Below are 66,356 nucleotides of genomic sequence, written 5' to 3'. Positions count from 1 at the left end.
ATATTTATGAGCCTAGTCTGATACTATGGATGAGACTTGTTTGAAACTTTGGATGAGGCTAGTCTGAAACTATGGATGAGACTAGTCTGAAACTATGGATGAAACTGGTCTGACACTATTTGCGTAGACGAACGTCAAAGCTTAAACTGTAAGTGTTAGATATAGACTGTCGCTTTTCCACCAAGGTTTACTCAGCAAACAAGCCCTTACTAGCAACTAGTTCTTTCACTTTTCCGACCACAATGTGGAATACTCAGTAGACAGAAAGCTACAGTTAATTACCTCATAATATTCGATGTGTACGCCTTGAGAACCAACTTCAAAATCAAACTAATGCAGAGAAGCTACTGCTTATATACAGACAAGTCACGTGATACCCTAGACAAAACTATTCTACAAAATGGGTAAAAACTAATTTACTTCAGCCTTATGAAACAGCAATAAGATACTATTTAACAATATTCAATTCTCATTAGTGAGTTACCCATTATAGTCATACATTAAAAAGTTATATTGTAAGGCATTACTGAAAATTGTTTTATAAATTTCAGAATAAAAATATACGTATTACCCAATTGAAAATGCTAGCGTCCGATCTATTTTATCCGTATAACTGTAAGAGGACGATGCCGTATAGAACAATGGTTACACTCTACTATTATTAACAAACTGATCGAAGACAGGCAAATTCGCTACAGTACTCACGCCTCCGGTTTCATGCGTCCCGTGCATGATTTTAAAATAAACGAACAATGATGGATGAAAAATTTAATGTTTTAAACTCTATGTGCTACCTGCACATGGTTATATATGAAACTATACAAAATAAAAAATTGACAGCATAAACAATATCAAAAACAAAGCAAACAACAACATCAAAACAATCAAACGAAACAATTACAGAACTATTTTTAAATGTTTTCCCACCGCGATACAAACTTGACTTTCAATACATACGTCTACTAAAAAAAAACACAAAAAAACAACAACAACAACAACACAATCCTCTTAATAAGGGTTCAACATTGTCATAGTATAATGAGGGGCTCGTATCCCTCTGAATGTACGAAATTTGAAGATCAAATCACTTCATATCGAATTCAAATCTAACACGTCCATTATCGCCGAGCTCAATTCGCAAACTAGACGGGCAGATGTTTCTGGCTCGAAGGTACTGGCCAATATGCAAACTGTTGATGCCAGTCGCACTATCCCTTCTCACTAGCACCGAATTTTCGAATACGGCTTCCCCATCCTCTTTAACCGTAATGCTATGCCTCTTACTTAACCCAGTCATGTCCTGTTTGATGAATATCTCACACTTCTTATTCAAACTTTCATTTTTAACAGTCTCTACCCTTTTCTGGATCCCTGGTGGCAATGGTGTCGTGACTTTTCTCTTCGTAGGCACTGCTTCTATGCTATCTTCGTCAATCACTGTGCGCGGTGACGGCATTGGCGTTTTCAGGGCAACATTAGCATTGACATCCAACTCCTTCACGCTACTTCTTCATTTCCAACTCTCAAATTTTGATCAGTTCCTTCAAACCGTTCCTCATTCTCCACAATGAAATCTAATTCAACACGTGGATCCTCTCCAATACTGCACGTGCTCATTGCATCCTTCGACTTCTTCTTATCGGCCTTCTTATCGATGCCATGCTGAATCTTAAGGTGTTTTTGCATATAATCCTGCTTCTTAAACACCTTATCACACAACCCGCAGATCACGTTGTCCTTAGTCATGGCGCTCCTGACCATACCAACGGTATTTAAACGTCCTGGAAGTCCGCACTGACGACAGGGAATTCTATTCAAACCATCGGCGTTTCGATGCTTTCGTCCGGGACGATGCTTGACGTCCCCAATACAATGCATGTCAATTTCGTTTTTACCCAATACCAGCAAATTCTGATTCACATCTATCATAGCTTGGTGATTTTTCATGAAATCGATACCCAAAACAAGGTCGACGTCTAGCTCAGCAATCACAACTCTAATTGGAATAAACTTCCCTGCAAATCGAATTGCGATCTCTGTACTCTCTGTAGCTGTCAAGTTATTCCCACTTGCACTAATGAGCGGTGTTTAACAATTCGACAACTGATGCATATCCCTAATAAGATCCCAAAGATCGCATGATATCAAAGCGAGTGTGGCGCCCGTGTCTACCAAACACTCAACATTTTGACCATCGAACCTGTCCCGTCGCATACATTCCTGCTGAACTAATCATGCTAATTTTTCTAACGTTGGATGGCATATCGTTGTGTTTGGGATTATTAAAGCTCCTTTGTTGGGGACAATCTCTTTTAAAATGTTTGTCTGATCCACAAATAAAACATTTCTGATTAGCGCTCGGCGGGTTCTGTCTGCTAGAATTTGGATAGGTTTGGATGTGCTGAGACGGTTGCCTATATCCTTGTCTTTATTTCTCGGACGTTTGCTCATCTCATCTATCGTTTTCTGCAAACCTTGATTGTGTTTCGCATTTCGTGCATCTCGTTCGTACTGGAGTGGGGTTGAGTTACAGTAGGTCTCACCATGCCTTGCTGACGACATTCAGCCCTGTAGAACGACTCAAGTTCGACGGCATGTCGTACAGCATCATTGAGATCTTTGATACTTTTACATGAAAATGTGTGGAATGATGCAATGGACTAATTTTCATATAATTTGTTTTTGTAAAAAGTAGTAAAAAGATGAAAAAGCAAAAAGTCCTTTGTTTGAATACTGAGCTAAAAATAAACATTTCCTTTCATCGGAAATAATATTGGATCAGTTATTGGATAAGCTGGTAGATAATTGGAGATAATTGAGGATAAACTGTGTTTACTCAAACAGCAGGGACTTGTGGCTAATTGATTGTACTGTCAGCTTTTACCTGTCACTACTAACGGTACATACAAAATAAACTCTAAATACATCTGAATATATATCTAAAACATAAATACCAAAACCTAATCAGATTGTCTATGAGTGCTATGAGTGCTAAAAACTCTACAAAATCATCTAAATACCAGCCAGCTGGTAAAATGGCTGCTAAAGGAAGCGAACGACCTAAACGTAACAATTCAGAGGTAAGCAACGATAGCATCAATGACAGTGCCACCATTAAACTGCAGTTGGACACCATGGAACTGACACTAACAGATCTGCGAGAACAGATGCTTAAAAAGAGGACATTGAAAAATTAATATCAAACACAGTAACTAAAATAATGAAGGAAATGGAAAAACGAAATGAAGAATTAATAATTAAAATGAAACAAAATATTCAACTGGACCTTGAAAATAAACTTATTAAAATCACAGAAAATAGCCTGAAGGAAATAACCAAAGAATTTGCTGACCAAATAAAAAGCTTACAATTTGAAAACGAAGCTCTACGAGAAAAACAAGTTGAACTAATAAAAGAACACAAAACAGCAATAGAAAGTATGAACGACCGAATAAATAACAACGCACGGTAAAATGAAGAAAACAGCAAGAGATCAAATCACAATGAACAGTATTCAAGAAAAAACAATATAAAAATTATGGAATGTTAAAGAGGACCAAAACGAAAACATACCAACTCTCTCGGCAAAAATAACAGCTTTATTTCTACAACAAAATCTTGAAATCAAGCCAGAACAGATCGTTGCTATGCATCGAATCCCTACTAAAAAGGGGCAGACAAGACCTGTTCTCATAAAGCTCAGGAATAACGACGATAAAAGCGCAGTGATGAGGAAGCGAAAAGAAATGAAGAACGCTGGCCACCGCCTGGTGGATGACGTCACCGCCCGTAACACAGGACTGATGAGCTGACTTCAGCTCCACAAGGACATAGAGTCAACGTGGTTCTTCAATGGCTCTGTGTTCGCGCTAACTAAACGACAAGAGCGCATTAAATTTGACCTGTATGACAATATTGACACAGTGATTCGTGAATTCCGTGAACTCCGTGCCAAGCGTAATTAACACATGTTTCCTCGCCTGAGTGTGATCACTGCATTGATCTAACCTGCCGCTGCTGATCCGGTGAGACGAATCTAGTTTTGTTGTGTTTTTCTTCCTTTTTTACTCCAACATTATGCATGATATAAGTTGATTATGCTTTTTGTAGATAGAAATTATATAAAATAAATAATATATAAAATAATATATAACTTAATTTAATGTATATAGAAAATAACATATAAACAATTATATATAAAATAATACATAATTTATTTTGAAAACATTGGTTATGTCATCTCGCTTAATAAATACCATGTATAACATTATTTCTTTTATGAAAAAAAACACCTACAAAGTCTGATAAGTGTATCGAGCTATGCAGTTAGTCTTGTCTATGTATGTCTACACTGCTATTTGTTAAATGTTACTGTTATTTGTCTACTCCCAATATATCTTGCAATATAGTTCAATGCAAAGGGAAAGATAACATTTGATAAATACATGTGTACACCATATAGAAGAAACTCAATATTTGTCTTACTTTTCTTAACAAAACCGAACGCAATGTAAATCTCTTCTTTAACTCTTACATCGTTCAAATTCAATAGGATTTGTGGGCGTAATTCAAACGCAGTGACTCGTGAAACTGTTAATAATGCGCACTGTTTATATTCTTTATTATAGAATAGGATTTTACCACTATTGACCTAAAACTCATATAACCATCTGATGTCCCACTGTTTACATTCTATTTATAGAACAGGTTTTTCCATTATTGACCTTACTATATAATAATGCCGAGAGTAGCCTTTACAGGGTAAAGCATATATACAATTGTAACTGGCTGTGATCAACCAAGACATGCTTTGTGATTGTATAACTCAACCATAGTGTACATGCATGTCTTACTATAAGATAAGAAGCAATCCAATAGTTGTTGTCTTTTTCAAATACTTTTGTCCAAGTGTTCATCTTTAATTGTATGAGTACTTCTATTATACAATGATATACAGTAGCTGTTGTCTTTTTCAAATACTTTTGTTCAACTGTTTATCTTTAATAGTATGAGTATAACTGTTATTCGATGATATACAATAGTTGTTATCTTTAATTGTATGAGTATAATTGTTATATGATGAAATACAATAGTTGTTGTCTTTTTCAAATACTTTGTCCAACTGTTTATCTTTAATTGTATGAGTATTACTATTATACAATGATATACATTATAATGTATGAGTATTACTATTATACAAGGATATACATTATAATTATCTTTAGTTGTATGAATATTACTATTATACAATGATATACACTATGAATCTTATCCCTACAAACCATCTATGGTTTTGTTTTCGCATAGGTAGTCGCATATGGGTTTATTCATTCATTGGTGAACATAAAAATATTTGTTTCTTAATAATTTTGTACTATATATGTGTGCATAGATATATATATATATATATATATATTATATTTTCCCCATAGATCACCTATTCAAATAAATAGGTGATCCTTTTTTGGGGTAAATTTAATACTAAATAAATACCAATAGCCCTATTTTATAACTTTCATGACTATAATATGTACTCATGACTAATCAAAACAAATCTTTAAACAAGATTATTTTATACAATTGTTATGGTAATTGCTAAATATGGGTTAATTCATTCATTGGTGAACATAAAAATATTTGTTTCTTAATAATATTGTACTATATATGTGGTCATATATATATATATATAATATTATATTTCCCCATGGATCACCTATGCAAATAAATAGGTGATCCTTTTTTTTTGGGGGGGGGGGTAAATTTAATACTAAATAAATACCAATAGCCCTATTTTATAACTTTCATGACTATAATATGTACTCATGACTAATCAAAACAAATCTTTAAACAATATTATTTAATACAATTGTTATTGTAATTGCTAAATAATCTTAACAAATGTGACTCCTCAAAATGTGCTATATTCAGAATCTTGTTGAGCTGATAAATTTGTGACACAAAATTCATATTAATTTATTGAACTGCTTCAATAATATTACACAAATATAATATATATGGTTAATCTGTCATAAGATACACTATGTAATCAATTTCTAACATCTTGAGTGGATGATCTTAACCTTTTACTTTCAAGAAAAGGCTGCACACAATAAAAAAGCTGCAGTCTTTAACTGCCTATGAACTAAGAGATGCCTTGTAAACAGTTTCTTTTCTTTTTTTCTTCTAAACTGAAAGGTACCTTGATACAATTTGTATACTTAAAATACATAAAAACATGTACTATCTGAAATACAAGGTCATAATCATATAGTGTAATTAGCTATTCATTTTCAGTTATGTAACTAAGTACTCGTACATGTATGGACATTTTTTGTTTGTATGTGTCTTTTTCCCCTCAATCTGTAGGTAGTAATATTGAGAGGTAAAATATATATTTGCACTGACTTTGTGTTTTTCAAACTCTACCCAGATACTGTGTTATGCTCCTTGTATGCTGAGTGATACACCTATCTATTTAAAACCTATTGATAAAATACACAAGTAGTATGCATATGCTCATTAGCTTGTTGGTGTTTTCATTTTGTTTGCCTTTTGTGCTGTATAGTTATATACATGATCATTAGGCATAAGCACATAGGCTGGTGTTTTTTCTTTGTTCACATGTTGTGTTTCATAGTTAATCTGTTTGTATGCCTGTTTGATTGTTTGAACAAAGATATAATGTATTGTGTGCATTGTTGTATGTGTATATGTATTTCCAGAAAAATCAATGTGCTATTTGTTATCATATTTTAAAGGCATGGGATCTGAATTTAGTATTATTAAGCTTAACTTTACAAATGACTAGTTATCTGAAAATTGTTTCTTTAAATCAAAACTTTAAGGTTCCTTGATATTAAGTGTTATACTAATAATACATAACAATATACTATCTGAGATACAATGCCATAGACCCATAGTGTAGTTAGTTAGTTTTTTTAATGAGGTAACTAAGAACTTTTACAGATATGAAAAATTATTGTTTGTGTGTTTGATTTTTTCCCTCAATGATCTCTGGGTTGTAATACTGAGAGGTTAAATATAACTTACACCGGCTTTGTATTCTCAAACTCTACCCAGAAATTGTGCTATGCTCTTTGCATACTAATGACATACTTATTTACAACTTATTGATTATATACAGGAGTATCATTCATAAGCATATTGGCTTGTGCTTTTTATTCACATGTTATGTTGTATGATTATACACATGTGTTTTATTCATAACCTCATTGGCTTGTGCTTCTCTCCAAATGGTATGTTGTACAGTTATATACATGAGTATTATTTATAAGCTCATTGACTAGTGCTTTTCTGTTCACATGTTATGTTGTATAGTTATATACATGAGTATCATTCATAAGCTCATTGGCTTGTGTTTTTTCGTGTGCACAATTTGTGTTGTATAATTATATACATGAGTATTATGCATAAGCACATTGGCTTGTGATTTTGTTCACATATTGCTTTTTATAGTTGCTCATATGTTTTATTTTATTCTTTTTTTTTTCTATATCTCTACTAGAGACACGCCTTTTATTGTGTTTTCCTCTTACTTGTGTGATTATCTCTTTTTACTTCTTCAAGTCTATGGAATATTTATCTTTTTGTATTTCTAATTTTTGTTTTCTATTTTTGTTTGTATGTATGGACATCTTATGTCCTATAAGAGAAACCAACTGGACACATTTTAAAATAAAAACTTACTGGACACGCACTACAAATTACGATTCACACCACCCTCGACCTACTTAAATGATTAAATTATGTACTTTAAATGTTAAAGGATTAAACAATAAAGACAAACGAATAAAAATCTTCAAATGGTTAGACGAAAACAATATAGTATATGCCTTTTACAAGAATGACATTTGACACCTACTTTAGCACAAACCTTAAAAGATGAATGGGGCGGAGAAATCTATCTCAGTGGAGAACATACTAATAAACAAGGCATGCCTTTCTGATAAAAAATAATATAGAGGTCACAGTCGATAACTTTAAGGAAATAATAATTGGCAGACAAGCAAGTATAGATATCAAAATACACGAAACACAAATAACATTAATCAACGTCTACGGCCCTAACATAGAAGATTCCACATTTTACGAAACATACAATCCTTTATAATAAATAACCAAGATAAAAATATTATAATAGGTGGTGATTTCAATACTGTCCTGAACCCATTAATAGATAAAAAGAATGGAGACCTTTATACTCATACTAAAAATAGAAACATTTTAAATAACATAATTGAAAACTACAATATGATATCTGGCGTACAGTATACCCAAACGAGAGCAAATTCACCTGGCACTCAAACACAAAACCAACAATATTTTATAGATTAGACTATTTATTAATATCTGAATCTCTTTGCAACATTATTGACACATGTAAAATAAAACCAGGATTTATGAATGACCACTCTCTAGTTGAACTTAAACTGCACAATATACAACCTGAAAGAGGCCCAGGATACTTTAAAATTAACAACATCATCTTATTAGATACACAATATCAAACACAAATAAAACAGGAAATATTAAATACAGTTCAAAATAATAAAGATGCAAACCCAAACACCTTATGGGAAGTAATTAAAGGAAATATACGTAACACAACAATTAGATACAAATCATTTAAACAAAAAGAAACACACAAACTTGAAACTGAAACCATCAAAACCATTGAAACACTTGAAAAACAATTGCATCAAACAAACACAAATGACACCACCGACATTGAAAATGAAATAACATTAAAAAAACAAATATTAGATGGAATCTATCAAACACATCTCAATGGAATAATACTAAGAGCGCGGGCACAGCATGTTGAACACAATGAAAAGAATACAAAATATTTCGCAAACATTGAAAAACGTAGAAGTGAACAAAAAACTGTACACAAATTAGTAGTCAATGGCAAAGATATAACAAACAGAACTCAAATACTAGAAGAACGTTTATTTTTCGAAACCCTCTATAAACGAAAACATGTTGAAAATAACACTCTTTTTAAAAATACACATCACGCTATAAACCAGGAAGAAAAAGAACTGTGCGACGGATTGCTTAATGAATATGAATGTGGATTAGCCCTAAAAGAAATGCAAAATAACAAAAGCCCAGGATCTGATGGCATCCCAATCGAATTTTATAAAATATTCTGCAATGATATAAAAACACATCTAATTAATTCACTTAACTATTCATTTAACAACGAAAACTTAACTACGCTTCAAAAACAAGGTATTATATCACTTATTCCAAAACCTGGAAAAAAACTTAGAATCCTTATCAAACTGGCGCCCGATTAGTTTACTAAACAATGATTATAAAATTGCAACTAAAAGTATAGCAAACAGAATAAAAAAAATATTACCATCAATCATTTCAAAATCTCAATCTGGTTTCATAAAAGGACGTTACATTGGTGAAAACGTTCGTCTTATCCAAGAATGCATAAACTATTACAACAATTCAAATAATCCTGGTCTAATATTCTTTGCAGACTTTGAAAAGGCATTCGATTCGCTTGATCATTCATTTATGTTCTCTTGCTTAGAAAATATGAACTTTGGTGAAAGTCTCATTCAATGGGTCAAACTATTCTATACCGATATTAACAGTATAATCATCAACAATGGCTTCTTTTCAAACAGTTTTAACATCGAACGAGGGGTTCGACAAGGATGTCCACTCTCATCATCGCTTTTTATTATTTGCATCTAGTATCTTTCACATCACATCCAATCAAATAAACACATAAAAGGCATATCACTAGAACCTGACAAAGAAATCAAACAATCCCTATTTGCTGATGATGCAACTTATTTTTTAAATAACAATTACGATTCTTTCCATAACCTAATAGAGTCGCTAACCCTTTACGGAATGACATCGGGTCTTAAACTAAACAAAAGTAAATGTACTGTGCTACGAGTAGGTAAATTAAAACAAAGTTATGTTCAATATAAAAAAGAAATGAAATTTAATTGGACATCCGATGAAGCCACAACGTTAGGAATTACATTCACAAATAATGAAAAGGATACAGTTCTTAAAAACATAATACCTAAATTACAGAATTTTTAAAACTGCTTAAAATCATGGCATCATCGTAAACTTACACTAATCGGAAAAAACACAGTATTGAAAACGTTTGCACTTCCTAAATTAATATGTATTAACAGTTCTCCCAAATCCACCAAGTGATGTTATTAACGATATAAAATCAGCAATATTCAATTTCATATGGGACGGTAAGCCTGATAAAACAAAAAGAACACAGTTAATTCAATCTGTAGAAAATGGAGGTATCCAATTAACGAACATTGACTCAATCTTGAATGCAATCAAATGCAGCTGGGTTAAACGATACCTAGATAATACCAATACGAGTAAATGGAAATTATTCTACCAGAAAATCCTAAAAAAATATGGTGACTCCTTACTCTTTGAATGTAACATCAGCAATACTATCTTACATGAAATTGCAAACGAAAACATATTTGTGTCTGATGTTCTATCAGCGTGGAGTGATGTCACTCATAACTTAGAGACCCAAACCAGCAGTAAAACATTTTTATGGAACAATAAAGACATAACTTCAAACAATAAGACGTTCTTCTATAAAGACTGGTTTGAACGAAGCATTAAATATGTCGACCAATTATATGACTACAGAATTAAGGATTTCTACTCGTTTGTTAATATCTGCTACATATACGGAATACCTTCAAATTATTTTTTGAAGTACTACACACTAATCAAAAGCATACCCATACATATTAAATCTGAAACCAATACAAATAATACACCACATACTCAAACAACATTTGTAGAAAACATACTTGGAAGAAAAAACAAAACAAATAAAATATTTTACACACTACAAATTAAAAACCCTACAGAAAACTCACAAATCCAAAATAAATGGCAAATGGTGACGCTTGAGTGTAACCTCGAGAGCAGATGTAAACAATAAGCGCAGGGATAAAATATGAAATAAACAGTGTTTTTTTTTATCGAAGTGTCAAGGATTTTGGGATAGAACATCATGTAAGTCAACCAATCTAAATTGCAAGAACATTTTAAATCATAATTATTTGACATTGATGAGATTTAGGAAATTTTCTTTCTGAACGGTCACCGCGCTTAAAATTCAAATGTATACGGTCCAAAATAAATAGTGTACCAAGGCATGGCAACTACACCAAAACATGAAGCAGTAGAAGCGTCATTTACAACTGAAACGAGTGATAATAGGCCCACTAAGTCAAGTGTCAATACAAATCAGTTCTCAAACACTAAAGATCAAGAAGCTTCTAAACGAAAGCGCAGTGAAGCGTCAAGTACAAGTGAATTAGAGACAAGTACAACTGAAGTAAAACAGTCAGCTGCACAGAAACAAAAAAGGAAGAAGAAGAAGGAGATAGAAAGTACATGCATTAAAGAAACGAAGATGGAAGAACAAGAAAGGAAAGGTCTAACGAAAGATATAGAAGATTTAATTAAACAAACACGACAGATCAACTCAAAGCTTGAACGCCTAGATGGATGCATGAACAGGGTCAATAAGAAACTGGAAAATGTGATGATGAAAGGAGACACTTCAATTAGAGATACATTGAAGGACCTAATAACAGAGATGAAAGATGAACTTTTAAAGTCGGTCATTAATAGAATTGAGCATCTAGAAGGAAAAATGTTCGAGAGAGAACAGGAGTATGACAAGTTAAAAGAATCAATTCAATCACTAGATAAAACAATTCTTGAAAAGAATCTGGAAAAAGAAAATATAGAAGAATCCATCCGAAAACAGGGAGAAATCATAAAGAAATTAGAAAATGAAACAGAACAATACAGCAGGAGGAACAATATAAAAATTCGTGGGCTTCCTGATACAGACCCTAGAGAAACAGCCCTTGATTCAGCCAAGAAGATTGTTCAGTTCTTGAAAGAAAAAGATATAGCGAGTCTGAGTCTTTCAGATATCGATATAGCTCATCGTCTTCCCAAAACCCATAACAAGAACAGAGACATTATAGTGCGTTTCGTATCTCGGCTGGTGAGGGATGAAGTTATGAGCCAGAGAAGGAAACTTAAAAATACTGGTGTTTTTATAAATGAAGACTTAACGCGCATCAATCTCCACGTCTTGATGTGCATTAAGAAAAAAATGAACGACGAGGTTCAAGATGCCTGGACGGTCAACGGCTCTATTCGTTATAAAGACAAGGCCGGAAAGATCATAGTGGTTCGGTATGAAGACTACCAAGAATGGATTGATCTATCATGGCCATAAATATCCTAGACATCGGGAATAATCATAAAAGTTCACACGTGTAAACAATAAATAAGTTAATAAATAAATAGATCTACATAAATAAATAAAAATGTAAATTTCTAGATAAAAAATAAAAATGTTGTTATAGATACAGAATTATTTACATGTACTACGAACACTACTGTTATACTATATTAAATGCTCGTACACATATTAATAGTATTTAAAAAAAATAAACCGCCTTTTCTTTGTTATACACTGTAAAGTCCGCAATGATTATAAGTCATTGAAACTTGTAATGCAATCATTTTCTAACGGTGATATTCAAAACACGTTATAATGTAAATCGTACAATCTATTGAATAAAATTAATGATGCATGACATGCTCCCGAGGTCGATGCGATGATAGCATCACAGTTGCTTTTTTGTCTATTATATATATTTATGTGTTCTATAAGTATGTTTATAAGCGGTGATATATGTGCAGGCCTTTTTAATTGAAATTATGTAAAAATTTGGTTTATACTATGTAAAAAAATATGTCTCTGTCTTGTATGAATATCAGTAGGACGAATTGTGTACACATTATGTGCTTAAAAATAAGAATCTAGTCTATTGGTTTTGCAATATGGTGTGTTTCTAAAAACAAAATATTACGCGATATGTTATATGAGCACAGGAATACAAAGAGTTTCTTAGATAGATACATTCAGCAATAAACATTCAATATAAAAACTATTGTTAGGAAAGCATATTTTTAAGTTAACACTCGATCAAAAAGGAACTAAGAATGAATGCCTAAAATAATCTTAGATAATTTCGCTTTCGCAAATTTAAGATTACTTAGCATTATTGAAATTTACAGCTAAAAGTCGCCGACTCCATCGTTTTCTTATATCCATTTAAGATTATAGTATAGGGTTAAGTTAGATCAACATATAGGTTTTTCATACAATATAGATACAAAATAAAGTTTTAGAATTTATTGCGATATAACATTATTACGTACTTATAATGTATTCATAGCTATTGGACGGTGTGTAAAGTATGCAATATGAGTAATATGGTTACAAACTGTTGTAATCAAAAACGTTATTCTTTGTTATACACTGTAAAGCCCGAAATGATGATAAGTCATTGAATCTTGTAATGAAGCCATTTTCTAACGGTGATATTCACAACACGTTACAATGTAAATCGGACAATCTATTGAATAAAATTAATGATGCATGAAATGCTCCCGAGGTTGATGCGACGATAGCATCACAGTTGCCTTTTTGTGTATTATATATATTAGTGTGTGCTATAAGTATGTTTATAAGCGGTGATATATGTGCAGGCCCTTTTAACTGAAATTATGGCAATATTTTGTTTATAGTATATAAAAAAAGATATCTCTGTCTTGTATGAATAACAGTAGGACGAATTGTGTACACATTATGTGCTTTAAAATAAGAATGTAGTCTATTGGTTTTGCAATAGGATGGTTATACGTGTGTGTTTCTAAAAACAAAATATTACGCGATATGTTATATGAGCACAGGAATACAAAGAGTTACTTAGATAGATACATTCAGCAATAAACATTCAAATATAAAAACTATTGTTAGGAAAGCATATTTTTATGTTAACATTCGATCAAAAAGGAACTAAGAATGAATGCCTAAAATAATCTTAGATAATTTAGCTTTTGCAAATTTAAGATTACTTAGCATTATTGAAATTTACAGCTAAAAGTCGCCGACCCCATCGTTTTCTTATATCCATGCAAGATTATAGTATGGGGTTAAGTGAGATCAACACATAGGTTTTTCATACAATATAGATACAAAATAAAGTTTTAGAATTTATTGCGATATAACATTATTACGTACTTATAATGTATTCATAGCTATTGGACGGTGTGTAAAGTATGCAATAGGAGTAATATGGCTACAAACTGTTGTATTCAAAAACGTTATTATTTGTTATACACTGTTAAGCCCGCAATGATGATAAGTCATTGAATCTTGTAATGCAGCCATTTTCTAACGGTGATATTCACAACACGTTACAATGTAAATCGGACAATCTATTGAATAAAATTAATGATGCATGACATGCTCCCGAGGTTGATGCGATTATCTTTATCTTATTCTTTATCTTTATAGCATCACAGTTGCTCTTTTGTCTATTATATATATTAGTGAGTGCTATAAGTATGTTTATAAGCGGTGATATGTGTGCAGGCCTTTTTAATTGAAATTATGGCAATATTTTGTTTATAGTATGTGAAAAAAGATGTCTCTGTCTTGTATGAATAACAGTAGGACGAATTGTGTACACATTATGTGTTTTAAAATAAGGTTCTAGTGTGTTGGTTTTTGCAATAGGATGGTTATACGTGTGTGCTTTTAAAAACAAAATATTACGCGATATGTTATATGAGCACAGGAATACAAAGAGTTACTTAGATAGACACATTCAGAAATAAACATTTAAATATAAAATTTATTGTTAAGAAAGCATATTTTTATGTTAACATTTGATCAAAAAGGAACTAAGAATGAATGCCTAAAATAATCTTAGAAAATTTCGCTTTCGCAAATCTAAGATTACTTAGCATTATTGAAATTTACAGCTTAAAGTCGCCGACCCCATCGTTTTTCTTATATCCATGTAAGATTATAGTATGGGGTTAAGTGAGATCAACACATAGGTTTTTCATACAATATAGATACAAAATAAAGTTTTAGAATTTATTGCGATACAACATTATTACGTACTTATAATGTATTCATAGCTATTGGACGGCGTGTAAAGTATGCAATATGAGTAATATGGTTACAAACTGTTATATTCAAACACGTTTTAACATTTAATATATTGCCCTTAACTTCATCAAGGTACACAACAATAATTGTTAAAAAAAATTATGCAAAATTATGCTCTGTAATTTCGTTTTCGCATGTTTAAAAGTGACTTTGCGAGATGGAATTTAAAAGCACAAATAATAGACCCAAATGATTATTTCTACATATAGTATGAGGTTTAAGTAATGTAGGAGGTTTAATTAATAAGGACGATTTTAGTAAAAAAAATGAAACGTAGATAATATTAACACATTTACTTTTTAAACAATTAAAGAAAACATTGTTGCATCTTTCATGCAACTGCCGTTAATGTCTGTGTATGTATGTGTACATATGTTTTTTTTAAGATGTATTTGTATGCGTGTCTATATGCATATGTGTTTCCCCTTATATATTGTATGATACTGTAGTAAGAGACGACGTCTCTTTTAAATGCTTCAGAAATGCAATACAACAACACTTTTAACACATATTACAAAGTGTTTTTTTGGCGGTCTATCTGTCTAAGAACAATTGTTATTTTTTTTTCTACAATAATGAATTTTTTGTTGTTGGAGAACTTTGTATCCCTCAAAATTTTTTATAATAAGTTATATTTTCCTTTATTTACATAACGAATGTAAATACATGCGTTTTTGTCAAACCCTATGTAAATAATATTTTGACTTATATGAATTTCTGTTAACGTCAAATTGCTGTTGTGAGTACATCTCAAATAACCTTGACACTTCACCTTTTTTTTTCTACATACAAAATGCAAAACTTAATTATTTACATTTCTTACAAAAATGCATACGGGCCTACATATAATTCATCTACTTCATGTAAGAAAGCATATTTAAAACTAAAAATCAGGATATTGTATCGCGAACACAATGATAAATATAATGAGAACATAGTCCAATTATTTCACTGGAAAACATGACGAGTCTTAATATGTGCACCTTTAATGTCAAGGGTCTTAATTGTAAAAATAAACGTGAACAAGTTATAACTTATATAAAATCAAAATCAATTGACATAGCACTGCTGCAAGAAATTCATTATGATAACAAACTCGATAATTCGGCCTGGGGCAAAGATTGGGCAGGGGATACGTTTTTAAGTGGCCAAAGTACCAACAGTTTAGGAGTAGGAATTTTGATAAATAGAAAAAGTGAAATACAATTTATAGAACATAATGAAATTATAGTAGGAAGACTTCAGGTGTTAAAACTATTGGTCAACAATAACAAAATAGCTATAATAAACATTTATGCACCAAATAATGATGACATTACGTTTTTTAATACACTTGAAAATACTATTGCTGACCTAGATGAATTCTTGCCGATAGTGGGTGGTGACTTCAATGCCGTGCAAAACTTTTTAAAAGACAAATTAAATGGTAGAAATGACACCAATAAAAAGTGTTCTGATAACATTAATGATATAAAGGAAATACACGATTTAGTGGATATTTACATAAATTTTAACCCAAATGCAAAGGAATATACATGGCATTCGAATTCAGACCCGCCAATATTTTGCAGACTCGATTATTTTCTGTTAGCATCTTCACTGGTTAGTAATGCGAAAAAATGCACTATCAATCCTGGCTTCAAATCGGATCACTCAATTGTTTTACTCAGCATTCTTTTTGATACGCTAACACGAGGCCCAGGTTATTTTAAGCTAAATGGCTCACTTCTATTTGATCAAGATTATAAAACTTCAATTAAAAATTCAATAAAAGAGGTAGTTGATTTTAATAAAGAAACGACTCCTAATATTTTATGGGACATAATTAAGGGTAGGATAAGGGATGAGAGCATAAAATACTCAACATATAAAAAGAAACTTAGTTTAAAAAAAGAATCAGAAATCGAAGCAAAATTACATGATATTGAAGAACAATTAAAAAAGAACCCTAATGACGTAATATTACAACAAACATATCAAACAGAAAAAGATAATTTTAATGCTATAAATGAAGAGAAAATCAAAGGCATTCTAATAAGGGCAAAAGCAGACTGGATTGAGGGAGCCGAGAAAAATACTAAATATTTCTCCAATTTGGAATCAAAAAGATCGGAACAAAAAGTACTTAAACAGCTTAAAATTAATGATGAAATAGAACATGATCATGCAAAAAATTTAGAACACGTTAAGCAATATTTCGCCTCACTCTATAAAATAGACGTAACTCTGGATCAAGAAAACAGTGACCCATTTTTTCAAGATCTTACGAAATTATCAAACGAAGATAGAGAACAATACCCCGACCATTTATCCGAAAACGAATGCTTCCAGGCACTAAAAGACATGAAAAATAACAAAAGCCCAGGCTCAGATGGACTAACAACAGAATTTTATAAACTCTTTTGGACTGACATAAAAAAATACTTAATCAGCTCGATAAATTATTCTTTTGATACCGGACATTTAACTGAACTACAAACACAAGGGCTTATTTCACTTTTGCCAAAAAAAGATAAAGATATTCTATCTATCAATAATTGGCGACCAGTCTCTTTGTTAAACGTTGACTATAAAATTGCAAGTAAATCTATAGCTAATAGAATTAAACCTTTTCTTCAAACACTTATTAACTCAGATCAAACAGGATTCATAAAAGGGAGATATATTGGAGAAAACATAAGAATTTTGAATGAAGTAATTGATAAAGTGAACGATTTAAATGAAACAGGATTGATATTTTTCTCCGATTTTCAGAAAGCTTTTGATAGCTTAGACCATAATTTTATGTACAAATGTTTAGATGGCATGGGCTTTAGCCAGTCTTTAATACAGTGGGTGAAACTGTTTTATAATAATGCAAAATCTTGTGTAATTAATAATGGATATTTCTCTGAATTCTTCGACATAAAAAAGGTTGTCCCCTCTCACCTTATCTTTTTATCATATGCATTGAATTACTAGCTAACTATATACGACATAAAACAAATATAAAAGGAATTCACATTGGTAACATCGAACTCAAACAAACATTATTCGCAGATGATGCCTGTTTTCTTCTCGATGGCAGTCAAAGGTCATTTGAATTTTTAATTATTACCCTTGACAAATTCTCCGCTATATCCGGCTTAAAATTAAATAACAATAAATGCTCTGTAATGAAATTAGGTGCACTTATAAACAAAAATGTAAAATTTTGTCCACATAAAAAATTTGATTGGAACTGTGAAAGCGCGACCACACTGGGAATAACAATATACAATAATACTTATTTAACGGCTGAACACAATATATGTAATAAAATTCAAGAATTTGAAAACTGTTTACATAAATGGAGAAAGTGGAATCTTTCACTGATAGGAAAAATCACAGTAATCAAAACTTTTGCATTACCAAAACTAATATATCCATTTACAGTTTTAGAAAGACCAGACGAAAATAAAATGAAAACCTTAAAAACAAATATGTTCACATTTTTGTGGAATGATAAACCCGACAGGATAAAACGTGATCAAATTATACAGGAATATGAAAACGGCGGTTTGAAAATGATTGATATAGATAGCTTTGTGGATGGTCTCAAATCTACTTGGATTAAACGATTTATACATCAACCTGAATCAAAAATAACCAAATTATACAGTATTTTTCTAGAAAATTATGGTAATTACTTTATTTTAAAGAATCGCATCAAACCTGACGATATAAACACACTAAACATTCGTTCAGTATTTTTAAAGGACATATTAAAGGTCTGGAATAAGGTTAACGCACAAAATAAAATCGCACAAATCGGAAAAGAAATTATTTGGAATAATTCATTTATAAAAAATTCAAACGGTTTATTTTTCTATAAAGAATGGCATATTAAAGGAATCAACCATATAGAACAAATATACGACTATGGAACAAGGCAATTTTATAGTTTTGAGCAATTACAAAACTTGTACGGGTTAAGTACCAGAGATTTTCTAAAATACTTTAGTCTTATAAAAAGTGTGCCACTAGAATGGAAAGAAAAGCTGAAATCTGAAAACATTAGTAATCAACCGCAAGAATATTTTCTCTCATCAATTTCAGAGTCAACTAAAATCTGTAAATTAGTATATCAAAAACTCGTACTGTCAAAGCAGATCAATCCAATTAAGGCAATTGCTAAATGGGAACTATATTTTAACAAAGAAATGCAAACGAATAAATTGTTTATTCAACCATTTAGACTGACACATGATACCAAGCTAAGATCATTCCAGTATAAATATATTATGCAAATTATTCCAAACAATAGCTATCTATTGTTATGTGGTTTAACACAATCCAATATTTGTGATTTTTGTAGTATGTCAGTAGATTCGAATGTGCATATGTTTTGAGAATGTCCTGTAATTCAACATTTTTGGAACGGTGTTAAAGTGTATATCGAACAAACAGCGAACTTGCCGTTTATTTCATATTTTGATTATGAACATATAAGCTTCTGTAACGTTTCAACAGGTCATTCGAACATGTCACAGATTGTTAATTTTATCACATTGTTGGCAAAATTTTATATTTTTAGAAGTAAGTGCCAGAACAATATACCCAATATTAATCATTTTATATCATTTCTTCAGAATAGGCTCAAAATTGAGGAGATAATTGCTTTCAATAAAAATCAAATAGAAACTTTTAGAACAACTTGGAATAGTTTTTTAAGATAATTCATTTAAAATTGTAGTCTGAATATGCATCTTTATGCTTCGATATATTTTGTCGAATTGTATTAAATTATTTTTTGCTACAGTCTCATGTAAGACTCTCGACAGATGTTTGTAGTATTGTTTTTTCTTTGTATTTTTTTCTGTTATAACTCCATGCGTGTAAGTGTATTGTGTATTGATGAATAAATATATATATTAAAAAAAATTAAAAAAAATAATAAAAAATAAAAAAATAAATGGCAAGTCCTTTTTGGAGAAAATGAACTTAATTGGAAACACATATTTACCATGCCATATAAAGCAACTATTGAAAGCACACTGAGAAATTTTTAATATAAATACATCCATAGAATTATAGCTACAATAAATATCTCTTTAAATGTAAATTATCTAACTCAAATCTGTGTGACTTCTGCAGTGAAAACATTGAAACTATAGAACATCTTTTTTGGGAGTGCAAACACATCCAGCCTATTTGGAATCAATTAACATCTTTTCTTGAACAACATCAACTAAGCGTTAAAATATCTCTCTTAAATGTAAGTTTCGGGATTAACTCGAAATCAATAGACTGTAATAATATTGTAAATTTTATGGTTATATTGATGAAATATTTTATCTTAAATATGAAGTACAAAAAACAAGTACCAAATTTTAATTGTTTTGTCCATAGTCTTAAACTAAAAATTCAGATTGAGAAAGAAATAGCCCTCAGTAATGACACATTACAAATCTTTGAACAAAAATGGAATCGGATTAAATTCTCATAATGTTTTGTCCACTTATATACATGTCACTCTAATGTTAGTTTATCTCTCTAAAATAGTTTTGTTTATTTTTTTTATTCTTATGTTTTCAATCAGACAAGATCATAGTGAATATACAACAAAACACACAAGTCCAGTATGTTTTTCTTTCAACTTTATACATTTCATCATATTTCATAACTATTCCTCTGTTGTTCTTTTCTCTCTAAAAAAAATAAATATATATTAGCATATCTTGTATAACATGTCTGAACTATATTGCTTTGTACAATCACTATGTTGTATGATCATATACATGTTTACATTGTATGTATGATATTGGATAAAAAAAAATCATTGAGATCTACAGGTCTGGATTGCTTTATTTTCAGGCGCATTTCTGAGTTTACAAGTGCATCTACAAAGTGTTCCATTGCGAGCGTCTCCTTTACATCTTGGGGCGCTTTTGAATAAGCCAGGTTGGTCAGTCTGCGAATGTCCTGGCCAAGTTCCGCCATGGTTTCTGTCGCTCGCTGCTGCCGTTCTTTAAGCTGCACTCTATACAACTCAGGTTGATTAGGCGGGGCAAATCTCTCTTCAAGCGCTCGCACCAAGTCTTCATACGTTGCATCCGTAGATGCTAAGTTTCCATACACTCCCTAGCCACTGTCCCAAACGTTGAACTTTGTAATTGCTTCAAAATGCGCCTTGTAGTCGGCCCATGCTCCAATCCCATCGTATGTGGCTGGTTTAACCTTCACCCCATGCTTTGAAGTTGTTGGGGGCTCGTCCTTTGATGTTGGACCGGCTGGTTCCCTGTCTGACATATGTGATTCAGGTTTCCGCTTGTTAACAAATCTATCAAGTCTGTTGTCTTTTATCTGTTCAGTTTGACAGGCCATGTCCATCCTAGATGCTCCAACGACTGGCGTTTTGGGCAGTAACCTCCTTGGTTTTGGAGAAGAACCGAGCATCGGAGTCGTTGATGACATTTTCTTCTCAGAGTTTATACCATCCCTTAATGAGTAAACTTCCGGTCTGCCACGTTCTATATCTGTTTTGAATGGCGTCGATGCCAACATTTCGAGTCTTATGATGGTTTCATCAATCTCATGCTGCATCCTTTTTTTCTCATTTTCTAGCTGCAAGTTATGCAGCTCTCGTCTAAGCATGCTATTTTCAAGCTCTAATTCTCGGTTCCGACTAATTTCCATGATCGGGTTGTGAATAAGCGAATGTCCAATGACGTTTTAATGTGCCCCACGTTGGGCGCCAAATTTTGTAACGTGCAAGGTACGTTTAACCAGACTGAAATTCACGCTTGCTAAGGATATATAATATTTTCGCCTGGCTGCTTTACCAGTGTGATTAGAAACAAAGGATTTGGAACAATGATTGCTGCATATAATAAATCACAGTAGAAATCAACAAAACCGGGTCTATATAACAAACTAATCAATAAGAACAACGGACGAGTTGGTCTGAGCCTATGGATGGGCCTCGTCTGAAACTATGGATGAGCCTGGTTGGAAACTATGGATGAGACTAGTCTGAAACTATGGATGAGACTGGTTTGAAACTATGGATGAGACAAGTCTGAAACTATGGATGAGACTGGTTTGAAACTATGGATAAGACTAGTCTGAAACTATGGATAAAACTGGTCTGAGACTATTTATAAGCCTAGTCTGATACTATGGATGAGACTGGTTTGACACTATGGATGAGTCTAGTCTGAAACTATGGATGAGACTAGTCTGAAGCTATGGATGAAACTGGTCTGAGACTATTTGCGTAGACGAACGTCAAAGCTTAAACTGTAAGTGTTAGATATAGACAGTCGCTTTTCCACCAAGGTTTACTCAGCAAACAAGCCCTGGCTAACAACTAGTTCTGTCACTTTTCCGACCACAATGTGGAACTACTCAGTAGACAGAAAGGTACAGTTATTAACCTAATAATATTCGATGTGTACGCCTTGAGAACCAACTTCGAAATCAAACTAATGCAGAGAAGCTACTGCTTATATACAGACAAGTCACGTGATACCCTAGACAAAAATATTTTACAAAATGGGTAAAAACTAATTTACTTCAGCCTTATGAAACAGCAATGAGATACTATTTAAAAATATTCAATTCTCATTAGTGAGTTACCCATTATAGTCATGCAGTAAAAAGTTATATTGTAAGGCATTACTGAAAATTGTTTTATTAATTTCAGAATAAAAATATATGTTTTACCCAAATTGAAAATGCTAGCGTCCGACCTATTTTATCCGAATAACTGTAAGAGGACGATGCCGTATAGAGCAATGGTTACACTCTACTATTATTAACAAACTGATCGAAGGCAGGCAAATTCGCTTCAGTACCATAAATATATGTGTCAGTAACATGCTCTCCAGATGTTGAATATGACACAACACTGTCAATAGCTTATTTATTCCGAAAAACGATTGTTTAATAACATTCTTCATTTCGAACACTAATATTGAAGAAATTAAAACAAACATGCAACATCCTCCATGAGCTTTATTGAAGTCTAACCGACGATGGTTGGCGCGGATAATCCACCTGTGAACCCAAATGTAAACTGTGAACTCATGGGCACGTCGAACACGTGTAACAAAGCTTGTATATAGGATACCCCTATCAAAGATTTTCAACAATCTATAAACATAAAAACACATATTATAAGTAAAGTGAATAAAATTTTCCCTAAATATGAGAAACTACCCATTTTTCAGTCAACACATCTAATAATTCAACTGGTTAATATCCGTGTTACATTTAACGTACATTTTTAAACCTTAGCCTTGAGAGTAATCATCACTAAATAAAGTATAATCAGTTACCTCATCTAATATGATGTCTATAGTTTTACGTTATAAGCCATTTGTTATTTTAATCTTTTACTGGTTGACCATACTATTGTTACGCGTCTTCCTTTCCAATATTATAACCAGCTAAATTGGAAAATCGTGGGCAAATGCATGCTCGTAACAAAATAATGAAGAAAGGAACGAAACACCATTCCAACAACCGAGGTACGGTCATAAGCAAAGCAATAAGCTAATTAAGATCCACATCTACTTCAACATAAAACTCTTAGTCATGTCCACTACAATGGCCTTGTCATCCATAACGCTGACATATTTATTGGTTAACTCCTTTCCACTTTTCTTGACTGTGACCTTGTAAACACCCTGGAAACCACGAACTGTGACGTCACCGTTGCCATGGACTGGCAGCGTTGTATTTGTACGCCATGTTGTCTTGTAGAGTTCTTGGTAAACCAGTCCAGCAGCATTGGGCTAGACACATAGATTCGAGTTTATTTATCGATTAATTTGTTTATTGATCTATATTTGTGTTTTATATTACTATATTAACGCTGTCACTATTTAGTTATAAACATACACGTAAACGCAATGGCAGACACCCTTATACTACACGTACTTGTATGTTTGGACCTTTAATTTTACTCGTGTGTTATAACCAAGTATGTGTATACCATCCGAAGTTTAAAATCCAAGGAACGCTGAAGCTTACATAAGAACTTCGCATGTATACGTTGTATACACACGAAAACGAAAAACAAAATAAATTTGGATTATACATGTACTTACGAAATAGAATAATAAAAATAAATACTATAACAATCTGAATAAACATTAATAATGTCATGTTACATTACTTCAATTTTAGTTCTATCTAACTAAGAAACACATTGACAGTTCACACTGACATGTGTACAGTACATTAACCATACAAACAAGGCATCCTAGTAAACGCTGTCCCTGATATAAGTATTTAACTTTACCGTTCAATATCAACTAAACTGCTAAGAATAGCCATTTAAATTGCCATTAAACATGTCAAAGAGACAGCTATGCAAACTAGACAATTGATATCGGCACTATGTACATACTCTGAGAACACTCGCCTTGACTGTTTCATTTGTCGTCTCAATGGAGAGCTCTGTAATCCAAATAGGTAACACTGCCTCTGCAACAGTGTCCAGTCGAGCCTGTTAACAACATCGGAAACATTTACATAAACGCACAGAAATGTGTACATTTCCTCTTAAGAAAAACATCAAACACATGATGTGACAACATGTTACTGTGAAAATAATGTGTTTCTTTGTTTATATCCGAAATAGATATATGTACTTTAAAGGGATTTTGAGTCAGATGCATTTGTGGTTTTAATAAAGTGAATGAATTTAAACATATCAAGTACAGTAATACTATGTAACGTATCTGGTAAGAACATGACGACCATAGCGCTGTGATGAGTTGTCTTTCTGGTTGCTTTGATTGCTTTCGTTAACACATGAAAGAAGTATTTAAAGATTTGTCCATCACTAGGAAATCAAGCGCCGTTAAGGGCTGTGATGAAAATATTAACCATTGCTTGCTACCTTTACAGCTGTGATGTAGATATCTCTTGAACCTAGCAACCTTCACAGCTGTGATTTTGATATCTATAAAACCTAGCTACCTTGATAGCTGTGATGTTGATATATATTTAACCCAGCTACCTTGATAGCTCTGATGTTGATATCTATTAAACCCAACTACCTTCACAACTGTGATGTCGATATCTATTAAACCTAGCTACGTTTACAGCTGTGATGTTGACATCCCTTAAACCTAGCTACCTTGATAGATGTGATGTTGATATCTATTAAACCTAGCTACATTAATAGCCATAATGTATATATATATATATTGAACATAGCTACATTCAGAGCTGTGATGTCGATATCTATTAAACATAGCTACATTGATAGCTTTGATGTCGATATCTATTAAACCTAGATACCTTCACACATTTGAAGTCGATATCTATTTAACCTAGCTTCCTTCATAGCTGTGATGTTGATATCTATTAAACCAAGCTGCCTTTATAGCTTTAATATCGATATATATTGAACTTAGCTACCTTCACAACTGTGCTGTCGATATATATTAAACCTACAACCTTTACAGCCGTGGTGTTGATATTTACTAAACCTAGCTACCTTCACAGTTGCGATGAGATGAAGATATCTATTAAACCTAGCTACCTTCACAGCTGCGATGTCGATACATAATAAACCTAGCAACCTTCACAGTTGCGATGACGATATTTATTAAACCTAGCTTCCTTCAAAGCTATGATGCCGTTTTATATTAAACCTTAATACCTTCACAGATGTGATGTCGATATATATTTAACCTAGCTACCATCATATCTGTGACGTTGATATCTATGAAACTTAGCTACCTTTACATATGTGATGTTGATATCTTTAAAACCTAGCTACCCGGTACCTTGATGGCTGTGATGTTGATATCCATTAAACCTAACTACCTTCACAGCCGTGATGTTGATATCTATTAAACCTAGCTACCTTCAAAATTGTGATGTCGATATCTATTAAACCTAGCTGTCTTCACAGCTGGTATTGCGATACCTAATAAACCTAGCAATCTTCACAGCTGTGATGTCGATATCTTTTAAACCGAGCTATCTTTACAGCTGCGATGTCGATATCTTTTAAACCTAGCTACCTTCAAAGCTGTGTTGTCGATATATATTAAACCTAGATACCTTTAAAGTTGTGATGTCGATATCTTTTAAACCTAGCTAGAATACCTTCGCAGCTATGATGTCGATATATATTAAGCCTAGCTAGCTTCACTTCTGTGATATCGATATCTATTGATAGCTTGGATGCCGATATCTTTGAAACCTAGCTACCTTCATCGTTGTTATGTCGACATTTATGTCACGTAGATGACTTTGGATCCCGATTCCATGGATCGGCACTCCCGCACTTTTGAACATCATTGCTTGGTTCCGTAAAGACTAAAAATAATTATTCATGTAGATATATGCGTTTCTTTCGACATTTGATTGACATATGTTAAGGCATAATTACCATGGATGCACATATATAAACATAAGGCTTATAAAAACAATACACGAACCAGATCTACAAAAATATTGATTTATGAAGTAAATTAATTGAATATTTTTTATCTCCGAGGATAATTGTTGCAAAATACATAAACAGTAAATATATTCTGTTTAGCAATACAAAAGCTACAAAAGCATCACATATTTCACATATACTTGTTATGCAAGGTATTAGTGAAACAGAGGATTAAAAGCCAATAAATTTGTTACGTTCAATATATTTTATCATTTTTTGCGGGTATTTAGGATACATGTTTGCGAAACTTAAACATGAACTTGTCCTCTCTACATTATAATATTTTATGTTTCCGTCCTGAACATAGTCCCTATGGGCTCTACACGTTACACATGTGCTTGACATTCAGCAAATCAAAGGACACATCAACGGTACAAGAGTAATGTCACATCAAGTCACCCGAAATACCAACAGTAAAATAGAACGGTGGCAGATAGATAATCCCATACATTTAATATCTAAATTACCTGGTACTATTTTATAAACAGAGAATATCTTATCTTCTTCCATATAAAAAATCAAAACTAAAGCATGTATTTGTGGTCAGTTAGTTTTAACATACCTGTGCCGCAGTGTCCTCCATTATTCCGTAATCGTTTAGGAAGAGTTGAACATTGGGATCCACCTTATGGACTGATGAGAACATCTTCATGGTGATGTTCGGGTCACGTGTTTTCTATTCGTAGAAATCACCATGGAGATTCTCGTTGTTCACGTCCCAATGGCGGACACTGGTTACAAACAATCAATAACGTACAATTGCGAGAAAAGTTTTCTGGATATTATACATTGTATACTTCTTGAGACGAATGAACGACACAAAAACTGTTAAAGTGCCTAACTGATCATGATGGCTAATATTTGAATAGTTGGCTGATGCTTTGGGTATAATCATAACCATGTGAGATTTGTAATATTATAAATCAGCACTGATATTTTATGAAAGCGTTACTTACTTTGAACTTAATTGCTAATGTGCTTACTAATTTCTCGTCATGGTAACAACGTTATTTATTCTGTTGTCCATGGCAGTTTGGAGGTCATGTTGTTTAAATGTTGTCACCCAGGTTGGCGTGTGCCAATCCATTCCCCAGAAAATATTGTGGCCTCTGACTGGGATACTTGTAATTAAAATACAAATACGTATTTGCACAAAGACACCAAAATACAAATGAGTCTTCATTAAGTTTTATTCATTCAAAGTCCAAGATATTTGTTTTTTAATAAACATACCTGTTCATTTAAGCTTACCAATTTTCAATTATCCGAACCCTGCTATTGACCATCCAGGTTGCAACTTACAAGTTACTTACACGGGCTTAATCGTTTTAACGATGATAAATCGAGTGAAAATAAAATGTTTTTAATTTAATGTAAGGCTACATATACAAATGTTGTTCAGAAAAGTAAGAACACGTTTATTTAATTAAAAACGCTAGAGATTGAACAATTAAAGAAATCGAAACCTAAAGATTTTTGGAAATATTTTCAATCAAAATCTATACATGGTGGTAATAATATAACTGTATATGAATTTAAAGAGTATTTTTTTATAATCGAAGCAGATAGTTTTTGTGCAACTCATGACTTTGATGATTCAAATATCACTTATTGAGAACTCGACGAACCAATAACAGTTAATGAAATACGCGGTGCTGTAAAATCCCCTGGCAGCGATTGTTTGCTAAACGAGTGTTTCATTGAAAGCATACATATATTAGCATCTCACTTGTGTGATATTTTTAACAGCATTGAAACAGTGGCTGTTATCCAGAGAAATGGACGGAAGGTGTTATAATCCCGCTTTATAAAAAGGGAAGTAAAGATGATGTCAATAATTATCGTGGTATAACTTTAGTCAGCTGTATGTCAAAATTAGTTACCACTATACTTAATAAGAGGCTTGAAAAATACTGTGTGGACCGCAATACTATTTCGGACCCACAATTCGGATATCAAAAAGGGCGCTCGACTGTTGACGCCATATTTATTTTATATTCGTTAGTAAATAAAAAAATTAACGAAAATAAAAGATTGTATGTCATATACATGGACATGATGAAATGCTTTGATTCCATAGCACTTTGGTTGAAATTATATATACAAAGTTTAGACGGTAAAATACTCAGGATCATAAAAGACATGTACGAATAGTAAAATCGTGTGTTAGATCGTGTTCTAACTATTCAGACTATTTCAATTACGCTGTTGGTTTACGTCAAGGGGAGTTTATGTCGCCTCTCCTATTTCCTCTTTTCGTTGAATACCTTGAACTATTTTTGCAAAGTGACATACATGGCTTACATATTGATGAGATTGTTTTGATTTAAGTATTATTTGTAGATGATATGGCTATTGTAGGTAAAATTCCGGAAGTAATCAAACCCATCTGCATTGTGTGTACACTTACTCTGATACATGGGGCTTACAAGTTAATACTTTAGCCTAAAACTATATGTCAATTATTAAACGCATTTGTGTCCCTTATCATCAATTATTGTGAAATGTGGGGCTATACAAAGTCAAAAGAAATTGAGCGCATTCATCTTAAGTTTTGTAAACGGATATTGCAGGTAAGAGTAATATTTGTCCAGTAGGAATTTTCGGTAAACTTGGTAGATTTCCGCTGTTTGTTCAAAGCTATGTACGATTGTTGAAATATTGGTTACAAGTGGTCAATAAGGACAACATTATTTTACGCGCAGTTTTTATGATACATTGGAGATTGCCAGAAAGGTTTAACAAACTGGGTAACAAATATAAAGAAACTTTTGAATTATTATGGGTTTACTTTTGTTTTCGAAAACTACGCTTGTATCAATGAAAAATCGTTTTTATGTTAATTCAAAAATAGAGTTATTGATTGTTTTAAACTAGAGTGGTTTAGGACGCCTCAAAGTCCAGTTTTGATGTTATTAAAAGAATAGAAACTAAATTTGAATACGAAACATATTAAGATATTATACCTAGAAGCTTACGATTTTATTTCAGTCGACTCAGACTCTTTTTGCATCCTTTAAGGATACAAACCGTGAGGTTCGGTAGCAATCGAATCCCGCGATAAGAAATGTATTGCATTTGCTGTAACACATGGGACATTGGAGATATTCTGCATTTGAAAGCATGTATATATATTTATTGATAGTTTAAAATATGTTATTTGTTTTAACCCAAAACAAAAACTGCTATACTCTATGACGTTTGCGGTGTGTTTGCACTATGTATCAATTAAAATACAGCAACGATATCAAATTCTTATTCGAATAACACAGTTATACACTGCAATCGTTTAATTGACAGCATACCACTAGACCATCACAAACTGGGGTGAAAAAAATGCAGCGTAGCCTTTATATCTTCTCTACTTCAATCGTCAATTCAAAAGTTCCGGTGTCGGTTTTATAACTGATTGTTATCAATTTTTAATTTTGAGCCTTTCTCAGGAAAATACACTCAATTTGATGTCGATGGAAACTAGTTTTGTGTTTGTTACGGTGTTTTAGGTTTATCGGCAAACATGGGGCATATTTTTTTCCTGTCGTTTGCCTGTACGAGGAGTAACTTAGAGGTCGACGTATGCACTCATAGAGGCTTAAAACATTCAAGAAGATCTAGAAACTTACCCAGAGGCGTTGAGAGCCTTCAGCGTTGCCATGGCTTCAGTTGAACGGATCTGACCCTACATAAATGCGAATCATTTAGTGGTATACGGCCTTTGATTGTTCTGTTTTCTTTTATCTATTTATGTCCCATACATATACGATATTTTAACGCCCAGATGAAGGATTAGATCGAAAAAATTATAAATGCGCTCGACACATTTTCGTCGGAATATGTAAGAAAATATTACGTTTGCTTTGCAAGTTGCCTAGGCCTTTTTGTGTTTACTATTCATTGAAATAGATGCGAATTAAACGAGATAAACGTAGAGTGTGAAAGAGTAAGAAATCATAAAACACTAATCTAACACTAACACATGTGCTTTAGTACATTTTACCTGACGAGGTTCCATTTGTTGCCACTTAAGGTCGTTCGTCAAAACAGCCCACTCAAAATTCTCATAGAATGTTTGCTGATAGTGGCTATAGGCGGGGTCGATAAATTCCTTTCGCCAACAGCGCTACCGAACGCAAACTCGTGCTTCGTTTGGTATATCTGACCATAGAATGAGGATGTAAGCCCAGTGCAACACACATATTCATTGACCATATCCATAATCAATATTAGCCTGGTCATGTTGTGAGCTACATATATTTAATTGTATTGTTATTGACATTTGTTTACATTCGATAATCTTAACAATAATTTAGTATCGGCCGTAAGGTTTATACTCTAGAAGAAGAAATAGAATTCTACCAACATCAATCTGGCACATTTTTTGTAAGGTAAATTTGATTGGGATGAACTATCGTTTCAGGAATGTATCCTGATTTAGAAAGAGTGCGATACGCGTTTTTCTAATTTTGCAAGAAATACGTTCAAAAAGAAGCCATACATAGCTGCTACGGTACGTAATGCGTGTATCCATTATTAAGTTTACATACCTCAATCTCGTAATTTGCATTCAGTTCGGCTCCTGTAAGCCTGAATCAAGTTAATATACACATGTATTACTTCGTGAAAATGATGTGTTGTTTTAACAGATAAAAAATAATGCTCGTCGTAAAGATGTGTGTTCAGACATTTTACGAGAGTCAATGGAATTGTGTCGACATAATTCGTCGATGATTTACAATCAGTTTTCGTGTGTGACACAAACATGAGCTGACCTTATGGTGATATTGGATTTCCTGATGTTCTCAATGCGTTCATTTGCCTGTGCTCTCCAGTCTTTGATATCCGGCACGGCAACAAGACTGACGTCATCAACCACGTGATCCGCGTTGAGGTCCGCAACTTGAACTCGAATAAAACATCCTCTCGTATCTAAACCGAGACAGTGTTTTACAGATTATTTCTATAAAATAAAGCACGGTTTGCGACTGATGTATTCGTGAATATCCATGAAAGGAAATCTATCCATTAGCATTTAGCTGGGTTATTTCATTATGTAAAAGAAAAACTAATCACGAAAAGATAAACAAAAAGCATATAAAAGGTAATACTATTTAACATTACACATTTTGTACTATGTTTAACCCATTTATGCCTAGCAGCTAGAAAAAAGGCCTTCTGCGGCGTCTCATTAGGGTCTGCGCTGTTTGCTTAAAGGAATTTCTTTAATTTAGGAAATAAATTGATCCAATTTAGAAGGATGGGAGAGTCCACTAGGCAAAAATGGGTTTAAATAAAATGTACCTGCAGGCAAATGCGCAACTCCTCCTACTTTCGTCCATTGATTGAGGCGAGTATATCGTTCCACGCCAAACTTAGTCCAGCTTGCTGAAAATTCAAAATCAATACCTTACATTTTCGGAGTAAGGTCTCCGATACGATTGTTCACTACGTTCGTACTCATACAAATGTAGTCTATATAATGATAATGGATTTTAGTGACGATCGTTTTAACCAACAAAAACCAATTTAACATCTACACATGATATAAATTCTATCTTTGTTAATGCTATTTATTGTTAAAGGTAAGGGGCTATGTGACTGTTTAACACATACAACTCGATAAAAACATGCAAATAATAAAAGCCGTAGTGATATCCCAGGAACGGTCAATTTAAGTTGAAACCATGTTGGGGTAACTGCCTAGGAACGATCTCTTGGAGTATAAACCATGTTGTCGTAATCGGTTAGTATCGGTAAATGTAGAGTTAAACCATGCTCTGGAAAGCGATAAGGAACGGTCAGAAGAGTCAATTGGGGGTTAAAACCATACTCGAGGAACCAATTAGGAAAGGTCACTTGGAAGTTAAAAACATGCTGTATTAACCGCATAGGAACGGTTAATTGCGACTTAACACCATTTTGGAGAACCACACAGAGAGTTAAAACTATGCTGGCGTAACCGCTAAAGAACGGTGACTAGTGAGTTTAAACCGATTCAAACGAAACCGAACATCCCAATGAGGCAAGAATCAATCACAAAGGTATATTATGTACCATAAATCCATAAGAAATGACACCTTAAAACTCTTCACGAGAATAAAATATTTAATATGCTACGAATAACGTCCGTGTGTCGCATTATTTCTTTAATGGATATCACGTCATCGTATTCAAACGTGATCATAAGTGGTTAATGTGTATGACTATGCTCATAAATAAATGTCTCTTCTTAATACTATTGTATTATGGAACAGTTAGCGCGATTCCCAGCCGTTTGTATATACCGTGAGGGCATGCCAGTATGGCTTGTACCAGAACGTACAGGTTCCCGGTGGTGAGGTTCAGCAATTTGATGTAGAACGAGAAGTTATAACGTCCGTTAGGCGTTAATTGAACTGTCTGCAAGAGGCCGTCATTAAAGCCGCCGCTGAAAATGCATATGAAAAAATATTTATAATCCTTGAAATGTGCCGAAAGAATGAAACGGACCAGCACTTGCATGTAAATTCTTATTTTTATACATGTTTTCATTTATTTGTGCAGCTTATTTGAATTAAATTTCGTTAAAATATATGTTATGTCTTTTGTAACAAACGTTGCAAAATGTAGGTATAATAAATAATGTTAAATGGTTTCAAACTATTGAATATACATGTATTAAGTACAAGAATATGAGCGTTATGCTTGCTATACAAAACTGACCGGTTTGTGACAAGGACGCTGGATTTGCCCGTGTGTGCGTCGTTACTGTGTGTCAGTGTGCATGGTGCATTGCACTTCCAGCTCTGATTGAGATCCGGGGCCTCCATATCAGAGTCGTGAAGCAGCTGTGTAGTAGCTCCGTTACATCGGGTCAGGAGCGTTACAAATATCAGGAGCCCATATTTCGTTGGGCTCATGGTTCCTTGTTTAAGCCAACTGAAATGCGTTCAATTGTATGCCTTTTTTTATATAAAACATCAGAATGATATGGCAAAAATCAGGTACCATAGTTAATCATGTTTTAAATAAAGTGAATATGTACCAAATTACATTTGTAAACGTACATTTAAAAATTGTAATATTCTTACGATCAACGACCTGGGATTCAATTCTCGAGTGTCACTGTCATTCAATGTTTGCTAATTTTGAAATGAGCTTAATTGTGACACGAACGTTGAGATAAGAAATTGTGATAATGGAATATGATCCTTCAAGTTGACTGACCTTAGTCAAAGGAGTCAGTTATTCAATAGTTTATTCACCCTGATACAATTTCAGGGAAACGCTCATAGTGTCGAATAATATTTTCTGCAGACATCAATAACTTGTCCTTAGAGAATGTACTTTATTTCGTATATTTGAATCCTTACACATTCATATCCAGAAGCTGAAGATTTCCACTACCAATAAAACACGTTAGAATTTCTTAGAAAAAAACGACGGTATTTCTAGTACAAGACGCTAGCCTCCATTGCGCTCCTTCTTATTCATCTTTCATATTGTAATATAATATGGTTAACCCATTTATGCCTAACAGCTAGAAACTTGCCAAACAGTTTAGACCAAGATGAGACGCCGCTTGATGCGGCGACTCATCAGTGTCTGCGCTATTTGCTTAAAGGAATTTATGAACGAAATATTTTCATTATAGAAATAAATATACTAGACATCCCCAATTGTGAAAATAAATTGATCCAATTTAGAAGGATGGGAGAGTCCACTAGGCATAAATGGGTTAAGCATCGATATGGTAGTAAGAAGCCTGCTCACCTACTGTATGTTGTTGCGTATAATTAGGAGTGTAGCACCGTGTACAGAAGACAATAAAGATTGTTTTAATTAACCAACTATTTTTTTGACATTGATATTCCCACAAAATGTAAAAAGCGACATGTTTTTTTTGCTATCATTAACAAATCATGAAGAAGTAACGAACTATCTCTTTTTGGCATTTAACATCAACTTGCGACCTTGGTCTATACGTATGCGTCATATATAAATGTATGAATTTGAATCCTTCCAATAATTATATGTTACGGACAAACTAGTGTACAAAACACAGACATAATGCTGTACAGACAATAACGTTTCTGCGATACGAGGTTGCCGTGGTTTAGTGGATATGGTGTCCACATAGCGACCGGAAGGTCTCGGGTTCCAACCCCACTTTTCTTTATATCTCCCCCAGAGACACCAAGTATTGGTTCTAGTCCCAGAAAACGGACTAAAGTGCGTTTCAAAGAAGCGATAGGCTTTCTATGCAATCGAGAAACAAGTTTGAACTTTTTCTTCGATGCCCGAAATGTTAAGTCTCAAATTAGTGTTGTTAATGTACAACTAATAAGAATATTTGCATTTGTCAGGTATTGTTATTGCTTGAATGTAATTAACAATTCTTTAAAACATATTGAACAAGCTTTTCATAGAACGTGCTCATTGTTACAATAATAATAATGATATAGAAGACGGTTGTATAGGTAAATGGAATGTCAAGCTACATATTAATAAAGTTGTAACGTCGATTCATTTCAAATATATTGTCCAGATACACATGCATACCAAATATGAAAGCAATATCTGAAGGTACACAGGCGTTATGAGATATTTTGAATAGCGGTCGCAGATTTCGAGTTCAAAAGTTTCATGCGCATGGAAAGGTGTTGTCCAGATACACGTGCGTACCAAATATGAAAGCAATATCTGACGGGACACAACAGGTATGAGTTTTTTTCGAATCTCGGTCGAAGATTTCGAAACCTGAACGCTGACCTCAAGTTCAAGGTCAAGGTCACAGGGGTCAAATAATTTTTGCGCATGGAAAGGTGTTGTTCCAGATACACAAGCATACCAAATATGAAAGCAATATCTAAAGGGACACATTATTTATGAGCCTTTTTCAAATCGCGGCCGCAGATTTTGAAACCTGAAAACTGACCCTAAGTTCTAGGTCAAGGTCACAGGGGTTAAAAAAGTATGAGCATGGAAAGGTGTTGTCCAAATACACATGCATACCAAATATGAAAGCAATATCTGAAGGGACACAGTAGTTACGAGCCTTTTTCAAATCGCAGTCGCAGATTTCGTAACCTGATAACTGAGCCCTAGTTCAAGGTCAAGGTCACAGGGGTCAAACATTTTATGCATATGGAAAGGTGGTGTCCAGATACACATGCATACCAAATATGAAAGCAATATCTGAAGGGGCACAGTAGTAATGAGCCTTTTTCGAATCGCGGTCGTAGATTTCGAAACCTGAAAACTGACCCCAAGTTCAAGGTCAAGGTCACAGGGGTAAATTTTTGTATGCGCATGGAAAGATGTTGTCCGGATAAACATGCATGCCAAATATGAAAGCAATATCTGAAGGGACACAGTAGTTATGTGCTTTTTTCGAATCGCGGTCGCAGATTTCGAAACCTGAAAACTGACGCCAAATTCATGGTAAAGGTCACAGGGGTCAACATTTTTATGCGCATGGAGAGGTGTTATCTAGATACACATGTATACAAAATATGAAAGCAATATCTGAAGGGACACAGTAGTTATGAGCCTTTTTCTAATCGCGGTCGCAGTAAAATCTCTGACCCTGCCCCACCCCAACCCCCATTACTTTTGACCAAGGGGTCAGATCGAAATTCTGTCGCTGTCACCGTAGCACATATGCGCATAGCTACCAAGTGTGCAAGTTTCAAGGTTGTAGTCTATAGTATAAAGTGTAAGAGGAACAGTCGGCCAGGACGGACGGACGGACGGAAGACGGAGAAAACCACTATATCCCCACTTTTTCTTCGAAAAGCGTGGGATAAAAATGTATTTATATCTTTAAAGTAAGCACGGAGAATAACACAGTATCATAATATATTATCCTTGTTTAAATGTATATATACTTGTCGAGCTCTGCAATTATTTCTTGAACATTGAAGCATTGTTTAAAACAAAAACGGTCTCTAAATTGGCAAACATTTAATATTCATACTTTATCGGTTGGATTTTACTTCATTCTCCACATCGGGACATTTAAGGTTATCTAACACAATTCACTATTTAAAAAAATAGTTGTATGCATGTTTATTTACGTACATATTTCAGCCCTATTTTACGTCAGCCAAGTCTGATTCTTAAATTAAGCGCATAATGTTTTCATTTCTTGTACAGCTTAATGACATTCTCAATGATATATATATTTATCATACTAGTGCAAGAATTACTTAATAAAAGTAAAATTAAATGGCGTGCAGTTTTTAACTGGTACACCAATACATTGTTGAATAAAGGCAGATCAGCCATTGACACCACATTGAAAACAGTAACACTTCATGGACTTCAATTTACACGAATGGACATTTCGGCATCAGTTTTTTATACGAACACATTTTGATAATGGTGTCAACATAACTTTCACTACACATATATCATAACTTTCGCTACACATATATTTAAATCATATAATTTAAAAGCAATAAGTTTATAATCAATTGATTTAGTATGCTGGCAGGATTGCTCTAATGTTAATGGATTATTATTTTATAATTTATGTACACAACCAAATACATGTAGTTCATTTCACAGTGGCCTTGAAAAAGGTGTGATTTCCAGGGGCAGTACTGTAAAATAAAAAAAATATATATATTAAAGGGGCGGTACTGTAACATTGAATTACAAATAACACCAGCTTAAGTGATTAAATATTTAAGAATCAACTGCATACAATGGTAATTTCATTAATGATTCCAAATTGTAAGAGAAGAAAAATGTGAATAAAAAACCAACAAGCACGTGTTTTTAAGTACGCTAGCATCATACCGTTTTGATAAAAATGAGTTAATTAAATTGAGGTTTTTGATATAAACATTTTCTTTAAGATATTTTAATTTGCGAACACGCTTCAAAACATCCCCATAAAATGATGGGTGGGAAATTCCATTAGTTAAATGCCATTGTTACCAATCTAAAAAAAAAAGTTTTGCTTCGGCTGGACGACTTAAAAGAAAGACGAACGGACGTTCGGACATACATGACGAACAATAGATCATCCCTTGTGATGAAACCATTACTCATAGGTTACACCTTAGCAGTCGGTTACTAGAATAATAAGCTTTTTAAGTTTGCAACAGTCTCTTATAGCGCGATTGTGTTAAGATTCGTTAATCCGTGTTTGTTTTGCGGTGGTGTATAAGTAAACACTGAACTCGTCTTTAACTCAGTTATAATATAGAATACATGTTACTCGTTATATATATTTTGTGCATTGCTCTTTATATCTTTAATATACAATTAAATGAATAAATTTAACTCATAATGCCACTTCTGAAATGATTGCGTTACGGATGCGCATGTGTGTGTTTTGCGCACTGGGCTAACAAAAGCAAGCGTGTACAAATACAGTTAAGATGAAATTCATGTACATCAGTTTTTGAAATTTTTTCAATACATGGTTATCCTAGTAATTAACAAAATACATTAATAATCTTCCAAAAATGTTATTATTATTTCAAAAATGTTGTACAGGGGCCGCCATATTCACTCTTTCGTTTTACCCCGACTCACCACTGTAAACAAGGCTGTTGTTCTATTGATCAACATACGTTTCACAAACTTTATGGCTGATAAATACACTCGCAAACACATTAGTTAGGAGCATGATACTGTTTATGCTGGGTAGAACAGTGATAAATCATCCATGTCTTCTTTGATATGCATGAAGCTAAAAACGCATGGCCGCATAAATATTGTCTTTATTTTGGCTACTTAAAGCAACACAACTTATGTGGCATAGTATATTTAAGTATAAATAAGAAACATATTTTATCTATGCTTATTAGAATATATATGGTAGTTACAAGGTAGAAATCCGTCTTTTTTGCGTTTTACAACTTAAACATAATTGCATTTGTCGAGATGGACGTATACGTTCAGAAATCCTACTTTCGATTTTAAAAGCGGTACCGTTTGAACAAAATAATTAATTAGTTGTTTATTAGGCTAAAGATTTAATTTTATCTATGCCAATGAGAGTAGAAATCCGTCTTTTTTTGCGCTTTAAAACTAAAAAATAATCGTGTTTGTCGAAAAGGACGTAAACGTATAGTAATCCTACTTTCGATTTTAAAAGCGGTACCGTTTGAACAATAATATATTACTTGCTTACTATGCTATAGATTTAATGTTATCTATGCCAATAAGAGTATAAATCCGTCTTTTTTGCGTTTTAAAACTAACAAATAATCGCGTTTGTCGAAATGGACGTAAACGTATAGAAATCCTACTTTCGGTTTTATAAGCGGTACAGTTTGAAAAATAATAAATTACTTGCTAACTAGGCTTTAGATTTAATGACACTTTTGCACACTTTTAAATTGCATCTATATGTATTGATTAACATGTATTTCATATCAAGGTCAGAGGCAAAGTATGTGGTTTGAAATAGCATATTTCACATTGTTCACAGAGCGCGGTAATCTCAATCTTATATTGTTTGTGCGCTCAGTTGGACACATTTTTAAATGCAATTTTACTAATATTACAGTATACATTAACTATTTGTTGTTCTTTTCATTCTGATAGTGTTGCTGTGTTCAATTGGAATGAATGTGTTTTGAATTATATTCAATGCAATGGCAAACTTTCATGAAATTTTGCGTCGCAAGCAAATGTACGGCATAATACGATACTCTGTAACACGTTTTTATTCAGTATACAAACAACACTATGACACACATACCTCTTTTAATCATTTGTGACATAACGAGCTTGGTACCAATGGTATATGTATATACATATTAAGATGCATTAATACAATATTGCTTGTGTACATGAATACAGAAATATGCACATTAAAAATCATATATAATTCGAATAAATTTTTGTTTAATATCTATAACGATATCTATATAGCAAGTGTCCAAAGAAAGTGTACAAAAAATAACAAATATTGTCACGCCTTGCTAACTTGCAACTCACATGACGCCAATTACAGCTGTTGCTTAAATAACTCATTGTTTTATTGTTAACGCTTTCGTGTTCATAATGATATTTCCTTGTTTATATCAATCATAATTAAAATGATCTAACAGCAATAAATATTAATAGACGTTCATCGAATATGATTCGTTTCACAATATGGCACCATTATGTTCTTACGAAAACTTCACTGACATTCAAGGTTATATGTTTCGGTATTTAACATGTTTACCATGATGGATATAAACACTGAAAATAACACAATAATTGTATGTTAATGTGAGTAAGGCTTACCTTCGGTGAACTATTTTGATAAATTAATACATAAATTGTAAAGTCGAATGTTGGCTGGACACTGACATTTGGCGTATTGTTTCCTTAGCTAATATAACGTCAAATCATGAAAAAAAAATACATTACAAAAACGATTGAAGCTCTGGTAAGTTGTTCTTTATTGAGTACACAGTTTTTTTGACGGTTGATGAATACACATGTTCCTTTATTTATATTCTTACCGTATTGAGAAAACCTTAAAATGCATACAAAACACATTCATCTTAAAACGCTTCACAAGTAAAGTTTGTACATAGTGCCAAATATTCAGACGTGTTTTAGTTAACACCCAAACCTGCGACTTAATAAAACTGTTTATAATGGTTTATGTTCGATATATAATTTAGAGTACTAGTTAAATAAAAAGCAGTTTCAATGATGTTCGTATGCTTTTCAAATATATGCATTAAACAGATTTGCCTTTCGTTCTCAAAAGGTCATATGTGCATAAGTACCAGTTTAGAAGTTAAATGTGTGTTGCTTACAGATATCAAAATGAAGCTCGCAGTATGTCTGTCCTTCTTTGTCTTTTTTTTATACCACATTTATATAGCGCCCTTTTCATAATCGAGATGTGCGTTCAAAGGCGCTTTACAGTTTTTCCCTGATCACGGGGTCATAAGTCGTCCGTTAACATCTTGGCGCAGTATGCAGCCACGGCACATTTGCTTATTTCCCTCACAGGTACCCATTTATACACCTGGGTGGAGAGGAGCAGATGTGGGATAAATTTCTTCCTCAAGGAAATTCCAGTGGTCGGGGCGGGATTCGAACCCGGGACCTCTCGATCCCTACGCCAGCGTCCTACCATTAGACCACTGCTCCCACTTGTCATGCTGGCAATGGTCGCCGCCTTCATGACCATTTTATCCCCAAGGTAATGAGGACATAAGTTATGCTCATTGTTCATATTTGTCTGTGTATATGCAGTATGGAGCGTTTTATAAAGTATATATTGTGAACGTTGGCATGAGTAAACTAATTGGTTACGTATAAAAAGTACTTAATAAAAATAAATGTAAAGTTTTCTTTAAGTTATCTATTACTGTTCTTGTTGTACTTTCCATAATAATACATATTAACAGCCTTCTTTCTAAACGGTTAATTATTCATTTTAATTAATTAATGTAAAGAAATGTGTTCATATATATTTTCAAAATGTATTACGCAGGCGGATAACCGGAATTTCATGATCATCATGATGGACCGGATAGTTACAATGGCGGACACAACGGTTTCCATGGACATCGTCACCGGGATACGAGCGATTACTGGAATCGGAGATATTGGGATTAAATCAATTTCTACGGTTAATCCTAAGGTGGATACAATATATATTGCAGAACAGACGCTGTCAAAAAAGTAACATCGGATTTAAATCAAACTTGAGTTTATTGACCAATATTTGTCTATTATATCTATTCGACACTTTTTTAACATTATGCTAATGCATCAATATTCATGTTTGCGTAATACGGGTTGAATTAAAATGTTGTGACCCTTACAATAAAAATAACGAAAATTTCATTTAGTTTAGCTTTGTGTGTACACATACATCAATAGCATGCCCTTAAATTCTATATAGCAAACTCAGCAAAACAAATAAACCGTAATGCATAACACAACATAAATATAGTTTAAAGTATACATCGATCTAATAAAATGACACTTTTCTGCACGTTTAGAATAAACCGTTTTATGCGAATGTCGAACAACTTTTTTTCCAAATTTATGACTTATTGACATCGTCTTACTTTATCCATAAATAACATTTATGAATATTTCTTGTGAGGTCTGGAGACTATTTGAGCCAACTGATTGCCCATGCAGAAAGAAAGCATGTCTATAAGTCAATGAAATACAAACGGTATAAGTAACTGTGCAATCAGTGTACATCAGTCATGTCATGTTTTCAGGATTCTAAATCTTTATTCATAATTAATTATGAATAATTTTCAACAATCTTAAATTGACCTCGAATAGATTCGCAGGCGACACAAAACAATTAGCGAGTCTGTAGGAATACGGTTATTTAATTGAACAAGTTGTGTTTATTTGACACACGAACCACTTACACGTTCGTGGTATGGTATTAAACAAGTTGTGTTTATTTGACACACGAACCACTTACACGTTCCTGGTTTTTAGTCTTTTGAAGATATCACATATATGTAAAGAGATAAAATAAATCAAGCTTAGTAAGTTTTCTTGATTCAACACTTATGTGCTGATATGTTGTTGTTGCGACACAACGCAATAAACACAAAACATATTGTGAAATGAAGTAAAGATGTCTCGTTTATTTCATATTCGCTTCATTCGCAAAATTATATCGCACTAGAATTGCAATGTGCAACCATGTAATGTATAGTGATCAAAACCACCACGTATGACATATAAATCTTTAGGTAAAATGCATTATCAACGAAGTGTATTGTCAGATAGTTTTTTCTGTCAAGACTTTCAAATAGGAATTGATAAATTTATCGATACAAAGCGGGATAGAAATCTACGATATCATATCCTTATTTTTGAGAATGGCGTATAATGCAATAATATCAATTGTGAATAAAAGTCATACCAAATATGACTTACTGCGCTTAATATACCACATGATTAAAACGGTGTTCACAACCTTAATTGTAGATTGGTAGAATCGGTCTACCGATTAATCCCGTTTTAAACATCAAATCATGTGTATTGGCACGTTATTTTATGAATCTACAATATAAAATAAGTTGTATTTCAATTATCCAATCAAATCTGAAAGGGTTTTGAGTGAAACACTATCTGAATAACATCACAAATACACACTCGATGTCAAGACCCCCAATACAAAATAAAATATAACTCATTGCAGGTAATCGTCGTGTATCTCATGAAGAGGCTATTCTATGTGTAGCAAGCGAATATTAATATTATTAGTATTCATTTTTAATTATGTTTCTTTGTTATAATATAGTGTTGGTATGTAGTTGGTATATAAGTCAAATACATCATTGAGGTGTAATGAGAAATACTTATTGTATCGCTCGCAAGAAGTACAAATATTAAAAGCCATTCGCCTAGGGTATACTTGTATTATTTAAAATCTTGGTATTATATTGAAGTGCTTACTATTGTATTGCAATCAGCGAGTACACGTCCTGCTTGCATTGAATGATTCTAAGCTTAAGACAAACATGATACTGGTTTCTACTTTATGTTTAGCGTATCATATGAACACCGGTTTAACAGTTGCTATGCTGTTCCTACAAATCAAGAAAAATTTCTTAACGAAATGTTTGCTAAACATTGTGTATTCCTTTTTTTAACATTAAAAGGATATATTAAACCGAAGTGTTCTCGGTTTGGGAAAAGGACAAGAACACAAAAAGTTAAATATACTTTAAAAATGAAAGTATAAATTGTATTCAAACAAGCGACGATAACTCTAATGACAAACTTTACAATAAGAAAAATGGTCGTTTAATTTAATACTGCAAACAATACAAGAGGACCGACATGAATGCTCTGAATTCAATACAAGAGGACCATTATACTTTAAGTGACGATTACGTCGTATACTAGAATTATATTTGTGATAAGCATTGGTACGTTACGAAAACGATAAATAGTAATACTTCGATGAATTATAAGACTGATATCGCTTCATATTTGACTCGCTAGAATATAACTTAAGAACTTTCAAATTAATAAACATGGCTTGGACAAGTTGTTAACAATTATAGTTTTTAATCAAATGCATCAGCTATTCGCATTTGTATTAATAAAAGAAGTCATTGTATAAACTATAGTTTTTTTAATCGTTTAAACCTCTTGCTTTCTCAGTTGGCTAATAAATATCAAAGTTACCTCGGGCTCATTTGAATAGATACCGAATAAATCCCAGAGCGACAAAGTCGGACAGAAAGTATACTAGTGAATCTTTAAACGGATTTAATAATAGAAAAGGTGATAGTTTATCAAAGTTTATATTCACTGATATTATTGATAAAAAAGTATCGCTTTATAGATAGTTCCTGACGAAATTTGTGTAATTGCCACCAAAGTCATTGTACAGGCACGTAATAAACGTGATGATCGAATTTAGCTCCTTTGTTAACACTTGCATCGCTATTATTGTCACACTTATTTTTAATAATATAATTACTCAATTATGTCTATGTATTGGATATTCCGATCATCCTATGCTATTAGGAAAGAAGTATATAATTATGTCCAACTATAGACTGTATACGGTACAGTCTGTGTAACTGAATCTTTTACGCGTATTACAGTAAATTCGTTATGCCGAAAGTGCACACTTACATCGATGATGATGCTCCATTATGTTTTAAGTATAACTATTAAATTGGCTATATCAGATTCGCCAGGTATTGCATATTATTATCCCAATCTTTAAAAGGCGTTGTCCCAAAAATAATTAAAATCCTGTAAAATTCATGTACATATGGATGCCTATTACGATGATAAAGTACATCAATTATATAGAAATCAATGAGGCTGATTTTGCAATCAGTTTGGTTCGTATGCTTTTCAAACATATAGTGTCTAGCGTATTTTTAACATATAAAAGCATAATATAGTATCCGAGTTTACCGCTGTGTTTGGCTTTACCGAAGGTTGTGGACGATTCCGACACTCTAATATGTGAGCGTCAGTATGCGTTTATATGGCACGCAGTAAATTAGAATCACTTTGGCGAATACAAATTCATTAGATAGAAAAAAAAGTGTTTATTTATTTAATATTTACTGTTCGTGTTTTTATTTGAAAGGATGCAACTTTAAATTACACAGTCACTGTGTTTTAACTGAATTATATGGGAGAAAAATAATCGTCATTGCATTATTTAAACAAAAGAGCAACACGGGAAAGAACACAATCACTTTAAATTACACATTAAATGTAAAACATTAAATATTATTTAAAAAAAAGGTCAATGTATTAAATCATCTTACATCGACGAACATCAAAAACAGTCCACATTTGCAAATAAATTTAGAGTTGAGTGAATGATTGTTTTGCTTCGGACGTTTTGAATACTCTTTTTTTATCAAGCAGATATTTATCCTACAGCTAAATGATTTTATAGAACAAAATAGGACTCATACAGAAAAGATAAGGTCTTCTCCTCGGATATTTTAAGATACAGTTTATCCCACAGATATTTTAGAACATGTACATAGGGACTACTTTTTTGGCCTTTCACCCCTGATTGCGTCATTCAGGTCATTGGGTACGCAGTCGTTGAACGAGTTAACGAGTGTGCGTGCTTACGATGGATTATTAAGAGGATTAGATCTATACACGGCTGAGCCGGGCCGAGCAGTGATAATCGGCCCGCAGGAAGCATAACGGCCCAAGGGCTTTAGCGACCTGGGGCAGATTATCACTGCCCGGCCCGGCTCAGCCGTGTATTTAACGTACTATAACATATATCTTACTTTTATACTAAATTATAAATGGGCACAGGTTTAGAGTCATACAATCATACTATTTTGGTCCTTCACTAAAATGTATGAGCAATCAGCTTTCCGTACTTATATTTTCATTGAATTGATTGCGTACCGGTAAAGTTCAATCTAGCCGTGTGTGTTTACGATGGATTATGAATCCGAATAAAAGTGTTGGGATATAAAACTGGAATGAAACTGGTGAGACTGCATTTTCGAATTCGTTAAAATGTCGAATGTACTCGAATAACGCGATGTTTTGTTGAACAATTGATGGATTAAATTTAAGAAAAATATCAGTGATTTGTTCTTAAACTGTTCGAAGGAAATCGATGTTGAGTTAAAAGGGTAATTTCTTTGATGAATAAGTCGTTCCTTTGTCAGTCGATCAAATAATGTCTATTCACAAAGAATTGCATGCTTGCATCCAGTGCTTTAAAATGGAAAAGATGGATGGCGATGAAGAAATGTGTCCAGAATTTTAACTCGTCATGGAAGCAAATTAAACTTGATAAAAATAAACATGGTTATTACACAACTTCGGTGAGTAGATCAATAACAAGTAGATGTTTTACTTTGTTATGTCAGTAAGTAAAAAGTTTGTGAAAAGAAGAGTTGTTTATAGATTAAAATTAACAATATTGGCTGGGATAAATGCTGAATCATGCTTCACGTAGGTGTCTACACATTTTGTAAATTTAAAAATGGCAGCCATTTTTGTTTTCAGTATTTTACAGTGATAAAGCAAGAATTGTAGTTTGAACATAACCGTCTGTGTTTTACTTGAGTGTGTAACATTTGGAACGCTGATTAAATTTGAATCGCGGGGTATGGCGATATTTTGTCTCGTTTCTCTTCTTTTGCGTGGAATTCTTAAGGACTATTTCGGGTTATGTAAACGGGAAAGAATAGTATATTACTACGCAATGTAAGATTCAGTTAATTGAATGTGTTTTTGCTTTTATTTTATAAATTAAAGACTACTATTTTAATTGCATCAGGAATAAATTAAATTAAAAAAATATTGTAGGATAAATAGATATGTTAGTGTGATATGTACTTAAATTTATTCCACTCGTCTCAGAAAAGCTTACAAGGCTCGGCAAACCTTGCCATCTTAACCTTTCTTCACTCGTAGGATAAATAGAAAATATTATGTGAGTTTTGGATAAAGATCAAGTTTATCATGCGAGGCTTAGAACCGATGTAGCGCGAGGCTTGCTGAGCGCTAACATGGTTCGTGCCGAGCATGATAAACTTGATCTTTATCCAAAACTCTAATAATATTCGCTATATATTTATCCTATTATTTTGTGGTCGTTTATCGTTCAAAAAGAGTAAAAATACTTTAAAATTCAAAGAAACCGCGCTGGTTTTCCAAGTTGACTCCGAAGTGTTTGTTTACTTCAACGTCATCATTTGCTATGACGTCACATTGAAACATGTAGTGTTCTTAAGATAGAGATCGGAAAACCGTGGTCTAAAAATAGCGATAGTATAAAGGTAAAGTTTATACGATCGTTGTTATACTATCGATTTTCATCTGGCAGTGTTCATTCTGGGCAGCGCAATTGCAGGATTTCCGCATCGAAATTCTAATGGGCGCAATCTAAATATTATCAGTGGGCCATTCGGGCGCATACATAATATATTTTGCGCATTTAAAATTATATCAGTGGGAAATTTCATTATAAAAAACAAAGCGACGAAATCGTACTGAGAATTCTAAACAAGGGTCTGCTGAGTCGAAATGTAGGTGGAAAATAACCGTTGCTTGGCTAACTGTGGCACTGTGTTGAATCCTGCACTTCCATTGGTTGATAGATGTCACATGTCAGCAAACTGTGTAAACGTCATCAGAAAGTGTTGAAAAAGTGTGTCAACATATTTTGTTGCAGTTTCAAACGTTTTTAATAAACAATAAAGTGTTTAAACATGTCAAAGTGTAAAGCAGAAAAGGAGAGCAGCGAGAGACGAACTCTCCTACATTTTTTAACAAAAAACCAAGGGAAAGTGAAAGGACTTCTGATCAGTATGGTGGCAAAACAGCAGATGCTTCGGCCGAAGCGAGTAGGCCTACATCGTCTGCTGGTCAAGCGAACAAATGCTGAAACCTTCGGAAAATGTAGATGTTCATAAATTCCAGAAAGGTTGGTTAGAGAAATTTACGTGGTTGGCGTACGATGACAAAAATAATTTAATGTTTTGTGACATTTGCAAAAAGCATAGTAAAAGTAATATTTTTAACGGCTGTTCGAATTTTCGGACAAGTATATTTTGTACTCTGAATAGACATGCAGCTGGTAGTTATCATACATCCTGCAATAAGGTGGCCCCTACATAATCTTTAAATGGCCCACTAAATTTATGGATGATGGGCCATAGGCCCACCAGCAATCTGGACCAGAATAAACACTGATCTGGTAATAGGATACATATATATATCATCATGAAACCCTTTTACCGCGAGCAAAGCATATTACGAAAAAAACAGAAGTACTGAAGCACTCCAAATAACAACGCTTTGTACGAATATGATCAATATCTTCACTTCTTATACTGTTTATAAGCGCCACATATTTGGCGTGTTTCAATCATAGACAGATATTTGACACGAGCAAAATGTCACCGCTTACTTGTTCATAGACATACATTCTTAGGCTAATCACGCAGATGTCTCTGAGTTGATTTGTTACAGTCTCCTAACTTTAAACTTATCCTGCTATTAGATGTCATATTTTACAATAATCTACAAACTCACTATCTGCGTTATACAGATGGTATTCAACACATTGTATAATCATATTGTTTAAGTCATTACGCTTCCATGAACGTGGCTTAACTGTGGCAAAAATGTGGCTTAACGGCATTAGAAACTACTGTTAGATTTCTGCATTGGATAAAAGGGGGTGTCCAATACTAACATTTAAAGGATAAGGTAAGGTAAGGTTTCCCGTCTTGACTGACATCTTTAGTAGAAATTCAAATGCAACGAAGTTATACTAACATATATAAATTTGATGATTGCATTATGTATCTCTATTGCATGCCATACCCTGTTTCCCATGTTATATAACAATTACGAATATTTTTATCTTACACATGTGTAATATACTTTTTAAGCGTTTTCAGTGGCTTAGTTTTCGTTCCATTGACCAATCGCATTTTGTTATTTTGCTGAAATGACCTTGCAAGGTCAAATGACGTCACGAAATGTAAACAACATTTGGGATGTATAATTATGTTTGCGTGAATATTTATTAAATTTGTTCATTTAAAAGCATGTGATAAAAAAGATCTGAAACTCGTTGTCATTTCATACCATATTCAATTAAACTCGTCCAGGTAATTAGTTTAAAAGCTCGCCAAAGGCTCGCATACTTATGTAACAAATTTGCCTGCCTTCGATCAGTTTGTTAATAATAGTACAATGTAACCATTGCTTTATACGGCATCGTCCTCTTACAGTTATTCGGATAAAATAGATCGGACGCTAGCATTTCAATTTGGGTAATACACATGTTTATATTCTGAAATTAATAAAACAGTTTTCATTATTGCCTTACAATATAACTTTTTACTGCACGACTATAATCGATAACTATTTAATGTGAATCGAACATTGTTTAATAGTAATCTCATTGCTGTTTCATAAGGATGAAGTAAATTATTTTCTACCCATTTTTGTAGAATAGTTTCGTCTAGGTTATCACGTGACTTGTCTGTATATAAGCAGTGGCTTCTCTGCATTAGGATGATTTCGAAGTCGTACACATCGAATATTATTATGTAAATAACTGTAGCTTTTTGTCTACTGAGTAATTCCACATTGTGGTCGGAAAAGTGACAGAACTAGTTGTTAGCAAGGGCTTTTCTGCTGAGTAAACCTAGGTGGAAAAGCGACAGTCTATATCTAAATCTAACGCTTACAGTTTAAGCTTCGACGTTCGTCTACGCAAATAGTCTCAAACCAGGCTCATACATAGTCTTAGACCAGTTTCATCCATAGTTTCAGACTAGTCTCATCCATAGTTTCAAATCAGTCTCATCCATAGTGTCAGACTAGGCTCATAAATAGTCTCAGACAAGTTTCATCCATAGTTTCACTCTAGTCTCATCCATAGTTTCAAACCAGGCTCATCCATAGTATCAGACTAGGCTCATACATAGTCTCAGACCAGTTTCATCCATAGTTTCAGACTAGTCTCATCCATAGTTTCAAACCAGTCTCATCCATAGTATCAGACTAGGCTCATAAATAGTTTCATACTAGTTTCATCCATGGTTTCAGACTAGTTTCATCCATAGTTTCAAACAAGTCTCATCCATAGTCTCAGACCAGCTCATCCATAGTTTCAAACCAGTCTCATCCATAGTTTCAGACCAGGCTCGTCCGTTGTTCTTATTGATGAGTTTGCTATTATATATTGATCCGGCTTTGTTGATTTCTACTGTTATTTATTATATGCACCAATCATTGTTGCAAGTCCTTTGTTTCTAATCACACTGGTAAAGCAGCCAGGCGAAAATATTATATATCCTTAGACAGCGTGAATTTCAGTCCGGTTAAAGTTACCTTGCACGTTACACTAACACAATCACTAAACACGTTTAATAAAATATGGTATGATATGACAACTCGTGCCTATATGCATTGAATTATTTATGACTTGCCACATGTTATGTTTATAGATTATATTGAATACAATTTAATATTCAAATGAGAAAATATCAACACAAATAATTTCATTTGATCCCATGCTTATCATGCGTGTTGTTAAGTGCAATTTAAATTAACGCACAAGCCTTCTATATAAATCGTTAAAAACATGAAATTCCCTGGCAACATACTAAAATCATCGAAACAGACGGTCCATACTGAATGCTCTTATTTAGAATATCATATCTGAGTACTTGTGCTGATGTCTTTACAACCATTTTATTTCAGTTGCTCTTAAGATTATGCACATAAAGAAGTTATTGCAATCGTTTTATGTAATTCTTAGCAAATTGCATTCATAAAAATGAACTTACAATTTCAATTATCTATGAAGAACATTGCAATAAATGTCAAATTGAAAAATGTAAACAAGTACATTGAGCTATAGAGATATGAAGATATGGTACAAATATGATATGGTATTAGGTGCTTAGTTATTATAAACAATTATTTAGGTTAGTTATTTACCTTTAACTACTTTCTCGTATTGTCAAATTGCATTTCAGGCTTAATTAACCATAAACACATGTGTGGTATACGGGCACGTCACGATGCACATATAATTATAACAGAGCGGCTAAATACATGGTATATTTCTTCCGGTTTACAACGGTGATTTGTTGTTAAGCAATACATGTTCTAATCTGGAAAATGTGATTCTCCATGTATATTAATGCATATATACAGTATATTTCAGAAAAGAAAATGAAGCATGTGCGCGGAACGTCACGGGACGACAACCGTATCATTATTTCTTTGTTACCGTTTATGCTTGAAGTAAAACATATAGAGAACGCCGGACACAATGCGTTCGTTGCACTGTGTATACGATCATCCCGTATAATTTTGTGCCGTTCAATCAACTAAGAAATAAAATAATGCAGTTATAAAAGCTTGGTGCTATGCGCAACGATCATTCTTCAGCCTATTTCCCGACCGTAAGAGATGTTCGTTTCTTCCAACTCAACGAGTCCGATTAAGTAAAAAAATATTAAATTGAACGAAATTTCTTTTGAACAGCCTCGAGTGGTCTGTGCATCCTACAGCACGCGAAGAAAGTTACATATTTCCGTTCGTTTGTGGATGGTGAAGTTGTATGGGCATACGTGGTGTCCACTTAACAAACGCTAACAACAAGAAAGCCGTTGACATGCTATAGAAACGATTAGGTCAGCCAGGCCTGATAGCTGAATCACTGATAACAGTTACGCTCAAACTAGATCTACTGAGTAACACCTACGGCAATTTTCAGTCTTTTTAGAACAAATTTAAGAGCAATAAACATACGACATCAATGCGACAGGCAAAGCTTGTAAGCATCTCTTTCGTCACTAAATAGTCATTAAACAAAAACAATGAAGGGTATTCTAAAGTATTGGTATTATGATTGGAAACTTTGTGGCGTAGTTTACACGCAAAAATGAAATGTCATTCTATATAACAAAGTGGATTCTCATTGTCAACCAAATAAAGGGGTGTGGGAATATCCAAACTAAGGCCAGACATACCTTCATTAATTCTACTCAAACACAAACACATTTTGCATCAACAACATTGAAATACATTATTGAAGTGAACAGAAAATATATAATAATTTGTGCATAAACCATATAAAGTAGGTTAAAGTGCATTACAAAATTATCAATTTTGAGTAACACACTTTCCCCCAGCATGAACATAATAATAATAATGCGTAAAAGAAAAGTATAAACACCAACAAGATGCTTTACACACGATACTTTGCAAAGACCTCTTCTTGATGATGATCTACCTGTAATCACTGGTGTTATTTTCGCTTATTAGGTCGTGTGTTGTACCGGTTATCGGCCACAAGCATCAACTAAAGGAATATCTGATGTTAACAGATATTTCTCTCCTGATAATGTTATTGCGTTTCTTTGTTCTTATGGTATTTGACATAACATTGTTCTTTATATTTAACATATGTGTCACAACTTACTTTTAAGTATTACGATATAACGATAGAGTATACATTCAAGACTGTGCATCAAAAGCATTGCAAATAATATATAGACAACTTTGTGTATATTCTATATTGGTATAGCGCGTATTATTATGTACATAACGCATTTTTATATGTTTGATGTACTTCTTTCCTGCGCAATAATTGAGAGAACAACTTTTTACACTGAGCATCCAAACATTAACGTATGCACATTAATCAGCTCAAATAGATTAGTAAGTGCACGTTGTATTCATTAAATATAACAGCCGGATAGATTATGATGTATAATATCAAACGTTATACAATCTAGAGATCATAAATTGAGATGAGGGTGCATAACAATAATATACAAATAGATTATATTTATATGCGTCTTATATCATAATTGCAGGATATGTAATTTTGAACGTAGCAGGGCGTCGAGCTACGCTTTTATGAAGGCATAAAGTGATATTTCCATACATCAAATATAAAAAGCACACATCTGATAGAATAATCAGGGATGATGACTAACTTGGTGAACTAGTGCATTGGGGTGAGAAACAAATCAAATACTATATAAAACAAACAAATACACAACGAACACATATACGGGGATATAACTTGGGTCATCGCCTTCAAACGGTCACTGCAAGCTTTATATTAAAGGATGATATTTTGTTTTCTGTAAGGCATTGTGGATTTATTAAACGTTGTATTGGTAATTATATTTAATAAGTGTATGTTGTAGCAGCTATAAATGTTCTTTTTCCTCGATGCATGCTTTTCATGTGTCGTTATATCATTTTATTCTATAACAAATTATTTGCAATGATGTGGACCATGCTTAATAAATTATCAAATGCTCTAATGTAGTCAGTTTCAATTGAATAAGATAGTTAATATCTCTATATTCCTTCTTGATCAAACTTGAAATGCTATAGAGGTATTTACGTTTTTTAATGTGTTTAAATACCAAAGCAGTCTCTGAAAAGATAAATTAATGGGTGTACACCAAGCGACAGAGAGGTCACGGGTTCGATCCATACTGTGGGATAGTTTTTGAGATCCCTTCATAGACACCGAATTATGGCTCTAGTTACATAAAACAGACTCGACGGCATTTAAAATAGGCCCCGACGCTTTCGATGCAATCACGCTAAAATAAATGGTTTAAACTAAGTGATAAGCAAATAGCAAAAAAAAACAAAGAATCAGAATATATCTAGTTTACATGTACATATTATATCCAAAAGGAAAAAAACACCTTTAGACAACATGTTATACTATATAAAGACCATGAAACTCAAAAATAAAGATCAAACGAGTACTTGAATTACAATCCGATATTTGTACACATTACAGGAAAAATACATAGATCATCATTTCCCCCAGCATAAGATAAACTTTATGATATCAAAGCATCCATGATTTGTATACAGATTTTAGTGTAATTGAACATTAATCTCGTGACATCAAAATTCCAATTAAATACAAATACAAGAGAATAAATTTTAAAAATTGCCGATGGTTATATAAATACCAGAACAGTTGAACCGTATCATTCCTATGCACAATGAATTAAAACCTAGACGATCTTATAATGTGTTTATTTTTTTGCCATGTGTAATCATCGCATCATGCGGCATCTATTTTAATAAGCTTTTTTGTCAATATTATAATGCATGACAACAGAATAAACACAGATACGTTTACAATAGAGCTTATCACTTAAAATGATAAGCTATACCGCTGCAAGGTGCAAGGTATTTTTATCCTGGAAAGCGTTTTATCTATTTGCACGAGGACCATGCGCGAATATTTTTTTCTAAACAGACATTTGATAGCACCATTACAAATCATTAAGAACTGAAACTTAAACTATAAAAAATACTACAATATCCCTTAATCAAGTTCATTTCCCTTAAAGATTGTCGAGATAAACGAGTATTAAACCAATGCATGCTCCATCATTGAAACAAATATAAACATAGAAACAATCATGTCTGGCGGTATACCCGAACCCCGACATTTGTTTGTATACGCGGTTTCAATGTGCTTCGAAAAAAAGCCCGAAAACATCAAAGCACGTAAATAACAACATGAAAAGATGTAAAACTGCTTTCAATAGTACTCAATAGTAATGTATGTACTCTTTGTTCACCGCAACGTTACCAATACCTCGAAACTTTCTCCGCCAACGAAAAGACTCCGTTTGTCATCTTGAAAAATTATATAAATACACTTAGAGATTATAACAACGAAACTCGTATGTATCAGTAATTTGCTAAATTAAAAACATCTATATTTAATTCAGTAGTATCCGCGATTGTTTTCGGTTCAGAGAAAATTACAATTGTAATATTCTGCTTAGAATGATTTTAGCACAATAATTAAAAAAAATATATAGTAAAGCTATATACCGGGCAAAAACAAACGCAAAACTGTGACCACCTTGTTTTCTGTGTTTGCAATCAGTTAGGTTTCCTTTAAAAAAAGTTTGTCAGCGAGGTATGTACGTATTTATTGGACTTACACGTACCTATTTGGTGTGTTCTGTACAACTTGCAAGCACCTATAGCGATAAACATGTAAGTTGCTCTTCTTCTTAACAGTGCATCTCTATTTTAATCGAAAACGCTATAAACGTGTTTTGTTTCAGACCCAGCCCGGAAATTAAACCAAAGACTTCTGAATTGTAATCGAGTCTTTAAACGACAAAATCATCGAACCAGCCTTCGACCAACACGTCAGTCTAATTAAAAATCGTTCGATGCAAGTCCGCGCAAGAACGCTAGAAATCCTGCATTCTGTTTGACTAGTTCTGCAGCATGACACAGACCTCAGTTAACACGAATACATTTACCGACGAACCCATGAGAATTCGCTGACTTTTCGTTGATACTGAACCATCACATTGAGTGAACATTGTTGACTTAGCTTATCTGTAACATCGAGATACTCTTGAGCAAATATGTTCATTTATTATTATATTACCATCCTATACAGAAAAAACATACATGTTTGAATATAATACAAGTTGCACAAATACGAAACATGTACGTGCGACGAAAGCAAATCGCTTGCCATATATAAACTACTAGCGTATTTAAACACAATGTGCTCCAATTCTGTTGCTGTAATTTAATGAGTCATATTTTCTTTATGCATAAGTATATATAACTGATTACTATATCCTTAAGAATTATGTTAAAACGTGCAGCTAAATAACAAGAACGCTAAAAATACACTTGAGTGGGACGACATATTTCAGTACTCGGTCATTCTCGCACTGTTTATATGTGTATATGATTACCCTATGTATCGGAATGAAACGAGAAACCAATTTGCAAACTATTCAAACTAACAAAATGTGTTTGGTTTCGACATTTGGCACTTTTTGTAGTGTAATACATGTATAATAATACCGACAAGAAATCATAGAATAATACAAATAAATATCAAATAAACCTTCGCTAAAATATCGATGTTATATATTGGTAAACTTACGGTTTTACATTGTGTTACCCGGTCGATCTAACTGCCCATGAACAACATAAAATTTCAGCCGTGTGTATTGCTCAAATAATAAGCTGAAGATTAATGTATATACATGAGGAACTATTTCGGGAATGTGTGTATGATTTTACATTGCTATACATGTCTTCATCAATTTAATCTTACCACGGCTAGGCACAAGAAGCGTCGGTTTACTCAACTTATTCAATGGAAAACATGTCTACCTTTAAATGCCTAGCTCTTATTTTTTGTATTGCTTCTACGAATATTTGCTTGCTCAAACGCAAAATTGGAAGGTCATGGAAAGGTCTTTGTTGATTCATTAATAAGCTTTCATTGCCCATTGTATAATATTAGAATATTGCTTGCACGTTAGTCCGATGAAAAGCCTTGGGTTAGTCCACAGTTATGTCGTTTGAATTATTTGTGTAAACTCTGCTTTAACTGAAGGAGCAGCAATCCATATCACATTACTATATCTAAAATGGTTTTATTATTAGTATGCCCATCTACGCGAAGTCGCAACATATTAATTCTTATTGACTGGGAAGGGGATTGCACTCGGTAAGTCCCTTCTTTATGCATACTATTGATTTGATACATTATAGTTTATACAAATAATTAAAATGTGCTTTAAAATAAAAATAAACCGTATGCTTATGACAGGCTTATATTTTCTTGGAGATTAAACAACTTTAATCCGAAAGCATCAATGTTTCTTTCATTAAATCTATTCATAACATAAATTACGAAATTAAATACGAGTATGTGCTGATACCGACCCTATTCAATGTTTAGTTTTGCTACTACTTTCGATTTGCAATAACTATATATATATGTATATAAAGGCCAATTTGTAACAACAGTTCGAAAGATCCTTGGCTTTAGAATTATCTAAAACTAAGCAAGTAGATTTGATTCATTGTTTTAACCTTACTAGTAGGTACATTGATGACATACTTAATTTAGATAATCCATTATTTGAACAATTTATTCACCAAATCTACCCAAAAGAACTAGTCTTAAATAGATCGTGTATATCCAATACAGACGCTGCGTATTTAGACTTACTTTTAACTATTAATAATAATTTGATCAAGACTAGTTTATACGACACACGGGACGACTTTAACTTTGAAATTGTGAATTTTCCGTTCTTAGTTGGCAACATCCCTAAAGGACCTTCCTATGGTATTTACATTTCGCAGTTGGTACGCTATGCCAGGGCATGTTCATGTATTACAGATTTTAATGATCGTAATCTGATATTAACAAAAAATTGCAAAAACAAGACTTTTTGTATCATAACCTAAGAAGTAAATTCGCTAAATTTTTACTCTAAGTATGGTGATTTAATTTCAAAATATAATGTTTCTTTAAAATGGCATTTAAATAATGGAATTTCCCATCCATCATTTTATGGAGATGTTTTAAAGCGTGTCCGCAAATTAAAATATGTTAAACCAAATGTTATTATTAAACTTTTTAAGTTAATTAACTTGTTTTTATCAAAAGTATACGATGCTTATGTACTTAAAACATGTGTTTGATGGTTTTCGATTCACTATATCTTTCTTCTCTCCAAAATTTGGAATCATTAGTGATATTATAGGAATTTTTTCACTATTGAACAAAATTGTGTCTTTGTGTCGTATGCACAAATCTGCATGAAAACTACATTTGGACTCACATCGTACATCAAATCATTTCTGTCGTCAGTTGTCAAAACACCTATATAATGTTTGATTCCAATTATGTCGCTTTAATGGAATTACCATTTTTATACATTTGATTCTTAATATTAAATCAACTAAATTTGTTTTATTAGTAGTTCAAATTTGCAGTAGCCCCCCATTAATAGTTTTATTATTACTTTATAGTACTGCCCCTGGATTATTTTCACGTCATTGTGTCTTCGCTTGTCAATTACGTCATAACTCTTTCTCTGTTCCTGGGCACATGGATTTTTTGACGTCATACGATCAACTTTCCAGTTGTAATCTACATGCATAGGTCATTGGGTTTATAACGTTCAATTTTATTTATATTTTCTCTCTAATTGGCGTTTCTTGTTTGATTTAATTATTATTATTTTATTTTTTAGCAGTCACATAAACAGCCAAGCAATGTAATATGGAATTTTTACACTCATTATTGCTGCTTCTTCCTGTATTTGCGCGATGATTATCTGAAATATTAACTTAATGACGCTATGTTCTTAAATCTTTTTCTATAAAGAAGGAATTTAGTTGACACTTGTTTGTAGTTCCATTTGATCGTTCGTCAAAAAGTTGTAACTCTGTTGCTCTGTTATCTTCAATACCATTGAGTAATTAAATCGTAATTAAATTGAATGCGTTTTAATTCCCTTTTATTATTGTTTAATTTGAGTTACAATGCTATGACGTTAACTTTTATTTACACTTAAATGTATTATGAATATTGCTTGGCCAAGTGTGAGGTTGAGCGCTCTATAACCGGTTTAAACCCCCAATGCTTTGCATTAACCGTTCCAAGGTGGTGACCCCAGCTTTATTCATATTCTGTGTTTATGTTGATTGGTATTGTGCTATATTGTGCTGCTTTGTACTGTTTGGGCAATCGGTCACTTGCCTTAAATAAAGGACCAACTAATTGTTTATAATGAGAATTCAATACTGCTCCAGCAGCTGGAGTTTCACTTCTTTATATTTTAAATATATATTGAAAAATGACAACAAAATGTGCATAATTATAATATACTTAAAACTCTTTGCAGACATTCCTTCCATATATTTATTTAAAAAAAACTATTTATGTGTTTGGTGATATCGTTCTTTTGCACTAGATTTGTTACAATATAGCACATTTTGACAGGTATTGGAACGCATACATTTCGTAACTGACATTATCATGTATTTTTATCTATTTATTTTTTGATTAATAAGAACACACGGCTAATTATGCGTACTGTATGTGATCCTACCTCTAACGATACAAAACGGTCATAAAACAATAACTTATGTTTGATAGTATAATCAATCATAATGATAATGTTTTCCTGCGAACAAAGCCAAACATTGAAAAACTACCAAACGACTTACATCATCAACAATGCAATGCTATTAAGTTTTCACTTCAGAAAAACTATGACTGAACGCTACGTGCTTTGCTGTGCTTGTAAAAAGACTGAGATGCGCAGAATAAAACACTTTATATAAGAGCGATGTTTCAGTTATTATTTTCATTCCATTTCCAAATCAATCACTACAAAATTAAATTTTGTTTAAGATCATGGTAACATTATACCTGTTAACTGCCGATTACGTTTGAAATGATGATTGCATTACTTCACATTTAATTGTGTTTACAATTCTGGGATCTGGAACGTGTCCTTAGTCTCTGAAGTGTGTAACATCAATGAAATTAGACATTGTACAGTTACACAAAACTAAGACATATTGTTTACATCTTTGTTTAAAATAGAAGTGCGACTTTAATTTAAATAAATGCATTTTTCATATACAAATGTGCAACATTCTTTATGAGACTCACGCAAAAATACGGTGTTTAACGTGTATTGAATTTTGCCTAAAAATATGGAAAAACGCATGATAGAAAAAACATGATGGATTTTGATTCCTTGTAGTAATTCATGTAATAATTAAAAGTACACACATACGGGTTTGCATTTAAAAACAGGTTTCATTTTCATATTCACTTAAATCAATCTACATGTGTAATTTAATATACGTACAGTTTTCGGACCGAATCACGAGTCTACGCCGTAAGTAATATATCGTGAAATGATATACACTGTTTATATAGTTTTTAATATGTGACAAAACGTTCGAATTATGTCATTTTAAAATTGTGTTATTGATTTTTACCCCAGCATGCATCTTATTGAACGTTTGAAATGAACGAAATTTAAAAAACATATACAATTTACTCTTAACTATCGACATTATATGAAAAAACACATGTCTTAATGAGAACGCTATATATTGTTTTTGCATTCCTATTAAAACTCTTGGTTACAAAAATAAGTTCTAAACTGAAATTACGAATGCAACTTTTATATTATATCATGGACATGTGAGGTAAATACACCAGTTATGTTGTTAATCTTCTCTTGAATATATATTTTATCAGAGTTATTTTGAAACAAATGTATACGTACCAATCGTTTGGAAACCAGTTTGTGAAACAAGCTGCACATACACATAAGGTGTGCATACTTAAGGACCAGCGTCCATTTATTATAGCTTTCACATTAATTTTAATGATCCCTAGCAATGTTATTGTATGGAGTAGTATTTTATTCTTATAGTGTGCATTGCGTTATTGATAATGAAGTATTATTTGTGTTTTGTTGCCAATAACAGTGTGCAACACGTTGTTATGATGCTGAAAAAAGCGTCTCAAAGACATCGCGTTGTTTTATATCAAGTTTGTTTTATTTAAAGATAGAAAGTTATGCTTTTATTACACTTTAAAGGGATCTTTTCACGCTTTGGTAAATTGACAAAATTGAAAAAAGTTGTTTCAGATTCGTAAGTTTTCGTTTTAGTTATGATATTTGTGAGGAAACAGTAATACTGAACATTAACCATGCTCTAATAGCCATTATATGCATCTTTCGACGATTTTAAAACCTAAAAATTATAAAGCGTTGCAACGCGAAACGATTGAATAATTTGGAGAGTTCTGTTTTTGTCGTTAAATTTTGTGAAACTACGAAGATTGCTCATATAAGGTATAAAATACGTCAAGAATGTGTACACTGCGGAATAGCTCAGTAGGCTAAAGCGTTTTTACTTCAGGACTCTGGCAGGACTCCAGGGGTCACTGGTTCGAAACCTGCCCCGGGCAATGTTCTTTTCCTTTTTAATTTTTTTTCTTGATTTTTTACTTGAGCTTTTATGATCCAATGTTTACATTTATCAATATAAAGCATTTAATGAATAAGTTTTTAAAAAATGCCAAAATCTGTGAAAAGGCCCCTTTAATGATGCAAGAGAGCATTCACTGCGGTTTGTTGTTATTTCGCGGAATTATAAATAGATAAATGGATACACATGTAATGTTTAATGTACTACATTTGATTATAAGGTTTATGTCAGTATATATATAAGTTAAAAAAAAACTTTATACTTAGTTTGCGTGTTGTGATGCAAGGCTTTGCTGGTGGCATGTGATTTCCAGGAAAGCAAACAACACATATGTTTGTAATGAACAATTACATAATTATACGAATAGAATTAATATTTGAACTTGAATCGATTGTGACTTGTTGTACTGCATGTTATTAGCATATCGTATATACGGTCTTTATGAAGAGTAGAGTTTTGTTTTTATTTCATCGTACAGTATATAGGTAGAGATGAAATTGAACTAGTTATTCAAACTATATCATTCTTGGCGTTCCAAGGCGGTGAACCCAGTTGTGTTCCTGTTTGTGCGTTTTTTTTTGGATTTGTACGTCTTTTCTAGTGCATTAGCAGTTGTGTCTTAATGCTTAATAATTGGTATGTGTGTTAAATAACAGACCAAATGTTATAATACGTTTTTTCTTGTGTAACTGAAGTTTAACGTTAAAGTATTTGATTCAATGATTTTCATAGCGTAAGATTGCTTTTCGACGTCCCCAAGGATCAATCCTGGAATACTGCTTTGACGATAGAGTTAAACTTCACGTCATCCCAGCTTATAAATATACATACGTTGGGTAAATATGGCTTAGTATCACATTTGTCGTGGTACTATTTTAGTCACGGTGTTTGAGAATGCTTTTCTCTTATTTCCATTACTGTGCAAGCCAACACACAAGCGCAGTCGATGTTCAAAAGTATGTAAGATTGAAATGCTTGTTCATTTGCTTGCAATCAAATCTATGTATCTGAGTTATTTGTTACGAGTTTATGTTTTGCATTCGTAAATCAATGAGTAGTTAACACCTATGGAACCAGCCACAGTTAATTACTTTTACTTCTGTTCATGAAAAGATTCAGTTATATCATTAGTGCATGCATCAGCCTCCGTTGTAGCACGGTTCAACAAAAAAGGTCGATTCTAAAAGACACATGGTTTCATCATATTTTTCGGAATATCGAAACATATTTCCACTTTGAGGAAAATCTTAGTGGTATACAAATATTCTGCAATAAACTGTATACGTGAAAAAAATGATATATTATTAGCGACATTTTCCACTACGGTTTAGTGGTCATGCCTGCACAATAATTAACATTTATACTTGTATTCGTTTATTGCACTGTAAACTATTAACTAAATATTATAAAATACCATGCATATAAAAATTTAATATTTTTGACTCACTATTTATAAAGATAAACGCAAATTTCATAAATTTGGAAACTGTTTTAATGGTATGTTCATTTGTAGTTAATAGCGATTTTTTTTTAATCAGATACGTCTTAAATTCCAATGTAGTTAGCTTTTAAATAAGTAATTCACAAATAATATGGATGATTCCATGCTTAGTTATCTTCAGGATATATAAAGATTTAATGTTTAATATATTTGCTACAGCATTGCATTCTCAGAATAAATATCACAATCTTACGTTCTAATAATAATGTTTTAAAAATAAGTATGCCGTCCAAGGCCTAGTATCGTTCATATTATAACTAAAGTTTTATAAATTAAGATGCCGAACGAATATATAAAATTTTCAATAATTGCAAGGGTTCTTAAATCATGTTAAATCGTGTTAATTATGTTTAAATTGTGTTGACCTGGTAAATATAACATCAGTTATTCAATTTAAATAATATTCTTTATAGTTGCTGTTTGGTTTGATTTTCAAAAGCAGGCAATTGCACACTTTTGTTTCTTATTTAGTAATTGGTCAGTTGCATATTCTAAAATTAGCTACTACTCACTACTGTAAACGTATACACAAACCTGGTACACCATTGAGCGTAATAATGCAAAAGGTATATTTCAACATTGCACTTACTACAACAATCAGACAATTTAAAGATAACAAACAAACATACAGTGTTTATTTTATTAATATGACATACGCAAACCTCGACTGCCATTTTGTTTTGTCAGCACATGGAATCGGCCAAAACTGAAATGATATAGCTACTCTCGCAACCCGTCTTACCTCCACGCAGATGTAGATTTTAAGGTTAATTGCAAATTTGGCTTTCTGTAAGGTTGTCCACCAGTTTGCATCGTTCCACAGAAATGTACAAATAAGGTATTCAGGTTAAGAATGCTTGTAAACGCAGAGATAATGAATATATACGCTAAAAAATACATAAACAGTATGATCAAAACGACACATACATTAACTATTTTTAAACAAATTATCATTATTTCATAAACATAAAAATAATATCTTCGATAAAAAGGTATATGGTTCGTGCATAACAGTGGATTGTTTTGCAGACAGTAAACATTTGTCGTATGAATTAGGGTGATCTTAAGTTATATCTTCAAGTTCAATGTAATTATGTTGTTATCTGGAAATTCTGCGAGACAATCAAAAGTGGGCAGCACAAAAAACAGACTATCAGTTCAGAAACTGCTTTATTCAATAAAAGGTCCTATTGTGTGCTTTGGAAATACAGCATCATGTTTGGAAGGATCATCAGTTTATAAAGGACGTAGTTTAAACTCGTAGTTATATTGTTTGTAGGGTGAATGGAGAGGGTTTGCGTGATTCCCTCAATGATTTCGTATGTTTTATAAAAACGTGATTTTATTTTTACCTTGATTCTTTGCTAATTTTCGTAGGGACTAAACATTTACCATAAAAACAAAACAATATATTATGGTAACACATTTAATGCATGGTAAATAAATGAGCAGCTACTAGAATTCACACTTTTATTCCCATTCGGCATGTTGTTGATCAAATATTACTTTCCAATCCCTTCAATCACCCTGGACGGATTGCTTGATTAACTTACATTGCATTCAAATAGAATATTGACCATGATGCAAAAAGACTACTTTAATAAAAAAAAAGAAAGGATTCATGATTTTTGGGCAGTGTGATTTATATCCGTGTTTCTATAGATGCGTTTACATGTTGCGTCGTTCATGGTTGGAACAATAAAAATTTGAATGTTTTTATTTGTAAATTTTCAAATGATAGGGAGCTGATTGTTCGTTGGCTTTGAAAACACTGATCAAATATATCCCACATGCAAGTATTTGAATTGAGATCCTATAATGATCACTTTGTTTGAGATAAAGTTGAATGATGCATTGGTGCTTGAGTATGTAAAACCTTTGAATGCGTTCTTAATCGACGTAATTCTTAAAATAGGAATACATTTGTGAATGCACCGTTGTTTTGTAAATGTGTATCATAGATGAATGTAAGAAAGAATTGACATAATTATTTGAAAAAGGTGTGAGGTTTTTCGATTAGCATAAAAAACAATTACGTACACTGAAAACAAAATTGTAAAAAATCGTTTGTGTATGTTTATTAAAAGTATTTTTTTATTCGCATGTTTTTTCTTGCCCCCTAATTTCATATAACCATACAAAGAAATTACTTATTTCTTACATTAAACGTTATATAATCACGAGAACATATACCTAGATTCGCTTGCATTTTTATAAAACAATAGATACATATATATTAATATTATTCGTCTTCATGTCAACTGTATTCGATCGTAACTCAGTGATAACATAATAGTGTACTCATTCACAAAACTGTCGAACATGTACTTCTACAATTATTCAACGGTTATCAATAAAGTTAAAGTTTTTACCATGAACATATAACATAGCGCCATAAAGGGCAACCGAAACAAAATCAAATTCGTGGGTTGAAAAAATACCCGACCAACATTATCAAACGGTACTGAGTCGGAAAATAGGATACAGGGTCTATCTGTGACTGTATGTTATACTTGCATAGAAACTCGACTTTATTTCAAGCATTTTTTCTTTCATAGGCAACCAATAAATATGGTTAAGAATCACCGAGTTTTATCAAATTAAAAACACAAACATCGAATTTCTGAAACGGAAGCCGTGTATGAATATTAAATGTCTTTGCACAACATTTAAGCGAATATTAACAAGCTCATTCGTTGTCTTCACCAAGGAAAAGGACTTTATACCTGGAAATAATGTTTAAATAAAAAATGCGTTATTTCATGCTGTTATTTATTTTCAACAATGTGTTGCATTCTTAATTGTTTTTACCATGCTTTTAGTCATTATATTACTATTGTACTAAGTTGGAGTTCGCGTTATTAAGAAGAGTATCATTTAATGTATTGTTTGTTCCTCTATTAAATTATTTACTTCCTGACCCGGCCTGACCTTATATCGATTGTTCTATTTTTATTTTAACTTTCCAACCTGTCATAAAAAATAGCATAACCTGTGTGAGTCGTTCATCTTGGTATTTATACAGGATAATTATTCAGAGGTACTGGTGATTTCTTTTTTCATATTTTGTGTTATTGTACATACGAAACCGTTGTTTTTACTGTGTATTACTAAAAGATAAGACGTATATTTCAAAAACGCACATGGTGTGGCAAATTAAGTTTTTTTTATTCTTTAACAAAAAACCTTTTTCTGAACAATGTTGTACGATATTATTTATTGTGAACATAAAATTGCAATTAATAGCTATACTAACAAATACATTAATAAAGCATATATCCAGGTGTTCCGGACGAGATTGGATCGATGAATATATATTAATCAGAGGTGCAAAGTTTTTTAATTTAATTTCAAATAGTTTGTGTTTTTATGAAAATGTTTGTTTAAATATTTAAGGCATCAACTAAACATTCGAAAACTATCCACGCATGCTAACAACATGCATATGGCTTTTGAAAGGGTTACATGGGAGGCTTGAGCCTTCTCTTCTAGGCATAACAATACACAGACACTTATTAAATTGTTATCGTTACATAATGCAATTTACTTAAATATGACATTACACAATAAATAATCAATTCCTGCATGACGACCATGAAAAAAAAGCTAAAAAAACAACAACAGAGGAATCAATTGTATGTTTTGATCTCTGTTAATGTTTTATCTAATACCAATCTACAAAGGTACACTCGTAAAATGGCAACATTAGTAAATGATCCAAATGGATGCTTCGAACATCCCTCGATGTTTTTAGCTTTGCAATAATGGCCTACATAACTGTTAAACACTTAATGTATCGCTAAAGGCACTACAGGCTTATCAAGAAAATTGATTATTGCTCTAATTGAAGATCATATGCAACAAATAAATGCACTCGCTGTTCTGTTTCGTCTTATATTCTGACAGAATACCCTGATAACGTTCGGAACAACAATACTTCTACGTTAATACCATATGAAAGCCACGCACTTTTCTGTGCTTAAATGATAATGATATTCCTATATTATCCGTATGAATCACGCACAATATGGCGAAGAACGCAAACATACACGTACTATTAAGTTGTGTTTCAATAATCAGCGCTGGATTTCATTAAATTGCATGGCATTCAAATCATACCAATCAAATAAACCTGCCCTTTAAATGTCGTCCTGGTGTAATGAATATGTTGTGCGCCCCTTGACCGGAGGTTACGAGTTCGATCCCCATATGGGAGCATTATTTTGATCTCCCCCAAAGACACCAATTACTTGTTCTAGGCCAAAGAAACAGTCTCTATAAGTAGTATGTAGTATTCAATAGATCTAAAATAAATACATATAAACTCAATAACTTGCCCTAAAATAGCGATATATTCTTTATTTGTAAGCTTTAAAGTTTACGTTCGGTATTATCCGATTGATTCGATTGCCGTTCTAAGATACATACATGCACATTCTAAATTGTCTGGAATACTAAAAATAAGAAGATGAATTTAGGGTGTTGATAAGCTTGCTCGGCTATGATGAAGGAAGAATAAAAAA

General features: G+C 32.9%; 2 protein-coding genes across 4 annotated transcripts; both read right to left on the bottom strand.

Moving 5' to 3' along the window:
- Positions 1-22,983: 22,983 nt before the first annotated feature.
- Positions 22,984-30,225, bottom strand: LOC127871487 (uncharacterized). Of its 2 annotated transcripts, XM_052414459.1 has the most exons (7): positions 30,167-30,225; positions 27,527-27,664; positions 27,106-27,274; positions 26,309-26,416; positions 24,489-24,587; positions 23,752-23,871; positions 22,984-23,131 (listed from the first exon to the last, which is right to left on the bottom strand). In XM_052414459.1, the coding sequence occupies exons 3-7, from the start codon at positions 27,193-27,195 to the stop codon at positions 23,090-23,092; spliced, it is 459 nt and encodes a 152-aa protein (XP_052270419.1). In that variant the 5' UTR covers positions 27,196-27,274; positions 27,527-27,664; positions 30,167-30,225; the 3' UTR covers positions 22,984-23,089. The 2 variants fall into 2 exon arrangements, with proteins under 2 accessions (XP_052270419.1, XP_052270418.1); XM_052414458.1 differs by having other exon boundaries at positions 22,984-23,871.
- Positions 30,226-30,577: 352 nt separating this feature from the next.
- Positions 30,578-33,668, bottom strand: LOC127871485 (uncharacterized). Of its 2 annotated transcripts, none has more exons than XM_052414455.1 (6): positions 33,611-33,668; positions 33,243-33,458; positions 32,825-32,967; positions 31,842-31,925; positions 31,313-31,469; positions 30,578-30,698 (listed from the first exon to the last, which is right to left on the bottom strand). In XM_052414455.1, the coding sequence occupies exons 2-6, from the start codon at positions 33,437-33,439 to the stop codon at positions 30,626-30,628; spliced, it is 654 nt and encodes a 217-aa protein (XP_052270415.1). In that variant the 5' UTR covers positions 33,440-33,458; positions 33,611-33,668; the 3' UTR covers positions 30,578-30,625. The 2 variants fall into 2 exon arrangements, with proteins under 2 accessions (XP_052270415.1, XP_052270414.1); XM_052414454.1 differs by lacking the exon at positions 30,578-30,698 and adding an exon at positions 30,706-31,127.
- Between the last annotated feature and the right edge of the window lie 32,688 nt (positions 33,669-66,356).

This window comes from Dreissena polymorpha, chromosome 3 (assembly GCF_020536995.1).
Source record: "Dreissena polymorpha isolate Duluth1 chromosome 3, UMN_Dpol_1.0, whole genome shotgun sequence".
NCBI lineage: Eukaryota > Metazoa > Mollusca > Bivalvia > Myida > Dreissenidae > Dreissena > Dreissena polymorpha.
The sequence above is the reverse complement of the archived record's forward strand: the minus strand, read 5'-3'. Positions and strand labels throughout refer to the sequence as shown.

What these genes read in the sequence shown, in the direction of transcription:
- LOC127871487 (XM_052414458.1), bottom strand. Translation starts at nt 27,195, where the DNA reads ATGAAGATGTTCTCATCAGTCCATAAGGTGGATCCCAATGTTCAACTC. An exon ending in TGGAGGACACTGCGGCACAG is followed by an intron (nt 26,417 to 27,105) that starts GTATGTTAAAAC and finishes AATTATTTTTAG; the next exon opens with TCTTTACGGAACCAAGCAAT. An exon ending in TCGACATAACAACGATGAAG is followed by an intron (nt 24,588 to 26,308) that starts GTAGCTAGGTTT and finishes TGTTGTTAACAG; the next exon opens with GCTCGACTGGACACTGTTGC.
- LOC127871485 (XM_052414454.1), bottom strand. Translation starts at nt 33,439, where the DNA reads ATGAGCCCAACGAAATATGGGCTCCTGATATTTGTAACGCTCCTGACC. An exon ending in AGTTGCGCATTTGCCTGCAG is followed by an intron (nt 31,470 to 31,841) that starts GTACATTTTATT and finishes GTCTCGGTTTAG; the next exon opens with ATACGAGAGGATGTTTTATT. An exon ending in AAATCCAATATCACCATAAG is followed by an intron (nt 31,128 to 31,312) that starts GTCAGCTCATGT and finishes AACTTGATTCAG; the next exon opens with GCTTACAGGAGCCGAACTGA.